The sequence below is a fragment of the Lissotriton helveticus genome, chromosome 6 (assembly GCF_964261635.1).
Source record: "Lissotriton helveticus chromosome 6, aLisHel1.1, whole genome shotgun sequence".
NCBI lineage: Eukaryota > Metazoa > Chordata > Amphibia > Caudata > Salamandridae > Lissotriton > Lissotriton helveticus.
The window spans coordinates 1,430,156,872-1,430,228,960 of NC_136067.1; the positions used below are offsets into that span (position 1 = coordinate 1,430,156,872).

The 72,089-nt window shown below is 43.8% G+C and overlaps 1 protein-coding gene across 1 annotated transcript; it reads right to left on the reverse strand.

Annotated features, from left to right (window-relative positions):
* Positions 1-10,172: 10,172 nt before the first annotated feature.
* LOC144762731 (trace amine-associated receptor 5-like) lies at positions 10,173-58,101 on the reverse strand. Its single transcript, XM_078647982.1, has 6 exons — positions 57,827-58,101; positions 22,517-23,716; positions 22,367-22,423; positions 17,424-17,486; positions 14,820-14,919; positions 10,173-10,307 (listed from the first exon to the last, which is right to left on the reverse strand). Exons 1-6 carry the CDS (start codon positions 58,099-58,101, stop codon positions 10,173-10,175), a joined length of 1,830 nt encoding a protein of 609 aa, XP_078504108.1.
* Positions 58,102-72,089: the final 13,988 nt, after the last annotated feature.

The window sequence follows — 72,089 nt, forward strand, 5'->3', positions numbered from 1 at the left end:
CAGCCTTGCACATCTCCCCCAGTGTCACCGTCCTTTCTTTGATACTGGGGTCCTGGATCTTTAATCACTCAGAGGGCGATGGGTCTATTGTTTTATGGCTCTGCACCAGGCCTCTTGACCTCACAAAGCCTCTCATTCTCCTTGCTCCAGGTGCAGGATAGCCTAGTGCCGTCTCCACCCCTCCCCTGGGGCACGACCTCCCTGAGACTTTCTCACCTCTCCCAGATCCAGGCACGCAATTCACATTCTGCTGAGACACACAAAAAGGTCTAAAGCACAAACTTGGCTCTTTTCTTAAACAGCTCTTTCTGGATCCACAGTGACAAAACCATCTACCCAAATAGATGCGTAATGACGCAGTGAGTTCAGACATACCAAACTTTACTGTTACATTTCTAATTCTTGGGAATCTAGGCTAACCATACCACACCCAGCCTCTCCCATTCTGTCCTATTGGTAGGATGGCTTTTCACCACTGAAAACGAAATGGAGTATTTTCCATTGTTGGGGCCTAGCGCCCACACTGGCACAGGTTCTGCCTTTTACCTACACTGCACCCTGCCTAGGGGTTACCCAGGATGTCCTACAGGGGTGACCCATGTGTATGCAAAAGGGAAAGTAAGGCCTGACCAGTGGTAGCACTTATAAATCATACCGGGTGGGAAGGGTCTCAGGGAAAAACTTTAGAGACTCAACCAGGCTAAGTCCCCTGCTAGCCAACATGAAATACTAAAGAAACCTGGGAGTCTATAGGGAACAAAGTTGTGTCCTAGTAAGTGAAAAAACCAATGCCCTGCGCTTAGGTGCAGAGGAGAAATCCTTCTAAATGATTAACAGAAACTGCATATATCAACGCACATAGCCACCAGCAGCTCTAGGTGCATCCCAACGTCCAAAGATGGATTCCCATCAAAGTCTTGTAACTGATCAATTCTATCATTTGGTCATCCAACGGTAGGGATGGTAGGTCTCTAGATCATTGAGACAAAATCCAAACCCTTCATATACAGACAGGAATATACCTCCTGAGTTACGGTTTGATTCTTTGAACAGAATGAAAGCCATGCTTACAGAGAATTCCGTGCCTTAACCTCCGTTAGAGAGACTTTTGAACTCCAAGTAGCCAGGTCCTCAGCAGAGATAGAGACATTTATACGTACAAACTGCCCTTTCCATTTTGCAGAAAATGGCAAATCATATCTTTAGTATGTCTGATACAACAGGCATTGTTCACCTATTTAACCCCTTCCATGCTCATGACAAGCTCAGCTCGTCATGAGGCACACTGGAGCTGTGCTAATGACGAGCTGACCTTGTCATGAACAATGGGAAATCAGGGAATACAGCACAGGAGGAAAATATCTCTAGCAGCCAAGGTGTTAAGAAGGAAGGTTCTGGACTGTTAAGCACCTTTCAGACGGTCCTCGGAGTAATTCCAAAATTTATACACTCCGTATTGGGAAGCATTTTTAGAGGACTGCCGCTGATCCTGTTTCTGATAGCAGGTATCCTGATTGTCTTGTTTCTGCCACGCAATGGACATCCCAGCCACCAAGGAGATGGAAACAGTACTCCTGGAGAGAAAATACTGTGATCGCATGGTACAACTGCTTGGCACACCTCGCCTAAGGGAACTAAGTGCATCTTGGTTCTTGTTGTTTAGACAGTCTGGATGGACTGCATCTTACCTGTCCTGAATGCGTGTTGGATCTTTGTCTGACACTCCCATTATTTGCGCAACCGGACATTGACGCTTTACTGGACCTGATAACGGCCCATGCTTTGCAGTGTCCCCAGCTTATTCCCACCCATGTTGATATTGGCATTCTTAGAGCCACCATAGGTAACATCATCACCTGCTGGTACAGACATCGGCTCCTCCTCTGACACACAGGCCTTGGATAGCGCACAGGCTGCCCCAGCACCACTGGTGGACAGTACTCTGTGCTCAATAGACATAATTTGCGAGGTGTTACAGGGACCGCCAACTGCGGAAACAAGCAACGAGAATGTTGCATCTTCCAACCAGGAGACATAAACATTTGACTCATTTGCTCCATCGTGTACTGAGAAGAAATGCAGCTTTTTAAAAACATAACTGAATACTGAAACTCTATATCAAAATTGACATTACTTTCACGCATGTATGGTTTCAGAATGCTTGTGGTAGTTCGGACTATACGGACATATTGGAGCAATAGCCGATCTCTCAATTACTAATACTTTCCCTTTTTTAACACATTTTTGGGATTTTTTAGAAAAACGTTTTTAAGCAAATGTTTTTTAACACAATAACAAACTACGGTTTTGTATATTTGCGTACACATATCTAAAACACCTAGTAGGACGTGTAGAATTTAAAACTATGTCGGTGATTCAGAAGAGGAGTGGGTGTTATATTCCATATAGCTACCTAAATGTAGGCCTTGGTAAACTCGTTACCCTTCACCTATATTCTCTTAGTACATTACACTTGTCACAGTTTACAGGGACTGACCTTTTACCTATATATTACACTGCATTCAGAAGGCGGGTTTTCCCTAGTTCTAAATCTCATACATTATGCATGAGGGATCTTGGAAGAACAGTAGGACTACTATCTCCTGTATAAAATATTTGTACAAAGTTCAGGCCCGACGTCATCCTTAGGCCGACACAGTAACGCAGCAAGGTACGACCCCTGGGGAGACCTATGAGTATATGTACAGCATGTCTTGCTAAGATAGCTAGAGGAGATTGAAACTTCCCGTCCGACACATTGACCAGAGACGCTGAGGTTCCTGCATGCAGACACTCCAGCCCGCAGTGGTCTAATATCCCTCGCGGGGTGTCCAACTCGAGACCAGGGCGGGGTACCACAGTGTCGGTAATGGGGTTGACTAGATCCTAGAGGGAATTCTTGGCTTAACACATGCTAGGTACATTTAGGTGTATCTAGATAGGGAGGCATTGTAGGAAAACGCACCTTTTATCATGTGTTTTATATACATGAATATATTCATGATTTTAGTAAGATGGTAGAACTCTACCATCCTTTTACTTTTGTAGTACTGTAGTGTTAATCATTTAATCCTATACTGTCTAATGATTGTTGCAGCACATCTATTCTACACCAGAATAACAACTGTTCAATAAATGATTATTGAAAACGCCCAGCTTGTATTATTCTGTGTATCTCTCTGAGAGAAACTAAGTAAGCACGAGTGACTGAGTGAAAGGTAGTACATTGTTTCCACGGTCCTGAGGGATCAGGGTTGTCTTGTTCTGAGGTTGCCAGAAACTATTCTCTCCTTGGTAAGAGGGGATTATAGTGGCATTGTGAGCTAGCTGACACAGAAAGGCTAACATACCCGGTGGGGGTGATCAGAGTTCGTCTGACACCACTCCTACAGCATATGTTGTCTAAACGCGCAGATACTGTATATTTTCTATAGGAACTAGACGACAATACTATACTTTCAGGTATAGGAACTGCTGTATTGTTCACTGATGACAGGTCTCTTCTTTCACGATGTGATGATAGGTACAGTTTCAAGATCACATTCACTATTTGTGCCTCAGAGTTTTCTCGAAGATAAATTCCATTAATAAGCATACTAACAACAATTACTAGGCCTATCCAGAAAAGAAATAAAAGTATTCCTGTAGATACCCAGAGTTCCTCCCAAGGTGATACCAGGTAAGTATTTTTAAGAAAGTTCAGAAAATCTTTAAATTGCTGTAAGCGAGTTCTTTGGGCTGGCTTTGTCTTCTTTGCTTGGATCAAATGAAAAGGTGTCAAAGTCAATGAAATAGCCAGATGTAGTTTGGTCAATTTTCGGTAGTTCTGGAGGTTTTGTGGAAACTGTAGCTTGCTCTTGTTGGGGTATGTTGACTTAGATATCCGTGTTTGATTGAATTGAAATTTGTCTCTCAGTGAAGTTCTCATTTTGAACTTCAGTATCAAGAAGAACTAGTTCCATTGCATTGTTGCTTAGTCCTTATACCGTGTAGTTGACCCTTTAAACGTGATGAGTCTTTTGTTTGAAATTCTTGTATAGTTGTGAGAGGGGGGTGTCTGTTACTTCAGATTCCACGCAGCCTATTACTCAGTATAGGCCACATGGTTTGGTTTGATTAGGTCAATTGAGATAAATCTTTTCTCCTTTTTACCGGCTAGAGGTGGTAGAAGTACAGTTCTTGTTCCTTCTGTATGATGCCCCAAATTGTTTTTTGTCCACTTTTCTTTTCTCTGACCAGATCCCTGACTTTAGGGACCCAGACAGGTCTTGCCATGACACTTTTTGGTTCCCCAGTGGCTTTCTTATTTATATGGACATCGCAGGGAGAGGAGTTGGCTTAACGGCTAGGGCGGTCGACCTCGAATCTAGAGAACTGGGTTCGAGCCTCAACAATGACGCGGACCATCTTGTGATTCTGGGCAAATCACTTAATCTCCATGTGCCTAACAAAAATTAATGTGTCCTCATGTAACAAAACTGGTGCTATGTAAAGTGCTCTGATACTCGATTTGGGTAAAGTTTGCGCTATGTAAAACTCTGTAAAATAAAAAATAAGTAAATACTTGGTAGTGCCCTGGTTTTATTCAGGTCCTGTAAAACAGCCAGACGTTTATGGATGTCAAGAGGTTTGTCATCCGCCATTGTGACTTCACAATCAAGATCAGGTACCCACATTCTCGTCCCAAATAAGACCTCATAAGGAGTGACCCACCCTAGAGAGCTTTTTGGCTGATTGTTTATTGCCCTTTGGACTCCATTCTGATGTTTTACCCAATTTCCACCCGGGACTAATACTCAAGCAGTTAAAGATTGCTTTAAGTTCCAGTTTTTCCTCTCCTTTCCCTCAGGATGATATGGAGAGGAATATCGCAATGCTACACTCAGACTTCCCATAGCTTCCATGTAAACCCTAGAGCTAAACGTGGGGCCATGGTCAGAATGATGTGTGCCAATTGCGTATGTCCCCATAAAGACTTGCAAATCTTTTATATCAGTTCGAGCGTCAGCGGAGCTCTGGGGCCACGCCCATAGGAACCTAGAGCAGGAATCCACTGCATCCCTGATATATTTCTAAGCCCCATCATATTGTCAGGGGACGCAGTGGTCCAAATAAACATGCGCAAGTGGTTTGTCCAATGTTAGTAATGGTGCCTGCCCTGGACGTGTTACTGGGGAGACTTTCATATGCTGGCAGATGTCGCATTTCAAGATATTGTCCTTAGTCTGCCTTCTTAGTCCTGGCCACCATTAGCGTTGTTTCAATAGAGAAACTGTAGCAAAAACTCCTGCATGTGCAGAACCTATACCCTTATGTACTGCTAGAATTATTTCTAACCTTCAATCCATATTTGGCATTACTCTATCCCCCACTCCTGAAATTTGAGCAAATGAAACATTGTTTGCATCTAACTTGGAGTAATTGAGTGGAAATCTTTTTGGTACTGCTGTGTTATTGCATGTGGCAATAATTGCAACCATTATCTCAACATCTATCCTCGTTTTTGAACAAGTGATTGTAGCTACGGAAGCCGTGCGTACAGCCCCCTTCGCGGCTTCATCAGCCAATGAATTCCCTTCAACATGAACGCCATCACATTGATGACTCATTGTGTGTATCACGTGAGCCCTCGGTAATTTGTTTTTCATCTTCACTACCTGTTCCCAATTTTTTTTGTGCTTACTTGTGCCACCTTTTGCATCTTTAAACCCATTCTGTCCCCAGTGACGTAAATATTCATTTTATGACTAGACACAGTAAATGGAATCACACACGATTAGTGTGGGGAATTCTCGATCCGTATTTACCAGTGCCAGTATTAATGCTTTTAGTTCAGCCAGCTGTGCGGTGCAGTCTCCTAGAGAATGTGTTTTTGTGCAACTCGGACAAAACTTTCCATCCCGCATCCGTCCTTTAATGATAGCACATGCGGCGCTGTATTGCTGTTTACTCCCTATCGCTGGTTGCGCAGAACCGTCAGTGTAAATATTGTATTCATACTGATCTAGAGGCATTATTTCATTTGGTAGAGGGTATTCTTGTTCGTATTACAGAAATGCTTGTGTTTTTAAATTTGGTTTGTACCTGTATTCTTAAATCTGTTGAAGTGAGAGAATTAGCCCATTGTATCCATCTTGGGTGTAAGGCTTTAGCGTTGGGAACGCTTGCCTTTGTTCCAGCCTCTGAGGCTGGAACCACGGTAATGACTATAATATTTTTCCCTTGAGCCATGTCTCTTTCTCTAACTACAGCAGTCTGTACTGCTGTTAGAATATTTTCTGTTGATCTAAAAAGCATATTAGCATTTGTGTATAAATGTGATTTATATGATATTGGTTCTGTTTCACCTTCATTATATGTTAGTCAGGTGTACCCAGATTGACCCACAACTATTTGGATCACTAGGTTGTGTACATTTATGCGTGTCTGTAAGTGTTTTGAAGTTATCATGTTAGCTTGTAATGAACAAAGTGTATCTGTGTGTTGCTGTGTCCATTGCCTAACTGAAAAATCAGGTTTTATTAAATTGTAGAAAACTTTTACCCTTTCTGTGTAAACCAAAATGTATGTTCTGCCAAAATTCAAGATTCCCAAGATTGATGGTAAGTTTTTAACGATTTTGGAGGTTGAAGCAGCGTATACTTTTATATAGAATTAGTTGCCAGGCTTTTTTTTTTCACTTGAAAGCTAATACCCTAGAAAAAGTTCGTTAGGTGGGCTATTTTTGATTTTTTAATGTTACATTTATAACCTTCAGAGGCAAATCCGTAAATTATGGTATTCACTCTGTTCAAGTGTTCCTCCAGGTCATCGTCCATTAGATAAATCTCATCCACATAGGACAATGCCTCTTCACCCAGATTTTGAAGTAATTCAGTTACTCTGACTGAAAACAACCCTGGCTGTTCTTATACCTCTGGGGAAGTCTACAAAACTACCCCATAGACCCTAGCACTGAGAATGCTGTCAAATATCTGCTCGCAGGTGCTATATTTTGGCAAAAGTATCCATTTGAGATATCTACTGTTATTTTGAATTTTTTCCGCACAATGTTATTCATTAATGCGGCACTGAGTGCATTTGGAACTGCAAATGTCTTTGTGCAGGTGTTTAAATGTCTGTAGTCTAAAACTAAACTATAGGAATTGTCTGGTTTTGATACTGGGAACAAAGGGTTATTCATTTGAGAGGTGCAAGTTTCAACCACCCCTTGATATTTAAGTTGATCTAAGATCTCCCTGACTTGATTTTAGCTTCTTTCTTTATGGGATAATAATGTGGTGGGTTGAATCTTCATTCCTTACAACATATTTTTGTTCAATGCTGGAGCCTGGGCTAGCGCCCACTCCTGCGTATATGTCAAATATTTTGCAACGTGGTCAGAAAATGCTGCCAAAATTACCGTTTCCCCCTAGGAGAATCCATGATGAATGCTGGCTGCCAATCTTGGTCAGCTAACAAAATGTCATAGCCAAACGTCAGGTTTTCCCAAAAGAGACCTCTAACTGTCCTGCATTTGTCCCCCTTCATTTGCAGTGTTTTTTATACAATTTATGTGGACCACTTACCCTAGTATCAGGTGTTTCCACCATGATATAGTAATTGAAGTCCGCTGTCACCAGAAATTCCATCAGGGTCTGGGGAGCTTTTGTTACTGCTGCCGCACTGTCTAGCATCGGCCGAGCCCATTCCCCATTCAGTTTTCTAGTCCTCAGAATTTTTGGCATGTCTGATCTTTAGACCAAAGCGATACCAAAGGGCATGATGGACAGAGTGTTGGAGCAAATCAAACACTCACACCCAGTCAACTAATCTAGATTGAATCCATCATAATTCTTTAGCTCACTCCACCACCCCAGTTCAGACATGGCCATATGCAAATCAGTCTGACCCTGTGCCTCGAGTCATGGGAACAGTCCAGCCCGAACGGCCAAGTCATGTCTTCCCTGGACCGGAAACAAGCATCCTGGGACCGGTTTCAGGCTAATCAGCCATCATCAGCTAGGCCAGCTTGAATCCAGTTGCAAAGTGAGCAAGGGACCCACGTCTGGGCATACCCTGCCAACTTAGGGCGAACAAAGCAAAACCAAAGGGGATGATGGACGGAGTGTTGAACAATGCAAGCGCTCTCCCCCGTTAACTGATCTGGGTTTAATCCATCATTATTCTTTAGCTCACTCCACCACCTCAGTTCAGACATGGCCATATGCAAATCAGTCTGACCTTGTGCCTCATGGATTCAAGCTAGCCTGGCTGATGATGGCTGATTAGCCAGAAACCGGTCCCAGGATGCTTGTTTCCGGTCCAGGGAAGACATGGCTTGGCAGTTCGGGCTGGACTGTTCCCAGGAGGCACATGGTCAGACTGGTTTGCATATGGCCATGTCTGCACTGGGGTGGTGGAGTGAGCTAAAGAATGATGATGGATTAAACCTAGAACAGTTGACTGGCGGTGAGTGTTTGATTTGCTCCAACGCTCTGTCCATCATCCCATTTGGTATCGCTTTGTTCGCCCTAAGTTGGCAGGCTATGCCCAGATGTGGGTCCCTTGCTCACTTTGCCATTGGATTCAAGCTAGCCTGGCTGATGACGGCTGATTAGCCAGAAACCAGTCCCAGGATGCTCGTTTCCGGTCAAGGGAAGACATCGCTTGGCAGTTTGGGCTGGACTGTTCCCATGAGGCACAGGGTCAGACTGATTTGCATATGGCCATGTCTGAACTGGGGTGGTGGAGTGAGCTAAAAAATGATGATGCATTAAATCTAGATCAGTTGACTGGGGGTGAGTGTTTGATTTGCTCCAATGCTTCGTCCATCATGCCCTTTGGTTTTGCTTTGATCTTTAGACCTGCAACCTTCTTCTTTTTGAACTGTGATTTTGGTTTGGCTTTATCTTCTTTTTTGGAAGTATAGTCCTGAGCATTCTGCTTGTCTTTGGACTTTGTACGCTCTTCTTGTCTCTTTGACCGTCCTTCTCTCTAGAAGTTTTTTGATGAACCCTTAAAGGACCGAGAGGATCGTCTATCAGTATCCTGATACCTGTTTGGTTCCCTAATGCTATCCTTATTCCTAAGGTTATTTCCCTTTTTGGAGGGCGCCTGTGGAGGAGCTCTACCTCTGGATTGAGATCTATTTTCTTTAGTGTTCCTTTTTTTGTTATTGTCACGCTTCTTTTTAGAAGAAGTAGGTGTCTTCTTGAATGTCTCCTTCTCCGGACTACCCATTAGTCATGGGTTTAACACTTTTCCACCCAAACTGTCCCTTCGTAACTGCATATGCAGTTTCAATTATTTTGTGTAGTTCGTGCTCCTCTTGTAAAGGACTGAACTCCCTTAGGTTTAGGCGGATGGCCACCAATGCTGTCTCCACTTTAATATTTGCTAATATTATGACTGATACCGGAGCATAGTTACCCATTAACATCATCCCCAAGTTCAGAGCAGCCTCTGCCCCCCACTCATTTTGTATATATCTCAATATGTCTGGTATTACTGCTAATGACGGGATACCATTAGTTCTGGTATATATGGGAGCGAAAACTGCCTCTATCTGTGGTGTTATCCCCATGAGCAAGCAGATTGTGAGCATTCTGTGTTTTTCAGAAGGGCTCGTATTTGGGAATACTGCTTCTAGCTGTGTTATTTTCTGAGCTATTCAGAATGGCATTTGTTCATGTTTGGCGGGCATCTTACCCATTACTGCGTGTAAAATGTGTGGTGTCATTTTAGTCGCTGTATTTTGAATTTGTTGTTGCCATTGCTGGCTGGACTGTAAATGTCCTCATGACGTATTGCGTCATGTTTCTGTAAAGTTTTATTAATTCTTTGTGGAGTATGAGAAAGTCTGGTCCTAGCATTGCTTCAATGTCAGGATGTGGTGTGTAGGCTGCAAATATTGGCCAAGTCGCTCCTTCTCTTCCGAGCTGACCGAGTCTTACTCCTCTACTTATATGGGGTTGGGTGCCTTTAAGCCAGTATAAGTGTTCCTGGTACGTGATCGGAATCTCAATGTCCTCATACAGACAGTATTTTGCTATTGCATCTCCTTCTGTGTAGGAGTGAAATGATTTTGTTCTTGCATTTGCTGCTGGGAATGTAACCTATGAATAAAATATCTTGTTTTTGTATGATTCGTATACCTCAATCATGAAAGCTACTAAGCCACCCCTAGGTGTTCATTCATGAGCAATCAGTTTCAGGGTGACTGCATTTCTAATATTTGCTGCAATCTGTATTGTGTTTGCATCTTCCTCGTCTTCTGAGAGGGGCTGTGCTTGCTCTAGTGGGTCTATGTCCTGGTTAGTCATTGTCTTTAGAACCCGAAATAACTTTTCAAGGAAACTAAGATAAGGTGTTTTGCACAATTTTAGGAACACTGTGTCCTTCAAGCTTGATTAACCACCAATCAATTAATAGGATTTTGACCACCCACTCCAGTCGTCTCTGGTGTTTTGTGAATAGGGATTTCTGAGAATAGCAACACTAAACTACTCAGTTCCTAATGTTAAATAAGTACCCAAACAACATTGGTGTCGCCAGTTTGTGTAGTTCCTATAAAAAGTATATGGGATCTGTGCGTTTTAGACAACATACACTGTAGGATTGGTGTCAGACGAACTCTGATTACCCCCACAGGGTATGTTGGCCTTCTTGTACCAACTACCTCACAGTGCCACTAGAATCTCCTCTTACCAAGGAAGGAATAGTTCTTGGCAACCATCGAATATGACAACTCGATCCCTTAGGACCGTGGAAACAATATATTACCTTTCGCTAAGTCACTTGTGCTTACTTAGTCTGTCTCAGAGAGATACACCGAGATACACCGAATAAAACAAGCTGGGCGTGTTCAATAATCATTTATTGAACAGTTGTTATTCTGGTGTATAATAGATGTCCTGCAACAACTGTTAGTATAAAATATAAATGATTAACAGTATTATAAAGGTAAAAGGATAGTATAGTTCTACCATCTTACTAAAATCATGAATACATTCAAGTATATAAAACACATGATAAAAAGATGCGTACTCCTACGATGCATCCCTAACCAGATGTACCTAAGTGTACCTAGCATGGGTGTAGGTGTTAAGCCAAGAATTCCTCTAGGATTTAGTCAACCCCATTACCTAAAGTAAGACTATGGAACCCCGTCTTGTTCTCGAGCTGGACACCCCGTGAGGGATGTTAAACCACTGCGACCTGGAGTGTCTGCATGCAGGAACCTCAGCATCTCTGGTCAGTGTGTCAGCTGGGAAGTCTTGGTCTCCTCTATCTATCTTAGCAAGATGTGATGTGTATATATACCCACTGGTCTCCCAGGGGTCCTACCTTGCTGGATTTCTGTGTCTGCCAAAGGACGACGGCGAGCATGAACTTTGTACATAGATTTTATACAGGAGATGGCAGTCCTGCTGTGCTTTCAAGAACCCTCATGCATAATGTATGAGATTTGAAACTAGGGAAAACCCGTGTTCTGAATGCAGTGTACTATCTAGGCAAAAGGTCAGTCCCTGTAAACCGTGGCAAGTGTAGTGTAGGAAGAGAATATGGGTAACTAGTTTACCGAGGCCTATAATATAGTACCTAGATGGAATATATCATGGCCATGTGGAACGTGTGATGAGTGAACTATAAATTCACTACCTCTTACCACCCCCATAGTAATGGGTTGGTTGAAAGGTTCAACTGAACCCTGAAGGGCATGATTGGGGGCCTGATAGAATCCATGAGGCATAAGTGGGATGGCCTCTTGCCATGCCTTCTCCTTGCTTACAGGAAGGTACCACAGAAGGGGGTGGCTTCAGCCCTTCGGAGATTCTGTATGGGCACCCTGTGAGAGGACCTCTCAGCTTAGTGAAGGAAGGCTGGGAGCAAGCTCCTATCAAGCCACCCCAGGATCTATTCAGTTACATGCTGGCCTTCGGGAACCAGACGGCACGCTTCATGAAACTCCCCAAGAGAACCTAGAACCTAGCCAGAAGGACATGAACTGCTGGTACAACCTGAATACCACTCTGGTTGAGTTTCAACCTAGTTAAAAGGTGTGGTTGATAGAGCAAGTAGAGCCTCACTCTCTACAAGACAAGTGGTCAGGCGCCTATGAGATAAAAGAGTGCAAAATTGCTTTTACCTACCTGAGGGATGTCACTGACTTGTAGTCTCCTAGGAACCCCTTTAGGATCCTGCACGTGAACTGCCTCAAAACCCATTTCGAGAGGTCTGTGTTGATCGTCCTCTTGGCTACTGACAATGGGGCAGAACAGGAACTTAAACCTCTCCTTGACCTCCTGTCTGCTCAAGCGCAGGATAGGTCAGTGGAGTGTGTGATCCTCTCCCCTACACTGACCCTGGAGCAACAGAGTGACTGTTGCCAGTTGCTGGGGCAGTTTGCCACTTTGTTTTTACTCACCCCAAGAGGCAACCATCAGTGCACTCATAACATAGACACTTTGGATATTCAACCTGTGAAGCACAAGAATTTCAAGCTGACTGACAGAGTGAAGGCTAGCATTAAGGAAGATGTTTTCAAAATGCTAGCCCTTGGTGTGATTGAGCCCTCAAGCAGTCCTTGGACCAGCCCTGTGTTCTTAGTTCCAAAGGCTGTCCCATCCAGTATCATTCTTGAACCGCAGTTCTACAGGGACTGACGCTTGCCCCATCTCTCAAGCACAAGAGAGGTCAGCGTTCTCAACACCAGAAGTGCACTACCTGTTCAGTGTTATGCCCTTTGGGTTGAAGAATGCCCATGTTACATTCCAAAGACTGGTCAGTCAGGTGCTGGCTGGATTGGAGAACTTCAGTGCTACCTACCTAAATGACATTGCGGTCTTCAGTTCTAGTTGGGGAGGACCACTGCAGAATGTAGGCCTCATTATCATGGCCAGTAAGTGCCAGATAGGGCAGGGGTCTGTGGTGTACTTGGGACACCAGGTAGGACGTGGCCAGGTGGTTTCCTACAATCCAAGATTGACACCCTTCTGACTTGGACACCCCAAGACCCAGACAGAGGTGAAAGCCTTCTTATGCCTCACCGGGTACTACTGCAGATTTCTCAAGTGCTAAGGCACTGTTGCTGCCCCCTTGACAGCTGACTTCAAGGAAGCAGCCATGTCAGGTGATCTGGACTGAGGCATGCCAGACCACTTTTGACACACTGAAGGAGGCCATTGCATGACGCCCATACTCAAGGCTCATGACTTGTCTAAATAGTTTGTGGTGCAGACTGATGCCTCTAAGCATGGTATAGGAGCCATGCTTTCACAGCTGAACAAAGAGGGCCTAGAACATCCTGTAGCCTTCATTAATAGGAGGTTTCTTCCCCAGGAACAGAGGTGGAGCGCCATTGAAAGGGAAGCTTTTGCTGTGGTCTGGGCGCTGAAGAAACTAAGACTCCACTAATTTGTGACTTGCTTCCGGGTTCAGACAAACCACAGGCCCTTCAGATGGTTAATGGAAATGAGGGGTGAGAACCCAAACCTGTTGAGGTGGTCCATCTCTCTACAGGTATTGGATTTTACGGTGGAACCCCGCCCTGGGACAGAACATGCCAATGCTGATGGTCTGTCCGGGTTCTTGCGCCTTAGTGAAGAGTACGCCCATGAGGTTGGGTTAGTTCTCCCCACTTTCAGTTGGGGGGACAGATATTAGACCTGACATCTTTTTTGTGATTTCCTTAGTGTTTTTGCTTCTGACCTATTTCTGACTGTGTGCAGCATTTCGCTTTTGCTGGTTATAGGACTCTGGGCACTTTACCACTGCTGACCAGTGATACAGTGCAAGTGCTCCCTGTGTAAACTGTATTGGTGATTGCTTTATCCATGATTGACATTTTTGTACACTAGGTGAGCCTGTAAGTCAATGCTACTAGTGGGCCTGAGCACTGATTGTGCTAGTCCCATAAGTAGCCCTGAAAACATTTATGCAGGTATAAACTGTCATTTTGACCTGGCAAGTGCAACCACTTGCCAGGCCCAAACCTTCCCTTTTATTACATGTAAGTCACCCCTAAAGTCCTAATAGTAAAACATTACTAATTAAAGTTTTCACTGTTGCAAGGCCTATCTCTTCCAAAGGGCAACATAAGGATTGCCTTGAAATATCTTTTAAATGTAATTTCCCATTGGGAGCTGATAGAGATTGAGAGTTTGGGGTCTCTGAACTCACAATCTAAAAATACATCGTTGGGTGAAGTTGGTTTTTAAATTGCATGTTTGAAATTGCCAGTTTTGGAAAGTGGTCATTTTCTTGCTTAAACATTCTGTGCCTTTGCCTGTCTGTTGGATCCACGTCGGGGTTGGGCTGACAGTTGGGCTCTTTTACATTCACTCTAGACAGTCACACAGAGAAAGCTGAGGTGTGCCTTGCATATCCCGATGGTCCATCACCAGGCTGATAGGTCTTTCTGAGCTAGCGTATTGGAACTAGTTGTCACTGAGACCTGAATGGGGCCGTGCCTGTCCTCACACAAACCTGTCTCCACCCCCTGTAATGTATCTGGTGCCAGGTCAGGTAGAGCAAGGGTCTTGTGCACTGTAAACACTTTCCTTTGAAGTTTGTCTACTTCAAATGCAGACAGGGGTATAAGTGGACCTCTGACACTCCAAAATCAGAAAGCTTCTGGACTGAGGACATTTTGCCAGGAAGAAGAGCTGGATTGCTGCAGGAGATACTGCCAATTTGCTGAGTGCTTTGCTTTTCTAGCCTGCTGCTGTTGCTTCTGTCCTGGGAGTGAAATGACTGGAATTTGCTTTCAAGGTTCTCCGAAGCCTTGTGCATGCTTGCCTCCTGGTATGAAGTCTCAGGGCCATCAAAGACTTCACCTGCATCTTGCTAGCATCACCTGGACTTCTCTTCTGGAAGTAATGATTGCCAATGAAAGCCAAATCCAGTTCCTGGGCCCTTTGAATCGAGTGGATGGTGCTGCAATTCAAGAAAAGCAACATCGACACAGTCAGCATTGCGTTGCCTGCACTGGACCCGAGGGCACCTCTTGTCAAGGTTACGTCATGCTGCCCTGGCTTACACTGCAGTCCTGGTGTTGCTAACAACAACAGCTTATCAACGCCAACTTCTTCATTGAGTCCACTGCCTTCGCTGTAGCCAAGGGCACCACTCGTGAAGTTCACAACTCAGTGCCCTGACTTGCACCCCCAGCCCCAACCTTTCAAACAACACCACTTAGCACACACGCTGTGCCACTGTGTGCACTGGAGCTAAGGGCACTGCTTGTGAAGAGCACGACACACCCCCTAGACTTACACCGCAGCCCTGACGCCTGTCATTGCCAGTGCCTCAACTGCAACACCGCAGAGTCAATTAACGATGTGGGTGACCTTCAAACGAATCGACACAGCACCATCGTAAGGAACCGATGCCTCACCGCCAACACGACATCACTGCCCATGCGCAGCAGTAAGGAACAGACGCAGCACCAGCCCAGCGACTCCTCACCTCCCCAACGTCGTGCAACATTTTTGTTTTCATCGTTTCCAAGGTATTGTTGCTGGGGGTCTGTGTGACTCCATACCCAGTATGTGCTTCTTCTCGGTCGGTGCCCAACTGTTGGATTAGTACCTGCCATGACGTCAAAATAGCCCCAGTTGGATATATTGATTTGTAGGAACTATATTTTTACAGTAATCTTTTTAAAAGTGATATCTTGTCTTTTGTATGTTGGATTTTTGTTGTATTGGTCTTGTTTTATTCATTTAAATTTGAACTATTTTTCTAAACTGGCGTGTACTCCGTTGGTATGGTTTTCACTGTTACTGTGGGTGTATGTAGAAATGCCTTACACATTGCCTCTGAGATAAGCCTGACTGCTCGTGCCAAGCTACCAAGGGGTGAGCAGAGGTTATCTTAGCTGGGTGACTCCCTTACCCTGACTAGAGTGAGGGTTCCTACTTGGACAGGGTGCAAACCACTGCCAACTAGAGACCCATTTCTAACAATGAGGATGTGTGTTTAAAAACATGTTTGCAATCATTTGTGCACTGGCTTTTGTTAGCATCTTGCTGCATACATTCTAAGAATCACCCACTTCAAGTGTCATATGAGAGCCATGTTTGAAGGTATGTTTTCTTGTATGTGGCACACACTTCAAACTGTTTTGCCTCTAGGCACTTTAATATTTGAATTTGAAGCATGTAAAAGGCGCTGGATCAAGAGCACTGGAGATTAAGGAGGGCAATGTTTCACCCCAGAGTTCTGCTGTAAAAGCCCACCGTTTGTGACTGTACGGATTTTGTAGTTCTCTACACTGATTGTAGTGATGTACTGATTTTTCAGTATTCTGACTGTCGCTGTCACAGTTTGAAGTTGTGAAGCATCCTGATGCAGTAAGGGTTTTGAATGACGGGTCTTCTATGCATCTCTTGGTTGTGAAAGCCACCCACCCACTATTTTAGGAGCAGTGTTTTGATTTTGTAGGCAGCAACATTGGTGAGTTTAGAGGACTGTTTTGTAACATTTTGAATTTTCTTTTTATCAATCCGACATGCTAGTGTTTGGATGAATGCAGCCACTGCAGAGGTCTTTATGTAAACCAAACCTCTCACTCAGCCTCTCATTATTACAAAATTAAGCTAATGAATGTCATGAATATGAAGTCCGGTAAGAATAACCTCACCTTTTGAAGCTCACGACCTGACCACGTCTGTTTTACCTAATGTAAACCTCTCCCCCAACTCCCATCTAGCACTGTACTCTGGTGTTATGTAGCTAGGTGTGTGTTATACAAGTAACATATGTTCAAAGGGTCTGTCATTAGCACCTATAAACTAGGCTGTTTGAAGGGATAGCTTCATACATTTTTTTTGTTGCATATTTATATAGCGCGTACTCGACCCAAAGGTATTGGAGCGCTTTACATGAGCACCGTATTTACGTTACACATTCAGGCACAGGGAGATTAAGTGATTTGCCCAGAATCACAGGATGTGGACGTGACCCAGTCGTTAGTTGACTCTGCGGTGTTGCAGTCTAGCTGACAAAGATCCGCATTGTGCATCACAATGCTGTAAGTATACCAACACTGCCTTCTGTTTTGATTTTTACCCTCCATGGTGGTCTTACCTTGAAGGCCTCCAGGGCCACTGGACTTTACCTTTCAGAGGGCCACATTATGCAGCAGGGTTGACTGAATTGTGCAGCATGTTTTGTGATAGAATTTATAGTTTTGTAATTTTCACACTTGGGAATACTGTCTGGGCAAATATTTTCCGTGATTAATACCAGTTTAACAACCATCTATAGCAATAAGCAATAAAAAGATGATCAGTCAATTTGCGAAGGACATTGCTCTGTGCAAGAACACGTTGCCACATCTTTAATAATTTTTGATCTGTTTCAATATTTGCTATTCGTGGCCAGGCAGCCGACCGTGATGGTCGTTCAGCGCTGAAGCTCCGCCGGAGGAAACCAACCTGATCGTCATGTCCTCAGTAAATCTCAAGGTAACCGTCTGAAATGCTGTCGCTAAAAATTTCCTGAAAAGGTTAAAAAAAAAAGCTTAAAGCTTAAAAGTGCCTGAAAAGATAGCTGGGCTAACTTTAACTTGCGCCCACGCAATGCACTGCTTATGATTTCACATATTGCATCACTCATGACGTGGTCAGTGACATCACTGATGACATCATCCAGTGACTGTGAGTGTTTTTAGAATGTTTGTGAGTGTTAAATGTATACACCAAGGTGTATGGATGAATTGGTGGGTGTGTGAGTGCCTGTATCGATGATTCAGTAGGTGTGTGACTGACTGTATAAGTGAGAGATATAGGAGACAATTCCGATCTCGGTCGATAGGTCACCGAATCGGGTTCGGCATTAGCGGATCCGATTCGGAGGCTGAATTTCCGTCCGAGTCATACACGGGTCCACACGTCGAAGTACAATGCGAACAAGCGTGAAATCTCCATCCGAATCGTTTCTGGGTTCGAACCGCTCTGTACGACTGGGTGACAAGCAAACGGTGGCGTGCAATGGAGATGTTTCACAACCGAGTTAGTACGATGCTCGATTAGGACAGCCAGATCGAGTCGGAGCATCCGGCTTGCAATAGCTCTTGGAGTTGGACTTCGGGGGTCCGCGTCGGACCCCCTGTTACCCGCAGCCTTGCGACCCAGACACAGGAGGAGACCCATGGTCCCCCCCAACACAGGCATGTACGGTGCAGATGGACCGACGCGTACCCACTGTAGGGGGCGCACTTGTCTGCAATGTACCCATTCAGTCAATGGGAGCCCATGTACGCATCGTACGACCGGCTCCCATTGACTTCTATGGGAGACTGACCGAACCGAGTCCGACAGCATACGGCCGCATCGTACTCGCTCGGTCGGACTGCAGGAGTCTGGATCGGTGGGAAAACACGCCGGATCCAGCTCGGTCGGAGTGGTTTCCGACCCAGATCGGAATCGTCCCCCAGGTGTCTCAGTGAATGTATGGGAGACTGACTAGGTTGTCTGAACGTCTATAACAGTCTTCCAGATGGTGTCTAAGTGCCCGTATGGGTTGGTGAGTGGGTACACTCACCAACCCATTTTAGTATTTTCTTTCAGAAATTGTATATTGTATATTATATTACCACTTATTTTTTGATTTGGTATCTGTTTATCAGAAAGTACATTAATAACGCATTTTACTTTTACCAATTTTTGAGTTGGCACAGCATTGTTGCATTTACTGTGGAGAATCTGTGATCAGCAAAGGTATTTCACATACTGAAAAAAATAAATGTAAAGACATTTTTTATATTTCATTTAAGCTTAAATATTTAGTAAGATATTGTTTTAACTTTTCCTTCTGTGATCAATTTAGGAGAAAACCACCTTTACAATTTTTTTTTACATTCACGATTACCGACATTGTCGCAGTGACGTCGCTAGTCCTGAAGAATGCATGGTTTGTACAAAGTGTCAAACAAATATATAGACACATTCTACAGTATATTTAACAGTAGATCTTTATTAGTGTACTTTTCTAACACATTTTTGTAGTGAGTTTCCAGAAAAATTGTTTTCAAACACTATTTTCAGTGTTTGCAGTGACGCAAGGCGTTGCAATCATATCGGCAGCTGATGTCATCAAGAATACATCACAAAATGACAAAACAAATGCAGACATTCAATAGCCACCATCACATTCTAAACTTATAACTGCAAAATGGATTATAACCAACACACTAAACACATTACTATCTAAACAACTGAATAATAGCATGTACAATTTCCCTAATTTCTCTATAACACATTGCATAACTTTTTCAGTGTAATCAATGAAGGTATGCATCACTGTATCACTAAATCTCTCATTTACTGTACAAGTATTTGAGGAAATCTGTGAGACGGTGCATCAGTCTTTCAATACTTCTGTAAAGTAATGCATGACTGCCTCAGTACATCTACCGGTGTGTGCATCAGTGCTACAATGGGTCTGTGATTGATTGCGTTAGTCTCTCACTCAATCTGTGAGTAGGTGCCTTAGTGCCTTTGTACATTTGTAAGTAAGTATATCACTGTCTGACTGGATCTCTGAGTGGATACATGAGTGTCTAAGTGTGTGTCTGAGTGGAGTGTCTGAGTGGATGAGTGAGTGGGTGCATGAGTGGCTGATTGGGCCTTTGAGTGAGTGCATGAGTGGGTCTATGACAGGCAGCATGAGTATCTGAGTGGTTCTGTCAGTGAGCACGTGGGGCTTTGAGTATGGCTGTGAGTGGGTACACGAGTCTCTGAGTAAATAACTGACTGGGTGCATGAGTCTCTGAGGGGTCTATGAGTGATTGTTTGATTGACTGTATGGGGGTGTGAGTGACTGAGTGGGGCCAGGAGTGGATCTACGAGTGGGTGTATGAGTGTTTGTGGGTCTGTGAGTGAGTGCGCGAGTCTCTCGGTGTGTCTATGACTGGCAGTGTGAGTGTCTGGGTGGTACTCTCACTGGGTGTGTGGGTCTCTGAGTGTGTCTGTGCGTAGGTACATGAGTCTCTGAGTCTATAACTGACTGGGTACATAAGTCTCTGAGTGGGTCTATGAGTGATTGTGTGAGTGACTGTATGGGTGTGTGATTGTCTGAGTGGGTCCATGAATGGATGTATGAGTGTCTGAGTGGATCTGTGAGTGTCTCAATGGGTCTGTGAGTGAGAGCATAGCTCTCTGAGTGAATGGGTGCATGCATGAGTGTCTGAGTGTGTCTGTGACTGAGAGGGTGAGTATCTGGGTGGCTCTGTGAGTGGATACATAAGCCTTGACTGGGTGAGTGAATAGGTGTGTGTATATCAAAATAAGTTTGTGAGTGGATGTGTGAGTTTCTGAGTGTATGAGTGTGTGACTGGGGTCATAATTCTCTTAGAGGTTCTGTGACTGAGTATGTGAGTGACTGTATGGGTGTATGAGTATTTGAGTGTATCTGTGAGTGGGTGTATGAGTGTCTCAGTGGGCCTGTGAGGATATACATAAGTGTGTGAGTGGGTGTATGGCTTGGTGTGTGAGTCTGAGTGAGTCTGTCCATGGTGTGTGACTCCCTGAGTTGGTCTGGGAGAACATACATAAGTGTGTGAGTGGGTCTGTAGCTAGGTGTGTGAGTCTCAGAGTGAATCTGTACATGGGTGCGTGACTCTCTGAGTGGGTCTGAGAATGGGTGCATGAGTGCCTAGGTGAGAAAGTGAGTGAGTGTAAGAGTCTCTAATTGGGTCTGAGACTGATGCATAAGTCTATGAGTAGGTGCATGAGTCTCTGAGTGGATCGGTCCTTGGGTGCATCAATCTCTGGGTGAGTCTGCAAGTGGGTGCATGAGTACCTGAATGGGTTTGTGAGTGGGTGCATGAGCATCTGAGTGGGTATGGAACTGAATGTATAAGTGTGGGAGTTGGTATGTGGATCATTGTATAAGTGAGTTTGTTAGTGCATACATGCATGTGTGACAGTGACTGGCAAGTGTTTATATATATATATATGTTCACTAATGTTCACGAAGACTTTGCAGTATTCATAATGTCCCCACAAAGGTACATGTGAGCCCGCACTGGTGATCGTGGAATAGCCGCAATAATCGTGAATGATTAAAAAAAACAATTTTGGACACATAAATTATGTCACTAGCGCACCCATTTCTCAAACATGAGGTCAGAGTATCTCCACCCTTACCTCTTATGTGGGCTTTCACACAAAGTTTCAACCCTAGGAACCATTCCCGGATGATAAAATGGTGGCCACAACTTTCTGTCCTGGTTGCACCCAACCAATCAAAGCATTCCTGTTGGCGTGTGCATTTGCGATTAATCGCGAAACTCCCACGAAATATCCGCAGCCAGAGATATATCTATAATTATTGGCTAAACTTCTCAAAAATGACTGGACAGACTTTCAACAAATAACAAAAAGCACAATCTGTGTAACAATATCTACCTTTCTGCCCAATTTGGTGTAATTCCATCCAGCGGTATGGGCTATAGGTTGGACAACGTGTTCCTCTGCGAATTAATATTACAAACACACCCTTTATTAGCATCCCTATTTCTAGATCACCATGCACGGATTACTTCAAACTTTCCATGATGACCTGAACCTACTTTGACACTTTTTTGGGCGCCTCAATAATAGTAAAACAAAATAGTATAATATCCACTTTGTGTGAGTGATTTCACATATATGCTTTGTGATCTGCCTGTTCTGCTTGTTGTGAAAGGATGCACCCATAAGTTCTGCATATGTTATGACCTTTTGTGTCTACGTGTACCTTGTTAAATAACTGCCAGTATTAGAAGGTTACATCAAATGGTTTTATCCATTGGATGATGTGATCAGTAAAGTCATTTGAGATGCCATCAGTGATGTCATAAATGATGTCAATTAACATGTCATGAGTGATGTAATGTAGGAGGTTAGAAGCAGTGCATGGCGGGGATGTAAATTAGAGCTGGCTCAGTAAACTGTGATGAATTTCAGTGTTTTTTTCTTTTAAAATGGCTTCAGTTTCCATGATGTGCTGCTGAAACTAATATCATAAGATAGAAGCAGGTAAATTCTGGGATTTAGACATTGGGCCAAGGCTCACTTACATGCAGTTTTAATGAAAGGTGAGCAGGACATCACGGTAAATTGCAACCTGAACACAATATGTGCTCTTTGATGCTGGCACTCTCATATTTAGAAAACAATGCCTATGCCTATACAGGCTGATGCTGCAGCAATTACTCTTCTACCGAGAGCTTGCTTTCTGTATCTTGTAAAAACAGATTCCATTTGTGGGCTGTCTCCTGGTATGTTGAACGGTGGAAATTTGTTAGACGTTGCCAAGATCATGGTGGTTGACGGTCTTTCTGTTTGCAATGAGAGCAGAGCATGTGATTTTGGCGTCCTGGTGCCCCAATTACCTTGGTGGAAGTGGCAAGTTTTGTTTTTGGAGCTCTTGCATGTGGAGAGCTTTGATGCTACAGAGACATTAGGACATTTCCAGAAATGTATATGCTCACAAACCATGCTTGATTTTTAGATGTCACAGAAAGAATATATCCATTGGTTACCCTTGATACAAGTCCACTGCCGAAGAGCCTGGTTCAAAAATAGCACAGCTTATTATCATCTTCAGTGCTTTGCGAAACCAGCGGTAGGAGAAACCATAAATTAAGGGATTGCAAGCAGAATTGAAGTAAGCAAACCATATAGAAATATCAAAAAGGAGGGCAGGAGTTACAAAATTCAGGAGACTGTCAACCATGGTGTCTAGCGTGAAGGGCAGCCAGCACATGAGGTAGAGCCCCATGGCAATCCCCAGGGTCTTGGCTGCCTTCCACTCTCGCTTTGATGTTCTAGTTGGAATCAATGAACTTGTTCTGTTGTTCATGGTGCTGATCTCTTTTGCCTGCCTGATGGCCACAATATAGATTTTGGCATAGAGAGTTATCATTAAGATGCAGGGAACAAAGAACATGGGGAAATTCAGCCACCCCCACAGTTTGTTGAAAAGTAGCTGACAATTGCCTGCACAGGGTATGTCCAGCAATAAATGTCTCAGCTGTCCCTCAACCACATCAGTGTAGAGAAAAATAGCAGTGTAGGCAATTGGTGCTGACCAGGCAATACCTATATACATGCAGGCCACTCGAACAGTAAATCTGGTATGATAGCGCAAAGGGTAGCAGATGGCACAGTAGCGGTCAATGGCGATGAAGCATAGGTGCATAATGGAGACCAAACAAAATACGGTGTCCAGAAATGTGTGCAGCCTGCAGAAGATATCTCCAAAATACCAACAGCCCTCCACTGAGCGGGAAATGCTGAAGGGCAGCACCGTTAATCCCAGAAATAGGTCAGCAAGGGCCAGTGAAAGCAGCAAGAAATTTGTTGGACTGTGAAGCATTTTGAAATGAGAGATTGAAATCACCACAAAGAGGTTGCCCACTACGATAAGCATCATGCCAGTAGAGCAGGTGATATAGACAACTAGCTGGACACCAAATGGTTGCAGGTTTCTGGTACAGGAGTCGTTAAGCATCTCATAGCACAAAGGAGCTGCGGGCAACAATTCACTGCGGATGTCCTGGCTAAGCCTCATTTCTGTCTGAAAGCATCCCACCAGCAACCTATTCAATGTCTTCTCAGAAAATTGTTTTAATAGGTGATGGGTACTTGATGAACGGCTTGAGGAAATCTTGAACATGAATGAATAAAAGGGAAAATAATGAGTAAGAGTGATAATTATAAGAGTGATAAAGTTATAGCATCTGAGAAACAATGAAAAACCACTGACATAAATAGCATGAGTGAAAAGGGGATAGAATAAAAAAGAGGGGCAGAGATTGTGAAATACAGCTAGCAAAAGAGTTATAGATAAAGATAAAGGCACATATGAAAGAGATTGAAAGAAAAGACTATAGAAAGAAAAATGTAAGGATAAAAGAAAATGTAATAAAAATCGGAAGAAGATAAAATGTTTAGCATATTGGAAGGAGGAGATGAGAAATATGAAGACAATCTAAGGAAAGAGAGGGAGAGCTTAATACCAACAAGTAGAGGGTTGAAGCACAATTAGCAAATCTTGGTAATAATTTGGCGTATTTGGACAAAATATTGAGTTGTAAATATCGGGAGATAGAAATTTGGCAACAAAATATTGTGATACAAATATATTGTGATGCAGAAATATGTTTGTGAAGAATATTGTTTTTTCAGGTAAGTAATATTGTTAAGAATATTGTTGTTGTAAATATTGTTTACAATAATATAGTTGTAAAAAATTGTTATAAATGTAATGTGTTTGAGTTCAAATATAAATTATGAGTTAGCATTGTTTATATAATTCTTATACATTTTGTTCATATAGTTTGTAATTTTAAGTGAGTTAGAATTTATAATTTAGTTTGTAATAGTAATTGTAACCATAATTTATGTGTCATAATGGTTTGTTGGGTTTTTAGGGGTGGGAAGTTAATTAACGTAATCATTAATTATTCATAATGAATAATTTAAGTATGTTAATAATATTCACTATGTATATTATTATATATTAACTTATTATACTTATTTTTTAGGCACGGGTTGCTATGTTCAATGCGATATATTATTTTACTATATTTTAGGTGCATTCTGGGGATTTGTAGCGGTACAACTTGGGAAGTTAATTATGTAATATTTAATTAACAATAATTATGAATGCATTATTAATAACTTAATTGAGCATTAATCATCTAAATTGTGTAATACTTATATCAGTGCTGCCTCCCCAGTTCTTCCGGCTTCCGATCTTTGGTGCGAGGAACTGTCCTGTTTTTTTGACAATAAAATTGCTAAAATCCAAGAGGAGCTCCATAATTCTTGTGGCCTCCTTCAGCCTTTTCTACCCATCGCCAGTTCTGGTGGGAAGCAACCCGTTAGCCAACTTTCCACCTTTGAGCCTGCTTTGCAAGCTGACGTGTTGGCTATTTTGGAGACACTAAAGTCGGGTTCACCTTCCGACCTGTGCCCTGCTAGGGTCCTGGGGGGAACGGCGAGTCTGGTATATCAGGAGGCCACCCAGGTTGTTAACTTGTCTCTGGCCTCTGCTTCTGTTCCCTTTTGTTGGAAACAGGCGAAACTGCTTCCCCTGCTAAAGAAGCCTGGCTTGGATCCCCTAGCTACTTCCAGTTATCGTCCGATATCGCTGCTCCCGGCACTGGCGAAGGTTTGTGAAAAGGTGGTCTTTAGGCAATTGAATAACTTTATTGAGTCTTCTCAGGCCCTGCACCCGGCTCAATCGGGTTTCAGGGCGGCCTTTAGCACTGAGACGGCTCTGGTGGAAGTCTCAGAGGCCATTAGGGAGTGTCTGGACGGAGGCGGCAGAGCGGTCCTGGTTTTGCTGGACTTATCTGCCGCCTTTGATACGGTACCCCATGCTCAGTTGCTGAATCGGCTGGCAGAGGTGGGGCTGTCAGGTGCGGTTTTGGCCTGGCTGTCCTCGTTTCTGGCAGAGCGGACGCAGCAAGTATGGATGCCTCCATACGCCTCGTCTCCCAAGAAGCTCACTACAGGGGTTCCCCAGGGCTCGACGTTAAGCCCCTTGTTGTTTAACGTCTATATGACCCCGTTGATTCACCTGGCAGAGCAGTGGGGAGCTAAAATAATGGCGTATGCCGACGACACGCAGCTGCTGTTTACTTGGCCTAAGAATTGCTTGGATGCCAGTGTCGTCTGCTCTTGTTTGTCCAATGTCTTCCGGTGGCTCGTTTCAGCCCAGCTTAAATGCAATGAGGACAAGACAGAGCTGCTATTTTATGGCAACCTTCCGGCCAATTTTAAGGACCTTATTTGGCCGACTGATTTTGCCTGTCCCAGCTCTCTTGGAGGCCCGGCCAAAAACCTGGGGGTCTGGTTTGGACAGGATCTTAAGTTTGAAGTGCACCTAAAAAAACTCACTGCGACCTGTTTTGCGACCCTCAAGTCACTCAAAAGGTTCCTTCCGCTGCTTCATAGGGAAGCAAAAGAGACGGTTCTGCGTGCTCTGATTTTATCAAGGCTGGATTATGCCAATGCCCTTTTTAGCGGTCTCCCTAAATATCTCATTAATCGAATGCAGATCATTCAGAATGCGGCGGTTCGACTTCTGTTCCATCTTCCGAGAAGAACTAGTGCATCTGCCCATCTTCGAAAGCTCCACTGGCTCCCGGTGGACCATCGCATTGTGTTCAAATCACTGGTCCTGGCCTTTCGAGCCTTGCACCAACAAGGACCACAATATTTGCACAAGAGGTTCACTTTTTATACTCCTCGCCGTGCTCTCCGATCAGCTAATCTCCGTCTGATGTTCACGCCCAAAGTCAGATATGTGAGATTGGGTGGTCAGTCTATTTCTGTCCAAGCAGCTCGGTTCTGGAATGCCTTGCCGCTTTCTCTACGATCTTCAGCCACACTGGCGGAATTCAAGAAGGGGCTAAAAACCCACCTTTTTAATCTCAGTATCTAGTTGTCTTTTTCCTCCTTCTGGTTTGGCTCTGCTTAAGGTTACATATCGCGCCAGGATACTCTGTAGTAGCAGAGCGCGTAATAAAATATTTTATACATTATACATACATACATTGTAACTGGACTGCTGAGTTTTTAGGGGTATAGGCTGGGAAGGTAATAAAGTAATAATTAATGAATAATTAAATATGAATGTATTATTATTAATTTAATTGATAATTAATTATGTAAATTGTGTAAAAACATTACATTTTAGTTATATTTTAGGTGTGGGCTTTCAGGTTTATAGAGATATAGGTTAGGAAGTTAATTAATTAATACATAAAAAACATTCTTTTAATTCATAATTTATTATTGAATTGTTTAATAATCCTGATTATTGTTTAATTATTTAATTAACAATTATTTATTTATTAATTATTTATTTGAGAGTTAATTATTTACATTAGATAAGACTGATTTAGTTTAGTTGTGGGTTGCTAGGTTTGTAGGGGTGTAGGGTGGTATGTTAATTACATAATAATTAATTAACAAATAATTATTAAGTTAATTGAAGATCAATAATGTAAATTGTATTATAATTATGTTTTTAGTGTGGGATGCTATGTTTGCAGGAGTATAACGTGGGAATACATGTCAATTGTTTAATTGTTTTTATTTTTTATATATACATTTGTTTGTGTGTTAATTAATGATCATATTGAGAGTTTTATATTTGTTTTAAGTTGATAGGGTTATTCAAATATGCAATGTGCTTGAAGTGAAGTACTTTTGCTACTTTTGCGTAGACTGGAGTGGGAATAGTAAATTGAATCCCTTGAATCCAGCTCTTTCCCTACTGATGCACAGACTGGAGTGTCAATAGTTAATCCTACCCCTCCAAAATCCAACGCTTTCCCTGTTGTTGCACCGACTTAGTGGGAATAGTAAATTTAACTTCTCCAAAGTCCAACGTTTTCCCTACTGCTGCTCAGACTGGAGTACGAATAGTAAATATTACCCATTTGAAGTCCAACGCTTTCTGTACTGTTCCACAGACTGCAGTGGGAAGAACAGTAAATGTAACCCCTCTGAAGTCCTATTGTTTCCCTCCTGTTGCACAGACTGGAGTGGGAATAGTAAGTCTTATCCCTCCGAAGTCAAATACTTTCTCTACTGTGATCTGTTGTAAAGGTAATAGTAAAGGTAACCCCTCTGAAAGCCTATGCTTTTCCTACTGTTCCATAAACTTGATTGGGAATAGTATGGCTATTGTTCCTAGACTCCAATAGTTTTCCTAACATTATTTAAATAGAACTATTATTTTGTACACACCTATATATATATTCTCAAAGCTTCAAAGTTGCCTGCAGGCAAGGCAGCACACTCCAGAAGCTTGTCACAAGCATATTCCTCGCAGCAATTGTAAGGGTAAAAGCTACACTCTGTCCTTCTGTGATTACAGTCCATGTGTCGCATAATGAAGCCTGACGCGTTTCTGGGCTAATGCCCTCATCAGAGGCTCGACAGGAGATTCGTGGAGTAGACACGCACACCTTATGTTTTTAACCGCCCTCAAATAGGTTGCTTTCAGGTGAATAACCGCAAAGGCTTATGGGCCATGCAGTGCGTGTCCGCCACGATAATTTAACTGTATTAGGTGCCCTGGATGGGCCTCGAGGGGCGGGTGAGCCATCAATCCCCTGCTGCTGGTCCACTTGGGTCTCGGGAGTCTCTGACACTCATGGCCCCCTACGACAGGGGGTGGTGCGCGCCTTCACGGCCGGGCTGCCGTGTACATTTTTAAAGCTTCAAAGTAGCCCACAGGCAAGGCAGCACACTCCAGCAGCTTGTCACAAGCATATTCCTCGCAGCAATTGTAAGAGTAAAACATATATATATATATATATATATATATATATATATATATATATATATATATATATATATATATATGTATATGTTCACTAAAAAAACATAGGTTTCAGGGACGCTATAGTTAGAAATTAGCATTTAAAAAACCATAGAAATTCACTGAAAAAAAGACAGGTTTCGGGGACGTTATAGTTAGTTGGACATTTCACTTGTACAAAACCAGACAAATTCAACTGTTCTAGTTAGTTGAGCTAACTATAAATCACGCCCCCGCAATGCACTGCTGATGACATCATTAATTACATCATTCATTACATGGTCAGTGAGATCACTGATGACATCATCCAGTGACTGTGTGTTTCTGTAAAATGTAAATATGATATATGCTAAGGTGTGTTGAAGAATGAGTGGGTTTATAACTGTCTGAATGGATGATTTAGTAGGTGCGTGACTGACCTGATAAGTGAGTGATTAAACGTGGCTTACTGAATGCATGGGTTAATGACTAATCTGTGTGAATGTCTGTATCAGCCTGTCAGTTGGTGTAAAAGCGGCTGCATGGGTTGGTAAGTAGCTACATGAGTGTCTATATGGGTTATTGAATGGTTGTCTGAGTATCTTTATTGGTGCCTGAGTGTGGGGTCTGTGACTGTGTGCATAGATCTGTGAGTGGGTGATTCACTGGGTTTATGGGTTCAAGAGTGTATCTGTGAAGGCCTGTATGGGTGGGTGAGTGTGTGTATGAGTGTGTTGGTTAATGAATGGATGTCACAGTGGTATATGTGTGAGTGACTAAATATGTAAAAAAATGAAGTGAGAGTATGGTGTCTATAGGTAGAAAGTTGATTGAGATTTTGTATATTGCATTTATTTAAAAGTTTGTCCGGAGTTGGAAAAAAGTTTTACTAAGTCCAAAAAAAAAGAGTTCATCTATTACTTTAGGCTGTCGTAGATTCATTTCTATGGGCCTTCTAAATAATAACTAATTAATTATCAGTATTGGCATTGTTGTTTGGTTTGAATACATATGTAAAAGGCAGTATATGTGAGTGTTGGAGTATATAAATGACTAGATGTGAGAGGGAGTGATTGTGAGATTGGCAGTATGGATGAGTGTGTGCTTGTATCAGTGATTGTATAAGAGAGTAAGTATGTGTTAGTATCTGTATGAATAAGTGAGGTCGTGTGTGTATAATTATATAGGTGAGTAATTGGAAGTGTGAATAATTCTTTGCATGACTGACTAGGTGTGTGAGTAACTATGGATGAGTGGCAGTGTGTGTGTCTGTACAGGTGTATGAGTGCATATAATAGTGCTGTATTGATGAGTGCATGTTTGAGTGACTATGGGTGAATGAGCGGATGTGTGTGTAGACCTAGGAATCAGTGAGTGGGTATGTAGTAACTGGTATTGGTGTGTCTATGGTTTCAAAAATGGTAGTCTGTATTTTGGAGTGCGTGTTTCAAAGGTTATATTAGGGTAAGAGGTGCACCAGATTATCACGTGGATGATTTAATCAGTGATGTCATTTGAGATGTCATCAGTGATGTCAGTGACCATGTCATGAATGATGTATTATGTGAGGTCACCAGCAGTGCATTGCGGGGGCGCGAGTTATAGATAGCTCAACCAACTATAAGACCTGAATTTCTCTGGTTTTGTACAAGTAAAATGTCCAACTAACTATAACGTCCCTGAAACCTGTGTATTTTCAGTGAATTAATAAGATTTTTTAAATGCTAGTTTCTAACTATAGCATCCCTGAAACCTATGTTTTTTTCAGTGAATTTCAAAGGTTTTTTAAACTCTAATTTCTAACTATAACGTTCCTCAACTCATGTTTTTTTCAGTGAATTTCTAACGTTTTTTAAATGCTAATTATTAACTATAACATCCCAGAAACCTATGTTTTTTGTTAGTCAATTTCAAAGGTTTTTTAAATGCTAATTTCTAACTATCCCTACAGGGGTAGTAAATGTGCAGAAAGAGGAAGAAAAGTGCAAAAAGAAGCAAGAGAAATGCAGAATGAGTCAACAGAAGTCCAGAAAGATGAAGAAAGGTGCAGAAAAAAGCAAGAGAAATGCAGAAGAAACTAATAGAGGTGCAGAAAGAGGCCTTGTTGCAAAGTCCACCTGTGTCCCCAACGTTTAGCTGAATGGTATTGGTGGTATCTGACTCTGACTAACCAGGCCCGGAACCAGTGCTATGCTGAAATACACTTAGAATACAGTGAAAACAGCTATATACACCAGGGTACACTATGGGTTGGGGTACCCCTGTGATTGGCATGACCTCCCCTGTAAGGCCTTAGTACATAATAGGGTAGGGGATTAAAACTACCTCTAAGTCAGAGGTGCAGAAAGAGGCAAGTGAGGTGCAGAAAGAACCAACAGAGGTGCAAAAAGAATCAAGAGCTGTACAGAAAAAGGTAGAAGAGGTGCACAAAGAGGCAAAGAGAGGTACAGAAAGAGGCAGGAGGGGTGCAGAAAGAAGGAAGAGAAGTACAGAAAGAAGCAACAGAGGTGCTGAAAGAGGCACAAAGGGTGCAGAAAGAGCAAGGGAAGTGCAGAAAGAACCAACTGAGGTACAGAAAGAGGCAACAGAGGTGCAGAAACAGGCAGGAAAGGTGCAGAAAGAGGGAACAGGGGTGCAGAAAGAGAAAAGAGGGGTGCCGAAAGAGGCAAGAGGAGTATAAAAAGAAGCAAGTAAGGTATAGAAAGAGGCAACAGGTGCATAAAGATGCAATAGAGGTGCAAAAACAAGCAAAAGAAGTGCAGAAAAGGAAAGAAAATTGCTGAAAGAAGCAACAGAGGTGTGGAATGAAGCAAGGGAAGTACAGAAAGAGGCAAGTGAGGTATAGAAAGAAGCAAAAGAGGTACAGAAAAAAGCAAGAGATATGCATAAAGAACCAACACAGGTGCATAAAGAGGCCTTGTTGCAAAGTCATTCTGTGCCTTGGGCACCGCCCAACTTTTTGCTGACTGGTAATGGGGGTAACTGACTCTGACTGACCCTGGGCTCTACCTAACCAGGCCCGGAGCCAGTGCTATGCGGAAGGACGGTCAGAATACGGTAAAAACACCTACATACACTAGGGTATACCATGGGTTGGGGTACCCCTGTGATTGGCATGACCTCCCCTGTAAGGCCCTAGTACATAATGGGGCAGGGGGATTAAAACTACCTCTGAGTCCCAAGCATATAATAGGGCATGGCAGTTTAGAGGCCAGCAGTCCTTCACATGCGCTTGCATGTGTGCACTGCTGAGCCTGATGTCAGTTTCAAAATAACCCTCTGTGTGCAGAAACAGGGAAGAGAGGTGCAGAAAGAGGCAAGCGAAGTACAGAAAAAGAAGCAACAGAGGTGCAGAAAAAGGAAAGAGGGGTGCAGAAAGAGGCAAGAGAAGTGCAGAAAGAAGCAACAGAGGTGCAGAAAGAGGCAAGAAAAGTTCAGAAACAGGCAGCAGAGGTGAAGAAAGTCAAGAAAAGTATAGAAAGAGGCAAGAGTTGCAGGAAAAGGCAAAAGAGGTGCACAAAGATTAAATGGGGTACACACAGAGGCAAGAGAAGTACAGAAAGAACCAACAAAGCTGCAGAAAGAGGCAAGAGGTTTGCAGAAATGTGCAAGAGAAGTGCAGAAAGAATGAACAGTGGTGCAGAAAGAGGCAAGAAGAGTACAGGCAGAGGCAAGAGATGCATACAAAGAAGCAACAGAGGTGCGGAAAAAGGCAAGAGGGGTGCAGAAAGAAGCAAGAGAAGTGCATAAAGGAACAGATGTGCAGAAAGAGGCAAGAAGGGTGCACACAGAGGCAAGAGAGGTGCAGAAAGAGGGAAGAGGGGTACAGAAATATGCAAGACAGGTGCAAAAAGAAACAAGAGCAGTACAGAAACTACCGAAGAGGTGCAGAAACAGCTAAGAGGGTGCAGAAAGAGACAAGAGAGGTGTAGAAATTTGCAAAAGTGGTGCTGAAAGAAGCAAGAGCAGTGCAAAAGAACCAACCGAGGTGTGAAAAAAGGGAAGTGAAGTGTAGAAGGAGGCAAGAGAACTGCAGAAACAGACAAGAGAGTTGCAAAAACAGGCAAACGGGGTGCAGAACGATGAAACAGGTGGGCAGACTGAGGCATGAGAGGTGCGGAAAGAGGCAAGAGAGGTACAGGAAATGACAAGAGAACTGCAGAAAGAGGCAAGAGGGATGCAAAAAATGGAAGAAGGGTGCAGAAAGAAACCAAAGAAATGCAGAAAGAAAGAACAGTGGTGCAAAAAGAGGGACGAGATGTGCAGAAAGAGGCACAAGTGGTGCAGAAAGAAGCAAGAGATGTGCAGAAAGAAACAAAAGAAGTTTAGAAAATAGGAACAGTGGTGCAGAACGAGGCAATAGGTGTGTAGAAAAAGGCAACAAGGGTGCAGAAAGAGAGAAGAGGGGTAGAGAAAGATGCAAGGGGTGTAGAAAGAAGCAAGAGAGCTGTAGAAAGAAACACAAGAAGTGCAAAAAGAACAAACCAAGGTGCAGAAAGAGGGAAGAAAGGGGCAGAAAGAGTGAAAAGGGGTACAGAGAGAGGCACAAGGGGTACAGAAAGAAGCAAGAGAAGTGCAGACAGAAGCAACAGCGGTGCAGAAAAAAGGAAGAGGGGTACAGAAAGGGGCAAGAGAGGTACAGAAAGAAGCAATAGAGGTGCAGAAAGAGGGAAGAGGGATGGAGAAAGAAGCAAGAGGGGTGCAGAAAGAAGCAAGAAAGTTGCAGAAAGAAACAACGTACTGCAAGAAGGAACAGAAGTGCAGAAAGATGCAAGAGGGGAGCAGAAAAAGGGAAGAAGGGTTGAGAAAGAGGTACAAGGGTTGCAAAAAGAAGGCACAGAGGTGCAGAAAGAAGCAAGAGAACTGCAGAAAGAAGCAACAGATGCAAAAAGGGGGAAGAGGGGTGGAGAAAGTAGCAAGAGGGGTTAAGAAAGAAGCAAGAGAGGAACAGAAAGAATCAAAAGAAAAGTAAAAAGAAGGAACAGGGATGCAGAAAGACAGAAGGGGTACAGAACGAAGCAATAGAGGTACAGAAAGAAGCAAGAGTAGTGCAGAAAGATGACACAGAAGTGCAGAAAGAGACAAGAGGGGTGCGTGCAAAAAGAGGGATGAGGGGTGCAGATGAGGCAAAAGAGGTGCACAATGAAGCAAGAGAGGTGCAGAAAGAAGCAACAGAGGTACAGAAAGAGGGAAGAGGGGTGAAGAAGGAGACAAGAGAGGTGCAGAAAGAAGCAACAGAAGTGCAGAAAGTAGGATGAGAAAGAGGCAAGAAGGGTGCAGAAGGAAGCAAGAGAGGTGCAGAAAGTAACTAAAGAAGTGCAGAAAGAAGGGACCGAGTTGCAGAAAGAGGCAAGAGGAGTGCAGAACAAGAAGAGGGGTGCAGAAAGAGGCACAAGGGGTATAGAAAGGCACAAGAGAGGTACAGTAAGACACAAGATAAGTACAGAAAGAAGCAACAGAGATGCAGAAAGAGGGAAGAGGGGTAGAGACAGAGGCAAGAGAAGTGCAGAAAGAAGCAACAGACATGTAGAAAGGGGAACAGGGGTGGAGAAAGAGGCAAGAGGGGTTAACCTCTGCGCTGTGGCGCAATTTCCACCATGGTGCTAAGATTCTAATCAGTGGGTGTGGTTCGGATGACCCCTGGCCGTCGTGTGCACACTCCCACCGTGAATCATGACGGCCATCATGAGCATGGAAAAGGTTAAGAAAAGAAGCAAGAGAGGTGCAGAATGAAACAAAAGAAGTGCAGAAAGAAGGAACAGAGGTGCAAAAAGAGGCAGGAGGGGTACAGGAAGAGGGAAGAGGGGTACAGAAAGAGCCAACAGAGGTGCAGAAAGAGGCAAAAGAGGTGCAGAAATAAATGCAGAAATAGGCAAGAGAGGCGCAGAAAGAAGCAAGAGTGGCGTGCACACCATTGGAACCAATTTAACACCCATATTCAGCAATAAGTTACAGGTGACCATTCTAGGTTTACAAATTACCTTCCACCACGCTATAACACTTGTTGCTGCATTTTTGGTAACGTTCGAGCCGTTTGAGCTAGAAACAAGGCTTTTTTTGTTCAAATCTGCAGATTAGGCAGCACATAATGGATTATACGGCTAATGCAGAAAATGCATAAATATGCGAAAGTTGGTGCAGCCAAACAGTTGCATAATTCCAGTGGCCCTGCTCATACCTCAAACTAGGTCCAAAAGTGCTCCTTAGTGATTCCTTCTTTTTTTGTCCTATTGAGTTCACAGTTTAGCCTCTATGGAAATGAGGAAGACTAGACGTGAGTTTACCACTCCACAACAAAGACTACCATACCACATATTTGCTCTCCATAACACAAACTACATAATTCCTATACACAAAATACCACATACTTTCTATCCACATAATTTCACTGCACAATATATCACATAATTCCACTACACAACGCACATCCACTCCACTCCACTCCAAAAAATATGAATGAAAAACGTTTATATTTATAATGCCAATAGCTCTAACTCTTGCAAATGCGAGACCTATAAAATTACAAATGCTACTTTAACTGGTCGTCACGTTTGCAGAGTGGCGGAGAAAGGGGTCTGGGCCTCCAACCAGCACTCAGGAATTCCACTGCGTAGGATTACAGGAGTCACCAGGAGGGCTTCTTGGCCCCCAAAGTCCCTCAGGAGTAAAGTGGACTTCATCCCCCAACCAGTACTGTGCCAGGAGGTGCATTTACAGAGTGATGGAGAAAGAGGGTGTGTGGCCTCCGAAGACCTCTTAGCAATCCCACTGTGTTGGACTTAGTGGAGGTAACAGGAGGGTAGTTGGCCCCCAAGGACAACCATGGGGGGCAACTACCCCTCCTGTTACCTCCATTAAGTCCCACACAGCAGCATTGCTAAGTTCTCATAGCAGGCCACGCCCCTTCCCCCCAATCTGCAAACATGCTCCCTGGTGCACTCTTGGATGGGGATTAAAGTCCCCTTCGCTGCTGGGGGTCCTTATGGGCCAACTTGCCCACCTGTTATCTCCAGTAAGCCCCACACACTGGGATTGCTGAGAGGTCTTAGCAGGCCATGCCCCCTTTCTCCACCACTCTGCAAATGTGCCTACTGGTGCATATTGGGTTGGGGAATTAAGGCCCCTTGAATCCTGATGGTCCCAGGGGACCAACTAGCCTACCAGGAACCTCCAGTAAGCCCCACACAGCTGGATTGCTGAGAGTGGTCGGAGCCCATGCTCCCTTTTTCCACCACTCTCCAAATGCGCCTCCTGGTTTACTGCTGCTCGGGGATGAAGTCGACTTTAGTCCTGAGGTCCTCCGGACACAAGAGGACCTCATCACCCCATCAGCAATGTGCCAACAGGCGCGTTTGCAAAGTGGTGTAAAAAGGGGTGTGCCCTCAGACCACCTCAACAATCCCACTGTATGGGGATTACTGGAGGTATTTTGTGGCCTTGTTGGACCCCAGGGACTCTCAGGATTCAAGGGGACTTAATCCCCCAACTTAGAACACGCCAAGCGATGCTTTTGCAGAGTGGTGCAGGGAGGGGTTGAGGCCTCTGGCGAGATGCCAGATTTTTTTTTGGGCTTGAAAGGGGGCTGTGTGGGCCCGCTTCATCTAATATTTTTGAGGCCCTGTGGACCACATCCCCCAGGGCCTGCCCCATATACAAAATAAATAAATAAAAAACGGGAAGGGGGCTGCAGGCCCCCTCCCTTGCCCGATTTTGGCACTGGGGGCCACATCCCCTGGGGCCTGGCAAATCTTTTTTTTCAATAAAGGGAGGGGGACCATGTGGCCCCCCTCCCTGACCACTTCTGGCCCCGGGGACCCCATCCCCGTACCTGCATCAGTCTTACGCCTGCTGTGAGGCAGACGCAAGATTTTCACGCAATGGTGTCCTAAAAGTGACGCAGTGAAATCTCATACATTTCACAGCGTCACTTCTACGACCCTTCCTTGCGTCAATACACCCACTTTGCATGCATTACATCTGACGCATGTATAATGTGGCGCAGGGGTTTACAAAGTGACGTATCTACCTAGATGTGTCACTTTATAAATATGACTCAACAAGGTACAATTTGTACACCACTGGTGCGTCACAAAAAGTGACGCACTGGCGGCGTAAAAGTGACACATGGCCTCATAAATGAGGCCCTGAAGCGCACCACAGACAAAAACAGTGTAAAAAATTATAGTAAAAAAATAATTTCAAGCAATGCATCCTTTCACATGGGGTAAGCCCCATGTGAAAGGGCCTGCGTCAGTCTTAGGCCTGATGTGAGGCAGGCGCAAGATTTTGACACAACGGCGTCCTGAAAGTGACGCAGTGAAATCTCTTAGATGTTACTGCGTCACTTGTACGACCCTTCTTTGCGTCAATACGCCCCCTTTGCATATATTATACCTGGTGCAGGTATAATGTGTCGCAGGGGTTTACAAAGTGACGCATCTACCTAGATGCGTCACTTTGTAAATATGACTCAACAAGGTGTATTTTTTACAGCACTGGTGCGTCACAAAAAGTGACGCACCGGCGGCATAAAAGTGACGCATATCCTCATAAATGAGGTCCTGAAGCGCACCATAGGGAAAAACAGGCCTTCTCCTTTATTTTTTTTATTTTCTCTTGTTTTACTTTATTGTTTTATATATTTCCTTTATTTTATTCTCCTGACTCCACTTCACTTACTGCTTCTCTTTCTTTCTCTGTCTTCTTAGTTCTACACTCCCCTTCCCTTAATGTCTTTCTTTTAGCCTAATTCTCTCCATTCCCTTAGTCTCTCTCTTTTCTTCTGTCACGCTCACTGCCTATAACTCAGCTATACTCCCACACTCACTTTCTGTCAGACCTTCTCCATTAGTTTGCTTCCTCTCTCTTTTCTTCTTTTGCTACTTCACTCTTTTCTCTTCCCTTACTTTCTTATTCCACTGTACTAACTCCTTCTCTTACTTCTTCTGTCCTCTTATTTGTACACTCCCCTTCCCTCATACTCTCTCTGTTAGCCTCATTCTCTCTGTCCTCTTAGTCTCTCACTCCTTTTCTATCACACTCACTCCCTATAACTCGGCCATACTCCTACACTCACCTTCTTTCAGACCTCTTTTACTTTCCTTCCTCTCTTTTCTCATCCTTCACTCTTTTCCTTTCCCTTACTCCTCTTTCTGCAGTTCAGTAACTGCTTCTGTCAATCCCTCTGTTCTCTAACTTACTCACTCCCCTGTTCTCACTCTCTCTGTGTTACCCCCATTCTCTCTGTCCTCTTAGTCTTTCATTCCTCTTCTATCATGCTCACTCCCTATTACTGAGCCATATTCCCACACTCATCTTCTTTCAGACCTTCTCCTTTACATTCCTTCCTCTCTCTTCCCATCCTTCGCTCTTTCACTGTTTTCCCTTCCCTTACTCTCCTTATTCCACTACACTAATTCCTTGTCTTACTCCCTCTATCTTCTTAGTTCTACACTCCCCTTACCTCATTCTGTTTCTGTTAGTCTTATTCTCTCCATCTCTTTAGTCTCTCACTCCTCTTCTGTCAAGCTCACTCCCTATAACTTAGATATACTCACACACTCACCTTCTTTCAATCCCCCTATTTCACTTCCCTTCCCCTCTCGTCCCTTTTTTTGCTCCCTCACTCATTTTCCTTTCCTCTCTCACTAAAATTAGGACTGGGGACGGCAGTGGTGGTTCTCTAATGCTCAAACAATGATCATAATACTTTGTTCACCGTAACAAAGTAGGGCATCACAATTTTTGCATTTCATGGAGGCCTCATTAAAAACAGGCTGAATATTTGTGATCAGCTGCTCTGGTCGCCCCCTCACCGATGCAGTTGTTCCTCCAGTTGAAGTAGAGGCACCATCTCTTGGAGACTCTCGTGCCAGAGCCCTGACACTCTTCCGGGAATAGTTCTGGGGGTGCCTCCTCTCAATGTGGCGAATCATAGTTGGATTACCAAAATTGTACTTCATTCTGGGGTCTCCTCTGCAAAATATAGTATGGCAGATATTGCATTCCACTTTTGGAGCATTACATTTCACTGTCTTCTGAAAATACAAAAAATGTCGGCGATAGTGTACATTAGAGAGAGACAGTGAGAGAAAGAAGGCATGAGATGAAGAAGAGATGTGAAATGCACATTGGAGAAAATATAGTGGGAGAAGAGAAGTAACTGTGAGTAAACTTACTATGTAATACAGAAAAGTTGCACTCTATACTATAAGTCTCACTTTATACCACAATCATTTCACTACTATCTCATAAATTTCAAGTAGAATGATAGAAAAATGTCTCAAACAATTTATAATTTATAAATATACATTTATTCTTCAGAATTTTCATAATTTAGAAGTACTTCTAACATTATCTGATCAGGAATCTCCTCATCAGAACTCTTCATAAATGACTCTTGGAACTCAACATAGTCCAAACATTCCATTAATTCAGCATCCAAAGTCTCATCATTCAAATCCTCCATTCCATCTTCTCTTAAAAGAAGGTCTTCTTCATGGATAGTGTTATGAACAGGATCATTTAAGACCTCAATCAAACTCGCCTCAACAAAGGTCGCAGAAATTTCAAAATTAATATTAACGGTGTCCTCATTGAGATCCATATTCTTTTCAAATTTCTTGCTGTAAATTGCAGAAAAAAAATCACTTTAATTTATTGTTTTTAGTAATAGATAATATTAAACTAGATTTATCAAGTATTAAATTCCCCTTACAAATTAACAACTCACCTTTTAGAAAGCAGTAGAAGTGTTAATACTGTGTAAATTTCACACCAGAAATAGAACACCAAAAATTCCTCACAAATGTACCTCAAAGAGTACTATCACAAAATGGTTGTGTTTCCCTCTCATTAGAAAACCATTTCATTAGTAGAAAACCAATGAAACTTCATCACACACAAATTGAAAACCATTGAAACATTTTAATTGGTTGTAAATTTCAAAAGCTAATTGGCTCTTGGGTGTCTGTAAACATTCTAAATGGTCTGCATAGTCCACCATCTTGTGACGCTGAAGAACAGAGACAGAAGAGGTGAAAAATAAATGGGGAAATAATTAAAAAGGGGCAGAATAGACACCCCCTGACCCCCTAGGTTTTCTGAGGGGGGTCTAGAAGGACCCTGAAGGGCAAAAAAACTTCTTTTTTAAAAAAAAAAATTCGCGGGGTAAGCGCTGGGTGTGCTCCCGGGTGCGCTCTCCGGTACGCGCACCCTGAGCGCACCACAGGGAAAAACTGTAAAAATTTAGAGTAAAAAAAATAATGTAGAGTGTTTAGAGGAAAGTGATGCATTGCTGGAATGTGTCACAAAAATGATGCAACTCCAGCAATGCATCCTTTCACATGGGGCCAGTCCCATGTAAAAGGGCCTGCGTTAGTGTTACGCCTGCTGTGAGGCAGGCGCAAGATTTGGACGCAACAACGTCATAAAAGTGACGCAGTGATATCTCTTAGATGTCACTGCGTCACTTCTACGACCCTTCCTTATGTCAATACGCCCCCTTTGCATACATTACAGCTGGCGCAGGTATAATGTTGCGCAGGGGTTTACAAAGTGACGCATCTACCTAGATGCGTCACTTTGTAAATATGACTCAACAAGGTGTATTTTTTACAGCACTGGTGCGTCACAAAAAGTGACGCATCGGTGGTGTAAAAGTGACGCATGGCCTCATAAATGAGGCCTTCAGTCTTCTACTCATGCGTCATATTTAATGTATGACGCATTGTCACAAGTAGTTACAGATACGTCAGTATTTCTGACGTATCTGTAAGTGCAAAAGTGATGCATTGCTGGAGTGTGTCACAAAAGTGACACAACTCCAGCAATGCATCCTTTCACATGGGGCTGGCCTGCATCAGTCTTACGCCTGCTGTGAGGCACGCGCAAGATTTTGACACAACGGCGTCCTAAAAGTGACGCAGTGAAATCTCATAGATTTCACTGCGTCACCTCTACGACCCTTTCTTGCATCAATACGCCCCTTTTGCATACATTACACCTGCCGTAGGTATAATGTGGCGCAGGGGTTTACAAAGTGATGCATCTACCTAGATGCGCCACTTTGTAAATATGACTCAACAAGGTGCATTTTTTACAGCACTGGTGTGTCACAAAAAGTGGCGCACCGGTGGCGTAAAAGTGACGCATGGCCTCATAAATGAGGCCTTTAGTCTTCTACTCATGCGTCATATTTAATTTATGACGCATTATGTCACAAGGAGTTACAGATACGTCAGTATTTCTGACGTATCTATAAGCGCAAAAGTGATGCATTGCTGGAGTGTGTTACAAAAGAAACGCAACTCCAGCAATGCATCTTTTCACATGGGGCCAGCCCCATGTGAAAGGGCCTGCGTCAGTCTTACGCCTGCTGTAAGACATGTGCAAAATGTTGACGCAACGGCGTCCTGAAAGTGACGCAGTGAAATCTCATAGAATACACTGCGTCACCTCTATGACCCTTTCTTGCGTCAATGCATCCTTTCACATGGGGCCAGGCCCATGTTAAAGGGCCTGCATCAGTGTTACGCCTGCTGTGAGGCAGGTGCAAAAATGAGGCCTTCAGTCTTCTACTCTTATTTTTTCTTTCACTTTCTCTGTTTCTTCACTGCCTTACTTACCTGTTCTCACACTCCAGTCTGTATCTCCACTCTTTCCAAAACATCACTGCTCTTTTCTTACCCTTCCACACCCCCGTTCCTTTACTACATTTTTTTCACGTATCCACATTCCCCATGTTCACTCTCCTTCTCCTCACTCTCCTTCCCCACACTCACCTTCTTTCAGTCCCCCTACTTCACTTCCCTTCTCCTCTCATCCCTTTCTTTGCTTTCTCACTCATTTTCCTCTCCTCTCTCAATGCACTCCACTTCACTTAGTCTTTTTCATTTTTTTAAGAATACAGCTCTTTGATGAGAATTGGAGGTAGTTCTGAAAAGAACTTTTTTTTTCTTCTTTTTTCCTTTTTTTGCAAAAAAAAACAGGGAATGGGAAACTGCTCAACAGGATAAAAAAAAAAAAATTAGGGCTGGGAACGGCAGCGATGGTTATCCAATGCTCAAACCATGAGCTGAACACTTTGTTCCCCATAGCAAAGTAGCTGATCACAATATCTGCATTTAAGTACGCCTCTATTAAAAGCAGGCTGAATGTTAGGAGTCAGCTCTTGTGATCGCCCCCTCCCTGATGTAGTTTCTCCTCCGGTTGAAGTAGAGGCCCCATCACTGGGAGCCTCTCGTGCCAGAGCCCTGACACTCTCCCGGGCAAAGTTCTGGGGGTGCCTCCTCTCGACATGTCGAATCATAGTGGAGTTTCCAAATGAATATTTCTTGGTGGGGTCAGGACAGTGTGATGAATCCTGCACTCCACCTTTGGAGCATTTACTTTTTTCTGATCATTTGGCATGGAAAAAAACTTCCATATGAAGCGTTCTTTTATTTTCGGCTGAGGAACCTCTTCATCAAGAAATCCCTCTGTGTCATCTTCACTGCTGGATGCTCTGGCAGCCATGGTAATCCAAGATAGCAATCCAACAAAGATCCGAGAGCAAAAAGAGAGGTCTTGCAGTCACAAAAGTGAAAGAAGAAGTGAAGGAAATGGGTGGGGATTTCATTCTTTGTAAAAAAAACTGTTAGCAACCAATGAAAAGAGTTATTTTAAAGTCACATGACTTGACGCGCTTACGCTACGCGCACCGGAGCGCTTCCGGGGGTGCTTACGCGGCGCGAACGTAGGCGCTTCCGGGGGCGCTTACGCAGCGTGAACGTAGGTGCTTCCGGGGGCGCTTACGCGGCGCGCCTGAGTGACGTTTTGATAGCTTTACATAAATGCAAAATCATTTTCATTTCGTAAATCAAAAATACTGCTTTTATAAATATGGTACTAAATGTCTTCCATTATTATTTACTTTTCATGCATATTTTTTTTTACGAACGCAGAAATAGCGCTCTGGGTGCGCTCTCGTGAGAGCTTACCGGTGCGCGCACCCTGAGCGCACCAGGAAAAAATGTAAAAAAAAATATATACATTTAACAAATGATTTAAAAAAATATATATATAAATAATTGTTGTAAAAATCAGCTAACAAAAAAATAATAATCGTAGGTTACAAAGTCGATATACAAATGAATTAGCTTTAAAAAAAACGATGAAATTCACTGAAAAAACCATAGGTTTCACAAACGTTATAGTTAGGAATTAGCTTTTAAAAAACCTTTGAAATTCACTAAAAAAAACCATAGGTTTCACAATCGTTATATCGTTATAGTTAGGAATTAGCATTTAAAAAACCTTTCAAATTCACTGAAATTTTTTTTTTTTTTTTTAAGTTTTATATAGCGCTGGCTAGACCCGGAGGTATCAGAGCGCTTTACATGAGCATCAGATCATAATTACAGTTTACATCATTACAAAGGTTACACAGTTCTTAGTGCATGGCAACATAGTTACATGTAAGGTCAAGATAAACAATAAGCACAAATACGAAAGGGGAAAAGCGGGCAAGGTGAGAAATTCAGGAGGGGGTGGTTGGAGTACGGGAAGTAGACAGATAATGAGGGCGGGAAAGGGGAGGGGGTGGTGAGAGACACAGCATGGGAAGAGGAGGGGAAGGGTGATGGGGACACAAACCGGTAGACGAGTCAAGGCAACGTTCAAATTCCAGTAAGCTGTGATCCCAGGGCAGACAAGGGGAGAGATTCAGGGGAGAGAGGATAGGAGCTAGGGAAGAGACAATAAGGAGAGACGAAAAGAAGTCTGCCTAAAGACCGACTGGGTAGGTGATGACCAAGGAGGGAATCCACGGCCCATCTCCCCTATAGCTAAACCAAGTAGCTCCATCGGGCGTCAGACAAAATAGTTCAGTCTCAATACATTGAGAGAGGAGGGAAGGAGAGACATAAATAGAGGGAGTATGCGGTAGGAGACGACAGGAGAGACGAAAGGAAGTGTAACAATGTGGTTCAACAATATACCAGAAAAGATCAACAAGTAAACATTATATCAAACAATCAGTAATACAATTAGGGGAGGAGAGAAAGGAGAGAGAAAGTAGTGGGGGGTAGAGGAGGAGGGAGAGTGAGGATAAGGGAAGAGACAACCGTAGAGACGAGAGGAAGTCTGTCTAAAGACCGACTGGGTAGGTGACGACCGAGGAGGGAATCCACGGCCCATCTCCCCTATAGCTAAACCAGGTAGCTCCATCGGGCATCAGACAAAATAGTTCAGTCTCAATACATTGAGAGAGGCGGGAAGGAGAGACATAAATAGAGGGAGGATGCGGGAGGAGACGACGGGAGAGACGAAAGGAAGTGCAACAATGTGGTTCGACAATATACCAGAAAAAGAACAACAAGTAAACATTAAATAGAACAGTCAGCAAAACATTAGGGGAGGAGAGAAAGGAGAGATAAAGTAGTGGGGGTAGGGGAGGCGAGAGAGTGAGGATAAGGGAAGAGACAACCGTAGAGACGAAAGGAAGTCTGCCTAAAAACCGACTGGGTAGGTGACGACCAAGGAGGGAATCCACGGCCCATCTCCCCTATAGCTAAAACCAGGTAGCTCCATCGGGCATCATACAAAATAGTTCAGTCTCAAGTGGCGAGGGAAGAGGCTTACAGAAAAACAGGGTGGGGACAAAGGGCAGGGGCATGCGAGGGCAGAGGACAGAAGCTGGAAAGAGTAGGAGCGGAGGGAGTGGGAGGGTTGGGGGAAGTGGGAGCGGGAAGGTAAGGTCAGGGGAGACGCTGGTGCGATAGTCCGAAGTCCGGCTGGGTAGGTGATAGTCAAAGGAGGGAGCCCAAAGTCAATCTCCCCCAAAGCTAACAAGGTAGCTCCATCGGGCATCATACCAAAGTATGCAGGTGGCCCCTCAATTCGTATGCCCCAAGTCCTGCAGTAGAGCTCCAGTCTGCACTCATACACCACTCGCGGTCAGTACAATACCAGGGCATCAATATTGCATTGGGGGAAGGGCGCAAGTCACGCAGTACAGCACGTCATTGCAGCCTGCACATCACCCCACCTCCGTGCTCTTACAATGATGCCAGTGACCCATCAAGAACTCCTCTTCCAGTCGGCAGCTTGCAGGTGCAATCCCCACAGTCTCACAGCATCTCAGCCTCCCTGACCAAACAGTGGAGGTCAAGCCAAATACAAAATGCCGGCATACAGGGGTACATATCCGGCTGGGTCGTGGATGTTTTAGGGAGCGTGCTGGTGTGGGCTGATTTTCCGGCGCCGTCTCTGGGACCGATGTTTGTTGAGTGGCCCTAGGCTTCCCTATTCTGCGGTCCGTAGGTATCTCCTCCGCTCCTTGCAGAGTTAGCCGCGGGGGCAAGGCCGGGGCAGCGCGCTCTTGGAAGACGATTGCCCTGCTCGTGGACTTCTTGATGTAGGTGGCGTAGTGCGCCCGCGGGTCGCCAGCACCCCAGCGGGGTCCGTTCCGTCGCGCCGCCAGCCGTGCTTTCAGGGGGTGTCCTTATGTCACAGTTGCTCCCCGTCTAGGTCGCCGTCCATCCCCGCACGGGGGGGGGCACAGAAGATGGCGGCAGCGCTCGTCCCGGCAATCCCCCGGGAGCCAGCCATGAAGAACGCAGGATCCGTGACACTCCAGTGCTTCTTGCCCGGGGTAGGGGTAGCCTAGGTGCCCACTCGTTGCATCTGTGAGGGGGGCGGCTGCCCGGTGTTAGCCTGTTCGCTGTGCCCGGGCCGCCATGTTGGGGTCAGGCAAGGGTAGTTCGCAATATGGCCCCCCCGCGGGTCCTGGCTAGACATAGGGGGGAGCACGCGGGAGCAGTAGGGGGGCAATATTATGCGCCGTTCACCTTCTGGAGCACCGTGCTCCGAGCCCCAGGGGTGGACCGGTTGAGGGACGCGAGCACCGTCACTGTGCCAGCGCCATTTTAAGATCAGGCACCCCCGGCGCGAAAACTATGCCGGTCAAAAGTCCGCTGGAGGGCGGGGGCCCGTGTCACCGGTCCCAGAATCCGCCCCCGCTGAATGCCGGAGAAGGTCACCGGCGCCGTCGAGGGTGTACAGCCCCACGGTGACGCCGCCGCTGTAGAGGTGCCGCCGTCAGGCTTCGGCAGCTCGCGGACCCCCGCCGGGGTATGGCGGGTCCGCAGTGGTTGGCGGTAAGGGATGCAGAGTCGGCACCTCGCTCTGCCCGGGCACAGGGTGTTCACTGGGCTCACTCGTAGCCGGAGATCGCCTGGCCCGGCGCATCGCTGAGAGGTAGTCAATGCTAATGACTGGTAGCCGCCAGCTTGTGTCCGGGCCCGGGGTTAGGTGTCGCCGCCCGTAGCTCTGCGGGCACCGCCGATTACCGCTGTTTTCAGGCACCCTCTGATGCAGCCACGGTTCCGATGCTAGGGGAGGTGATTCACCGCCCTAGTTGACGAGGATGAGCTGACTTCTGGGCAGCCCGGCTGCAGAGCCTCAGCAGACCACGTCCAGGTCCCACCAAGCTTCCCTGTCCACACCTATGATCATGCTTAGTTTGGGGAGTCAGTAGTTTCAATAAGATACTCAATGGGAAGCGTTCAGCCAAAATGATATCATGTGTTACAAAGTGGCTCGTCTTTGATGCTAAATTTGCAGAAAGTAGGATGTAATCTAGTGTTGTAAAGCACCCTCTTCCGTTAAATGTACTCTTGAAGGACACCGGATTAAAAGTTAATTCATTAGCAAATCCTAAATCAAGATTGCAAGCCATTTCGTTTAGGGTGTTATGTTATGTTATGTTATGTTATAGATTATTTGTATAGCGCCTATCACCGCCGGTCTCTGAGCGCTTAACAGAAGAACATAGCATAACTGTTACCCCGAGCCCTCAGCTGTCCCCCAATTAAGCTGGAGTGTTCCCGTATTGTGTGTGTGTAAAATGAGTTTCACTTTCCCCTTCTTCATTCATAATACCACAAATATTTGTACCATTTTTAGGACACAGTGCAATATTAAAGTCCCACCCCAAATGATATAAATATCCCCACTTTCTTCTCTTAACATTCTTTCAAGAGCATTTAACAGTGCAGGGTTTTACAGGGGGTCCCTTAGGTACCTCCTTAACCCCCAACTGGAGACTACAGGTTAAAGGGGGCCCTGCTAGTGTCCCCAAAGTCACTTTCCTACAGCCTTTTCATGTCGGACAGGCCAACTCAGAGAGGCTGTTGGAAATCGGCATCATAATAGGTCGGTCGGAAACGCTGTCCATAGAGGTGCACGATGTGGTTCCGTCCAACATGGATACTCCGAGAGCCAGTTGGAACCGATTCAGAATGACCGTGTGGTTTACTTTCCCACCATGAACATTGCAATCAGTCGGGCAGATTGTAAGCCGACTGAGTGGGTCGGAAGGGTTCTGGCGTGGTTGAGGAGATTCCAACTGTCGGGTGGATTCTTTCCGCCCAATATATATATATATATATATATATATATATATATATATATATATATATATATATATAAATATGTATATGTATATATGTATATATATATATATATATATATATATATATTACCTACTGGCGGTCGCCAGTAGGTATATATAGTTAGGATTTTTTCTCTATGGGATTTTTGAAAATTCTATGTCTAATAACTTTGGCGTTTGTGGACGGAATTGGCTGAAATTTTCAGGAAAATGGAACATTTTGTTTCTGAGCAGCCCCTGAAAATTTGGGGGGGGTTTCGTCAAGGGGGGGCCGAGAAAAAAGGGGGGTCCCAAAACGTGTTTTTAACATTGAGTTTTCCATAGGGCGGTTGGCCTCACTTTTAGCCCGAACGGCTGAATGGATTTGCACGAAACTTGGCAAAATTGTAGGGACTGGTAGCCCGATGTGCCTTTGCTAGGTCTCAATATATGTGCTCCAGTGGATTTTGAGAAATTAACGTTCAAAAAAAGATATATATCTGTAACAGCGGACCAGGCAGCGCTCCAGTTCGCGTACTTTTCGCGTTACGGAGCTTTGTGAAGCGAAGCTGATTGGTTTTCCGGCGTCTGTAAACATTCCAAACAGTCCGTAGCGGCCGCCATCTTGTCTCTCGGTAGGATCGAGAGACAAGAGGAGGCCAAAGCGAAGGGGCAAATGACCATAAGGGGGCATAGTAGATCCTCCCTGACCCTCTAGGTTTGATGTGGAGCTTTTAAATGGGCCCCGCGGGGCAAAAAAAAAAAATAATAATAATAATCGAACGGCTGAATGGATTTGCACGAAACTTGGCAAAATTGTAGGGACTGGTAGCCCAATGTGCCTTTGCTAGGTCTCAATATATGTGCTCCAGTGGATTTTGAGAAATTAACGTTCAAAAAAAGATATATATCTGTAACAGCGCTCCGCTTCGCGTACTTTTCGCGTAACGGAGCTTTGCGAAGCTGATTGGTTCTCCGGCGTCTGTAAACATTGTAAACAGTCCGTAGCGGCCGCCATCTTGTCTCTCGGTAGGATCGAGAGACAAGAGGAGGCCAAAGCGAAGGGGCAAATGGCCATAAGGGGGCATAGTAGATCCTCCCTGACCTCTTAGGTTTGATGTACCATTTTGCCAAGTTTGGTGTAATTCCGTTCAGCCATTCAGGCTGTAGACGTATCTAAATGTCCTATGGAAAATTGCATGGGGAAAACACATTTGAAAGTGTTGAAATTTAGAACCAATTAAAATGTTACTTTGGTTTTGTATTTGTGTGTGATGAAAGTTAATTGGTTATGTATATATCTAAAATGAGAGGAAACCACAGCCATTTTGTGATACTACTGTCTGAGGTACATTTGTGAGGAATTTTTGGTGCTCAATTTCTGGTGTTTGGTTTACACAGTACTAACACTTCTCCTACTTTTAAAAAGGTGAGTTGTTAGTTTGTAAGGGGAACTATGTTGTACACTTTAAGATAATTTGAAAAATGTTTTCTGTTATTTATTTACAGTCCTTCTGTTATACTAAATACTTGATAAAGTTAGTTTTATATTATGTATTACTAAAAACGATAAATGAAAGTGATTATTTTTTTCTGCAATTTACAGCAAGCAATTTCAAAATAAAATGGCTCACAATGAAGAGACCGTGGCAATTTCTTTTGAATTATCCACTACATTTATTGAAATTGACAGCACCAATAATGAAGTATTCTCACAAGGAGGAGATGACTTGAATGATTTTTTGGATCAATCTCTTGATGGCGAATTTATCGAATGTTTGGAGACCATAGAGTTACAAGAATCATCATTGCAGACTTTTCATGAGGAGATTCCAGATGAGATGATTGAAGAGGAAATTCCTGATGAGGACATGTTACTAGTTCTTTCAAATTTTGAAAATTCAGAAGAATAAATTTATATTTAGAAATACAAAAATTGTTTGAGACATCATTCATTTTTATTTTTAATTTATGAGGTTGTAGCGAAGTGATTGTAGTATAAAATGAGACTTATAGTATAGAGTGGAACATTTTTATGTTACATGGTAAGTTTACTCATATTTACTTTCCTTCTTCCACTATATTATCTCCAATGTGTATTTGACATCTCTTCTTCATCTCCGGCCTCCTTTCTCTCACTGTCTGTCTCTGATGCATCTTATCGCTGCCATTTTGTGTAATTACAGAAGAGAGTAAAATAAAATAGTTTGGAACGTGAAAAGGGGGCAAAGTAGAGTACCCCTCACCCCCTAGGCCTTCTCAGGCGGTCCCAAAAGGATCAGTTTCTGCTTTCCTGAGAGATTATGGTATGAGTTCCATATACCACAATAACTTGCATTACAACATGCAAGATATCTATCTCCTATTACCAACTTTTGGAGATATTCGCGCTAAGCGCGAATATCTCCAAAAAGTAACACCTGCCCTGAGCAGTTCTTAGCCATGTTATCCAATGGGAGGTGGATAACATGGCTAAGAGCATTAGCTCGGTAATGCATGAATATCGCTGACTTTTTAGCGATATTCATGCATTGCGGCCGTTTTTTATCGCATTTGCGATAAACCTTGATAATAGCAAGGTTTATCTTCGATAATTTCTGACGATGCTTAGCGGTAAAAAAATTCGTTGCTAAGCATCGTTAGCGATAAATATCGCTTAAATTTGGCAATATGCACCAACGTCTGTTAACGTTCGATTCGAAGGAAATGAGGAAGTGTTGAAAAACATTGTCTGCGCCATCTTGCCTTTTTTGAAATGCCACACTTTTGTTGTGCACGGCAGCCATTTTAGATGCCTTGACCAGACCCACTCTCTGCACGCTGTCGATTCGTAGCATGGCTCCCCACCCTCGCAAGCATCTTCCCCAGGCACTGCTCACCCCCGCTCTCTGTCTTATGCATGGGCAATAAACCTTCCCCCATCTGCGCTGCTCTTCCCTGAGAATCACACTCTGTGCCCGCCCGACACCTCCCTTTCGCCCTATTCACTACCGCACCCTCTGACACTCCTCTTCTTATGTGTCCGATTGTCCAGGCCGGTCCTAGGCTATCAGCTAGCCCTGCAGATGTAGTTTATGGCCCCAGCTGTAAAGAATCACCCCTCTTCAAAGGAGTTATAGTAGATCAAGGCCCACACCCGATGAGATCCGTCACACCACACGTGTTCATACTATCTGAAAACCATCCTGTATTGTGATTGGGGAGGGGACCGAGCCTGAAGCGGAAGATTCCAGGGATGACTCTTTGTACATCAAAGTTTTTACAATTATGTGTCACATTAAAAATATATAGCACTCCAACAAAGTAGTAGGAATATAAAACTTTAATAACTTATAAATATATACAACAAAACAAAAACAGTAAAAACATTTAAACAATGAAGAGACCGTGGCAATTTCTTTTGAATTATCCACTACATTTAATGAAATTGACAGCACCAATAATGAAATATTCTCACAAGGAGGAGATGACTTGAATGATTTTTTTGATCAATCTCTTGATGGCGAATTTATCGAATGTTTGGAGACCATAGAGTTACAAGAATCATCATTGCAGACTTTTCATGAGGAGATTCCTGATGAGATGATTGAAGAGGAAATTCCTGATGAGGACATGTTACTAGTTCTTTCAAATTATGAAAATTCAGAAGATGTTGCCTGGGGGTGGGTCGTCAGTAGCAGTCTGTTGTGCGAATAGTTCCAAGGCAGCAGAACGCGCTGAAATCTAGATGGCACGAAGGTGATGTCTAGTAAGTTGCCGCCCAGCAAATAACAGCGTGGGGCGCCGCGGGGGGGGGGGGAGGCAGTCCAAAGTTCCGTTAAAAGGGCAAAGGAAAGGATCGGTGGTTTGAACCATCAGTCAAAAAGGGGAGGGGGTGCAACAATTTTTCCTACCGGGTCACACTGTGCTTTCACCGGAACTGAGGTCTGCAGGATTCTAGTCATTCAAACTGAGGCTGGCGCCAGCATGGGAGCGCCGACGTCCCGCGGCTACAGTTTCGTCACTCCACGGGCGATCATGGCAGTCATTCCCCATCGGGGGTGTCTGCGGGGGTCGGGGACTTCCGCGGCTCCTCTAGAATCTTCAAGGTCGTGGAGGACTACGGTGGTGGAGTCAACCAGTGACCGGGCCATTTCTTTATGCTGGGCCCGCTCTTGCCAGGTCGACCGCCATTTTGAGAGTTCGGTAGCTACTGGCGATCGCGGGGTCAAATGAGCGGACGGGCTCCACCCTGCCGGGCGAGACGTTGCAGCATCGCCACAGTGGAAGAACCCTTTTCCGGGCGCCTGGAGCGCTGAGGGTGCAGGTGGGAAGCCTCCACCTGGGGAGGCGGGAGAGGCCTGTTCGCACCGTCTCTCCCTCCCAGTGCACCCCACGGCGTCTCGCTTGAGATTTGTTATGGCCGGACCAGGCGATGAGGACGAGAGGGGGGGGGTCGGAGGCATGTGCAAGACATCCCCCCCCCCAGGGTTGTTGCAGCAATTATTCAAGAAAGAAGAAATGTCCCGTCCGTCTTTGGGCCGGACCTCCGGTGGATGGCGGCCGGACGCCCTTTGCTCTGGCCCCATGAACGGGTTCCTTGGCTCATCGGCTGCAGCCGGATTCCGTCGGCCCCAGCCCCCGGCCGTTGGTGGCCGGACCGGGAGAGAGTGTGGAGGGACAACCTGCAACTCTCAAGGGCCACCGCGGCCGGACTGGGAGAGAGAGGGGAGGGTCGAGGACACGGACATTCCCCCCCCCTAAAACTCTCCAGTGTTGTCAATCCCCCTGGCCGGGTCCCGCTGGCCTCGGCCTCTCCTCCGGCTACACCCTACGTGATGATCTCCTGGCCGAGGCGTGGCAGCAGGACCCGCCTTATATGTGTTGCTTCCGGCTGGGCGTAGCCGAAAACCTGTTGCCCTTTGGAAGTTTCTAGAATGGGGCGGATGTCTGCTGACTTCTATCTTTCCCAGTGTGCCGTTATTTGGCCGTGGCAGGCGGTGGGACAGACACGTTTTGGGGCAGTGAGGGGCGATGTTTTCAGGTTTCTTATTACGGGCTTACTTTTAACGTTTCTTGTTTCTAGGACAATAATAGGTTTTATCATTACGTATTGTTATCGTTTCTTTGTTTGTTATTTAATAAAAAGTTCATCAGTGGCCTACTGATTTTCGTTTTCCTATTCTTTTCTTTCCAGGTTGTTTCATGCTAAAGTTTCTGTTAACAGGATACAGTGATCACTTCGTTATTATTGCATATGTCCTTTTCACTAGGGGTGCTCTCTTGTCGGGCCAGATGACCTATCTCTAGTAAATGGTCCGGGTGAAACAGGTGCATCAATCAGTGGGGAGTAGATAGGCATGACAGATTACAACGGGGGAGAAAGGTCCGCATTACGTACCCTTTCACTACTTGCAAAGATTTTCCTACGTTTATTTGCAAACAGGGAATACCTCCAAAAAGAACTAATTCCCAAACAGTTAATGTTCGGACAATCAATCAATCAATGAGGAATGAAATAGGTACGACGTGTTAAAGGCTTGCGTTACCTACCCTTCACTATCTGCAAAGGGAGAGAGAATATTCCTATTCTTCCTCGTTTGCAGGCAGAGAAGATCCTTAAGAGAATCAACTTCGAACAATTCAATGCTCGATTCAAACAATCAACAAGGGGTACTGTGAACACAAATGAACGCAGCTTATGTACATACACATTGCTATTTTCAACAGGTTGTTCCTAATGTTTCTATTTTAGCGAGGTCAAAAAGAGATCCCATTAGTGGCCTACTGATTTTGCTCGATTTCTTTTGTTTTTTTACACGATTTTTCGCTATCTGCAAAGACTAAACAGAGTATTGCGACTCTGTGCTTGTTTGTAAATAGAGAATGAACCAAAGAGAACAATCAATCAAATGGAGAGAGAAGCAGGCACGACGGATTACAACGGGGGCAAAGGCCTGCGTTAACTACCCTTCACTATCTGCAAAGAGAGAGTACTCCTAATAGAAATGAGGGGTGGGGGGCAGCATTCAAAGCAGATCAGTGTGCATAAACACGAAAATGTTTTTACTTACCACGTACTTGACATTCAACAGCTTATGATATTTGCTATTAAAAAACCATTGAAATTCACTGAAAAAACCATAGGTTATAGACCATATATAGTTAGGAATTAGCATTTACAAAACCTTGAAAATTCACTGAAAAAACCATAGGTTATAGACCATATATAGTTAGGAATTAGCATTTACAAAACCTTGAAAATTCACTGAAAAAACCATAGGTTATAGACCATATATCGTTAGGAATTAGCATTTAAAAAACCTTATTTTACTCACACAAAACCATTGAAATTCCATATATAGTTAGTTGCACTAACTATATATCGCGCACCCGCAATCCACTGCTGATGATGTCACATATTACATCATTCATGACATGGTCAGTGACATCACTGATGACATCACTGATGGCATCTCAAATGACATCACTGATGACATCACTGATGACATCTCATTTGACATCAATGACCACATCACTGATGATATCATTCATGTGACAATACAATGCATCTCCAAACATTTTAATATAACCTTTGTTACACCCAGTGTTAAATACAGAGTATAATTTTTGAAACCATTCACACACCAATACTAGTTACTACATACGCACTCACTGATTCCTACGTCTACACACACATTCACTTATTCACCCATACAATCATTCATACATACAATCACTCATCTTTACAACACTATCATATGCACTCATACACCTATACAGATACTCACACTCTGCCACTCATCCATGGAGTTACTCACACACCTAGTCAGTCCTGTAAAGAATCAATCACACTTCCATTTTCTTGTCTATACAGTTAAACATAGAGCACCTTACATTTTCAAACATATACTAACACATACTTACTCTCTTATACAATCATTGATACAAGTACACATTGATCTGCACAGAGTCACACACCTCCCAGCCAGCCACACACACACTCAGTCTCCCATACAAATACTTGGACAATCAATCAATAACCCATATAGTTAATCATATAGCTACTGATCAACACATGCAGCAGTTTACAGAACAACAGACATAATGATGCACAAATTAAGACAGTTTAGTCACTAACCCATGCACTCAGTGAGACATATTTAATCACTCACTCATACATTCAGTCATGCACCTACTAAATCCTTCATCCAGACACTTATACTTCCACTCATTCTTCAATATGTAAGACATATTTTAACTTTACAGAAACATACAGTCACTGGATGTTGTCATCAGTGATGTCATCAGTGATGTCATTTGAGATGTCATCAGTGATGTCATCAGTGATGTCACTGACCATGTCATGAATGATGTAATATGTGACATCATCAGCAGTGGATTGCGGGTGCGCGATATATAGTTAGTGCAACTAACTATATATGGAATTTCAATGGTTTTGTGTGAGTAAAATAAGGTTTTTTAAATGCTAATTCCTAACGATATATGGTCTATAACCTATGGTTTTTTCAGTGAATTTTCAAGGTTTTGTAAATGCTAATTCCTAACTATATATGGTCTATAACCTATGGTTTTTTCAGTGAATATATATATATATATATATATATATATATATATATATATATATATATATAATAAAAAGTAAATAACCAGTCTGCCACTTTGAATGCAAAAAAAATGTAGCCATCAATCAGCTTAGAAGAGAGCAATATGCCCAAATATATATATATATATATATATATATATATATATATATATATATATATATATATATATATATATATATATATATAAAGTGACTCTCAAGCCATCTCTGCTAAACATAACTCCACATCCAACTGTCCATGCTTGATAACTACCTTTAGTAAAGAGGATAGACAGCTCAAAGCGATTGTAAAAAAGAATTGGCCCATAATACTAAGTGACAATATCTTAGGGCCTACGCTTCCTTTGTCCCCCATAATTACTTTTAGAAGAGCTCAAAATATGGGATCTTCCTTGGACAAGGCAGCACCTGAGCTAAAGCAGAAGAAAATATGGATTCAGCCAGCTAGAGGTTTTCGTAAATGCTCTAGCTGCCGAGCCTGTAAATTTGGAATAAATACCGCTCGCTATTCGACCCCTTTCTGTCCCGAAGGTAAGCTCATCAATGGCAATTACAATTGTAAAACGGATCATGCTGTATATGTCCTGACTTGCACCTGCGGCTTAAACTACGTTGGTAGTACCAGGCTGCAGGTGCATGTCAGGATATTGCAGCACCTGAGAGCCATCATCCATAGTGATCCGGCTTACCCGGTTGCCTGCCACTTCAAGACTGTCCACAACAAGGATGTGTCATGTCTCAAGTATTTTGTGGTGGGAGCCATTCCGTTATTAAGAAGAGTAGGGGATCGTGATCTCATGCTTAGACAGTTGGAAACTAGGATGATCCTAGAATTCAATAGTAGATGGCCTAATGGTTTAAATACCACGGAAGAGATGCATCATTACATATAAATTTACTGTACTTTATCGACTCTTTGCACTCTCCCATGTCATTCATAGTTAATATAGCCACACCTCACTCAACAGTTAGGATCCCTATTGTTGAGTGTGATATCATTCTCAGTGGCTATATGTTTAACCTTTCCATGTATCCTTTATATACTAAAATAACTGGTTTTTATTTTGATCTCGTTTGATATATATGATAAAATGTATGATGTACATATAGAGAAAGATTGTAAATACTTTTTGATATGGTGATATTCACCTATTTATTTATTTATTTATATATACTGACTCAACTTTTTAACTTCTACACAATCAATTTGTATTTTTCTTCTCTACTTTCAGATATTGATATCTTCATTCAAAAATTGAAAATTTCAACTACTTTTTCTACTTAGATTATTTATGCATTTTTAAATATATGTATATTTATTTATAGGTGCATGATGATGATTTTTCTCTCTTTTTTTGTTATTTATGTCAACACATGTTTTGATGCATAGTTTGCTGAGATTCATGGTTTTCGTACACATGCACATGGTTTTACTGCTTTTTAACCGCATGCGTACGGGCGGAATTCCGCTCGCACGCTGAGATTTTGTAAAGCGCATGTTACGTGACGAGCTGGGCTCGTCATGAGCGTGCGAGGAGGCTACCTCATGACGAGCCCAGCTCGTCATGAGCGTGGAAGGGGTTAAGGATGTTTTATTATATTCTAATGCTATTATCTCAGGGACCTGAGATTATAGAGCTGTAGATATTGAATAACTTCTTGACTATGCAGTATGCACTTTTTGCTTCCTTTGCACAATTTTTTGCACATTCCCACATTCACTTTATCTCAATTGCTGCTTTCTTAAATGTTGCACTAGTCACTTTATGGACATGACAATGGAATATATTCGTTGATAACCTATTTTTACAATTTGCAATATGTATGTATTTATACAGAAATATTTTTGCTTCTTATCCATGCCATTGAATTTCGAGGCTTTTATGGATTGATCCTGTAATTGTAAATTGTAATGGTCTTAAATACGAGTGGAAAGAGTAAACAAATATATGCTCTTTCCTTTTGTTTATGTCTATGACCATGTGACCTGTGACGTTATCACTAGAGGTGTGGTTACTTTCAAAAGCATATAAAAAAACGCAATTGTTTTTCAGTAAAATTACAGTGTGAACAAGGGCAAGTTGGCCCGAAACGCGTAGCTGTTTCCTCTGTGAAAAATAAAATTTCCATCTTGCTGTACCTGGCTGGTCCGTCTCCTTCGTTGCTGGCGTATTGCTGTGGCTGCGCAAAGCGGATATTGCAAGGAGTTGATTTCATTTTTCATATATATATATATATATATATATATATATATATTAACAGGAACTCCGCAATACCACCTCCAATCCCACAGGACCGGCGAAGCAGGAGACAGACCACAGCTTATTTTCCAGGTAGGTTTATTTTGTCAGTATTTTTTCGTGAACCAACCAACCATGACGCGTTTCGGGCAATGCAGCCCTTGTTCACATGCAGGGTGTAGCTGAATTTTTTTGGTTTTTAAAGTGCTTGAGTGCCACGCCTGCCGCCCTCCTCCCTGAGTGGTCATGTGACCAAACTGATAGGGAAAACAGACTGTTTTGATAGCAGTTTGGAACCATGCGACAAACACATACTAAATCATGCTTAAATGCATTATATATGTACCAACCTTATTAGTGAGTCTCAAGGAAAACATTTTTTTCGGAATAAATTCCTTTACAAGAACATAACTGGTTAAATCCAGTTGCCTTGAGACCAAATAATCACAGAGTATTTCACATAATGAGATTATCAACTAATAATAGTGTAAGTCAACTTATTATCATTGTAAGCAATGCTAACAGTACAGAAATGAAAAACATAATTAAAGAGGGCTCAACAGTACTATTCGGCTAACAACCAGAAAGGCTAGAACAACCCTGCCTAGTGTGCAAAAGAGGCTAGAAATAAAGTGCAAACTGTATATTCTAAAAGGTAGTAAAAAATTCATTATACTGTAATTATAAAAGAATGCACTATGAAAAAACAACTGGTTACCCGTCATTAAAACAGAAACCATAACTGGATCTACAAAGTCATTCTAAAAACAATCATTTCATCAGAAAAAGTTTTTTTCCCATAAAAGAATATGACAGTTAATATGTGAACAGTGCAAATAGTGATAAAATGTGATTAAAAGGGGAAGTGAAAGGTGTACCGAAGGTCTAAAATGGTACAGAGGGGCGTCAACTAAATGATCATAAAAATTGTATAACACATGTATATACAGCACTGGATGTTATCATTATACATGTGAAAAAAATGCAAATCATCAACAAATATATTATATTAGACTGTGATAGATAACAGGGAACCTGACTATCTAACAAATTTGTGTGACATATAATATATAGATAAATGGTAAAAGTTACAGTTCCATCATATAATGCACAAATGAGCCACAGGGAACCTGACTGCTCATTGTGTTAGAGAGAAGAGAGAGGAAAAGAGGAAATGGTGCATGGTCTAACCATTATGAAAGCTACGGAGTTTGGGAACATATGGTTGTTGCCAGAAAAGGGAGAGCTAGAGAATCCGGTTCAGCTTACATGATGTAGAAGACAGGGAGGACGGGAAATTCTTTATACATAAACTTGAATTCCTCTCCTGAAATTAACCCTTCTCGTCGATATTTACTCAGAAGTTTTTCCAACGAAATTTTTGCATTGAGGTATTCCTTCTTATTAGCTTTGCTGTAACAAGAGGTGTTGTTGAGTTGACGCAGAGCTTCTACCACATAATCATATTTCGCCCAAATCACAAGGTTACCACCTTTGTCTGCCGTCCTCACGACTATATCAGGGTTAGCGCTCAGCTTTTTCATTAGCGCTATATATTTAGCTTGCTGGTGGTCATAATTGATTTTGGTTCTTTTCCGTGATTTAGTGTATAAATGCTTAATATCGTTGGTTAAACAGTCATGAAATGTGTCAATGGCATCTTTTACCATAAGGGGGACAAATTTAGACTTGTTTTTAAATGGCGTTATGCCCGCTCCCTTTTGTATGATGTTAATTTTTGACTATCTAGATTGAGTAGTGCTGTCGATATCAGAACCCATAGGCTGGGAATCAGTTGCCTGGCAAAGGTCATTAAGTATGAGATAGGTTGAAACATCACCGGCTCTTACCTCTGGCGCTCCGTCCGGAGTGCTTGGATCGTCAGATACGGGAGTTTCTGTGGTGGATTTCAGACTTTGAGTGGCGAAATGTTTGCGCAGTTTCATTTTCCTGATGTAGCGGTAAACATCAATGCGGGTTGCCGCATAGTCAAAAGATTGAGCTGGGCAGAAGTTGAGTCCCAAAGACAGAAGTTGTTCTTCAGCTTTGTCCAGAACAACTGTGGAAAGATTAATTACTGAGTTGGTGTTGCCTACTTCCTTCTCTGCCACGGCGTTTTTGTTTTCTTTGTTTGCGCTTTCTTTTCTTCTGGTTTGTTTCCTGCGTTCACGTCTTTTTTGGTTTTTGCTTTTGTAACTTGCCCATGGCTGTTTGACCGTGGGCGCAATGTTCTCAGTCTTTCTGCCACTAAAAAATCAAGTTCCTCAGCCAAATTCAAAACTGGTGCCGCTTGTAGATCCCTGTCGGAGTCAATGCTTGAAATACTGGACGTCGATGGCGTGTTTCTATTGATGTCTTCATCACTTGCTCCGCCATCCTCTTCATGGTCATTTTGCGCAGCCGTACGTACAACTTGCCTGCTAGTAGTTCCTTTATATTGCTGACGTTTGGCTACACTGTATTTCCGGGCAAAAGTGAAAATGTGCCCGTGTGCATAATCTGCCTGGTCGCGTGCAAACTTGCTCACTTTTCTCGCCTTTATTTTGTCTTCATGTTTCTTTAGGCGGTCGTCCATGGCTTCTCTAAGATTTTTAATAGCATCTGACTCCTTGAATTTACTGATATCTTCATTAAGCTTATCGATAATTGAAAGAATTTCTGTTCTATCGATAGCCGCATATTTGATGAGTAGATGGACTATATTCATTGAGGCTGCCAGATTCAGTTCCCCCCATTCTTTTAACATCAGAGGGTTGGGGCGGTCGAAACTTGGCGCCAACATAATGCGAAGTCCTCTGGGAACGCGGCCCACGTCAGCGTATTTGGTTAAAGAATAGTGCTCCCACCATTTTGTAATTTCCAAACGCCTTTGATTTTCCAAAATTCTTGTATAGGGTTTTGATATCGCTGTCATTGTTCTTATCTGTCCCGGCCGGGACTTTTTGCGATGATTCACCCATGAGGGAAATATTTTCAAACAATTGCGCCGCCTCTGCTTCCCTCGCACGAAAAGCCTCCGCAGACATGTTGGTTGGACACGAAAAGGCACAATTTACTGAAATGCACTCTTACAAGCCGCTCGAAGAAAGTTATCGCGGCCTCACCTACGGAGTGCTTGCAGTATGCTGGAACGACCTCTCCACCTATCCGATGCCGTGTGACAAACGCGATGCAGCGGTACTCCAATCGAACCGCAGAGTCAGCCGACCCCGTCAGTGATTGTTCCACGCTGTAACACCGTCTTCCATCGAAGGCTACGATAGGGGGCACCTGATAGGAATCCCGTTAACGGAGAAATCTACAAGTCGGTTTGAGATTCAGGCGCCGCTTTACGGAGAGGGGGTCTGTTGACAGAGCAAGCCGCACTTCTGTATAGTATTAACAGGAACTCCGCAATACCACCTCCAATCCCACAGGAACGGCGAAGCAGGAGACAGACCACAGCTTATTTTCCAGGTAGGTTTATTTCGTCCGTATTTTTTCGTGAACCAACCAACCATGACGCGTTTCGGGCTATGCAGCCCTTGTTCACATGCAGGGTGTAGCTGAATTTTTTTGGTTATTAAAGTGCTTGAGTGCCATGCCTGCCGCCCTCCTCCCTGAGTGGTCATGTGACCAAACTGATAGGGAAAACAGACTGTTTTGATAGCAGTTTGGAACCATGCGACGAACACATACTAAATCATGCTTAAATGCATTATATATGTACCAAACTTATTAGTGAGTCTCAAGGAAAACATTTTTTTCGGAATAAATTCCTTTACAAGAACATATATATATATATATATACATATATATATTCACTGAAAAAACCATAGGTTATAGACCATATATAGTTAGGAATTAGCATTTACAAAACCTTGAAAATTCACTGAAAAAACCATAGGTTATAGACCATATATAGTTAGGAATTAGCATTTACAAAACCTTGAAAATTCACTGAAAAAACCATAGGTTATAGACCATATATAGTTAGGAATTAGCATTTAAAAAACCTTATTTTACTCACACAAAACCATTGAAATTCCATATATAGTTAGTTGCACTAACTATATATTGCGCACCCGCAATCCACTGCTGATCATGTCACATATTACATCATTCATGACATGGTCAGTGACATCACTGATGACATCACTGATGACAACATCCAGTGATTATGTGTTTCTGTAAAGTTTAAATATGTTTTACATATTGAAGAATGAGTGGATGTATAAGTGTCTGAATGAAGGTTTTAGTAGGTGCGTGATTGACTGTATGAGTGAGTGATTAAATGCGTCTTACTGAATGCACGGGTTAGTGACTAAACTGTCTGAAAGTGTGCATCAGTATGTCTGTTGTTGTGCAAGCTGCTTCATGTGTTGATCAGTAGCTATATAAGTAGCTATATGGGTTATTGATTGGTTGCACAAGTATTTGTATGGGAGACTGAGTGTGTGTATGGCTGGCTGGGAGGTGTGTGACTCTGTGCAGATCAATGTGTACTTGTATCAGTGATTCTATAAGAGAGTAAGTATGTGTTAGTATATGTTTAAAAAATGTAAGGTGTTCTTTGTTTAACTGTATAGATGAGAAAATGGAAGTGTGATTGATTCTTTTCAGGACTGACTAGGTGTGTGAGTAACTCCATGGATGAGTGGCAGAGTGTGAGTGTCTGTATAGGTGTATGAGTGCATATGATAGTGTTGTCAAGATGAGTGATTGTATGTATGAATGATTGTATGAGTGAATGTGTGTGTAGACATAGGAATCAGTGAGTGCGTATGTAGTAACTAGTATTGGTGTGTCAATGGTTTCAAAAATTATACTCTGTATTTAACACTGGGTGTAACGGAGGTTATATTAGAGTGTGAGGAGATGCATTGTATTATCACATGAATGATATCATCAGTGATGTGATCATTGATGTCAAGTGAGATGTCATCAGTGATGTCATTTGAGATGTCATCAGTGATGTCATCAGTGATGTCACTGACCATGTCATGAATGATGTAATATGTGACATGATCAGCAGTGGATTGCGGGTGCGCAATATATAGTTAGTGCAACTAACTATATATGGAATTTCAATGGTTTTGTGTGAGTAAAATAAGGTTTTTTAAATGCTAATTCCTAACTATATATGGTCTATAACCTATGGTTTTTTCAGTGAATTTTCAAGGTTTTGTAAATGCTAATTCCTAACTATATATGGTCTATAACCTATGGTTTTTTCAGTGAATTTCAATGGTTTTTTAATAGCAAATATCATAAGCTGTCGAATGTCAAGTACGTGGTAAGTGAAAACATTTTCGTGTTTATGCACACTGATCTGCTTTGAATGGTGCCCCCCCCCCCTCATTTCTATTAGGAGTACTCTCTCTTTGCAGATAGTGAAAGGTAGTTAACGCAGGCCTTTGCCCCCGTTGTAATCCGTCGTGCCTGCTTCTCTCTCCATTTGATTGATTGTTATCCAAGTATTTACTGTTTTAGAATTAGTTCTCTTTGGTTCATTCTCTATTTACAAACAAACACAGAGTCGCAATACTCTGTTTAGTCTTTGCAGATAACGAAAAATCGTGTAAAAAAAAAGAAAAGGAATCGAGCAAAATCAGTAGGCCACTAATGGGATCTCTTTTTGACCTCGCTAAAATAGAAACATTAGGAACAACCCCTCATGACAAATACAAAACTAGTGAGATGAACTGAACTCCACACAATGATGGCTGCAAAACAGCTCGGCTCCGCCACCCACCCCGCCCAAAATAACGATAAAGAGCGGCTGCCATGATTGGTTGCGGAATGGCCACGACGGAGCTACGAAATGATGCTGCTCTCATGCTAACCCCAGCTTCAGTCTGAAACATCCAGAAACACTGTAGACTACCAATTCGATCAGTTCCGGTAGCGCCCCAATGTAACCCGGTAGAGAAGAACTAGCCCTCCCCTCTTTGACTGATGGTTCTTGTTGCCTGTCCCTTCTGTTCTCATTTAACAGAACTATTTAGCCTGCTGAAAGGGGTTGTGTTCCGACCGCTGATTGGTGGAGACATTTTGACTATATTCTGGACCTGCGTTGTCGCGTAATGCGTCATATGACGCGCCGCGTTAGCGCATCCGGAAGTCATCCGGGGCGCGCAGCGCGTAACGTAAGCATAACAAGTCATGTGACTTGTTAATAAAACTTTTCATTGGTTCATTTTACTTTTCTTATTGTAATGATGAAAGGCTTGGTCATATGACCTAAAAATTACGCTTTTCATTACTTCCGAACATTATTTTTTCTTAAATATATGTTATAATGTTCCAGGCTAATGTACTTTCCCGGAAATTTTACAACTGTCCTGCAAGTAAAATATATTCTTTTTTCGAGAAAAAGAGCGTTTCTTCGTCCCATGATGGAGCCGTTGAGCAAAAGAGGGTCGACCTGCTGTCTTAGTCGCCGATACGCCTGAATATGAGATTCTTATCGATCACTTTATGTTGCAGGAATAGAAAACACAACAGCCCTTGACCATTTATCTTTACTGCGTTCCTTCGTATTATACCTTTTACCCTTCATGTAATTGGTCTGCTTTATTTCACTTGCCTTTTAATGATTCTAAAACAGTGACTATTATTACAAACTTTACCAATGTATATACTACTACCATGTTTTCTTTTAAAAACCTTTATTGTGAAAATTTCATTATACAAATACGAGCCTATAACCACGTGGGCCGGCCACGGAGCAAACTGTAATCGTATATGATGAATAGACATTTACACTGTAGAGGAACGTAACGGGCGGGCCATTAGGTTGCAAGAACTAAGGTGTCTAACAGTTACGGAATCGGTGGACGTACATTTTATAATTAAAATACGACAGGGCCAGTTACAATAAAATTATCTAGATATACATTTGCGGGCAAGTACCATGGGTGACGTTAATTCGAACTTTCAACAGTACAGTAATCAATAACACATCAGAACTTAATATCAATAGGGATGTCGAAATATTCAATCAATTCTCGTCCCCGCCCGCCATGTGCTTCAAAACTGCATACGTATCTCGTGATTTCAAGGTTCTGCAACCAGTACACAACAAGGAGTTACGAGTCCCATTTATTCCGGCGCCATTTTGGGCGAGGACGGGCAGGTCCAGGATATAGTCAAAATGTCTCTACCAACCATCGACTATGATGATGTTCATATGCTGTATTTATTAGAGTAACACTCATCTGTCCACATGAAATTAATTTGCCACAATCTAAACATGTCATTTTAATCTTTCCAAAGTTCTTCTAAATATTTGGGACCGTTTCCCTTGCCTCTGAAGCTCTCAGTGCCACTTCTTTGATGAATGTACTAGCAGGTCAGGGGTTCTCCTCCAAATCTCTCTTTTATGCAGCACTATAATTAATTGGTGCCACCTCTCCATATGACGATGCATGGTATAGTAACCACAACTATATTTTTTTTCGGTTCCTCTGGAGAGTTCATCGTGGCAGATGAAGCGTGTAACGTACCGGGCATTTACCTTTTTTTGCATGTACAGGAAAGGAAAAAAAAATCGAGCGTCCGAGTTCTAAGGTGTCCCAGGGCCATTTTAGTGGAGGACATGATACAGCGATAATGCCCTGGATAAGGACACTTCCTTCGGGCACCCCACGCCGTCTTTCGGCGCAGCATTGTAGGATGGCCACACCAGTGCGGCAACTTGCTAGACACCACCTCGGTGCCATCCGGATCTCGGCGCCCCACTGCAGATGAACTGCCTCCACATGGAGAAGCGGGAGAGGCTCGTTTGCGCCGCCTCCCCCCCCCCCTTCGGGCACCCCACGCCGACTTTCGGCGCAGCATTGTAGGATGGCCACACCAGTGCGGCAACTTGCTGGACACCACCTCGGTGCCAACCGAATCTCAGCGCCTTGTGTTGTCTTCCATTCCGAAAATATTGTTGGCAGCATTTTGAAAGGAAAGACAAACAGCCGTTTGTGGCCCTCACTACACCGTTCTCCTAGTGAGTCTCACATTGTTACATTTAGGAAGAATGTTGAAGAGTAGTATGTTGAAAATCTGAAGCCATTGTTATACAAACTCTCAACCAGCCTTGGATGGAAAAATCCTGAAGAATGTACAAACTGAAAACCAGTTTTTCTCTGTATAGCATCAGCAGCAACGCTTGAGTCAGCTTTGTGTGAAGCCGCCATTTTGATTCAATCAATAGCGTCCACCTGCACACATTCAGGGACCTGGTCGTGTCTTCAGGTCAAACGGATTGTGGGACAAGATGCACAAAGGAAAAGGAAAAAAGTTCCGCCGGACCCCGGGAGGTGGCCGCCTATGTCATGGGCGATCTTAGGCCACACCAGGGCAATAGTGAAGCTGCAGCAGGTGCAAATAAGCTTCAGACAGTGTTACAAGCGCTGCTCAGAACTCTCAACTATGACACCACCTCGGTGCCATCCGGATCTTGGCGCCTTGTGCTGGTTCCGGCCTATTCACACATCGGTCCGCTACTGACGCCACCTCACAGGCCAACGGGGCACCCCACGCCGACTTTCGGCGCAGCATTGTAGGATGGCCACACCAGTGCGGCAAATTGCTGGACACCACCTCGGTGCCATCCAGATCTCGGCGCGTTGTGCTGCCTTCGGCCTATTCGCCACAAGTGCGCACGCAACTCAGCTGCATAGCGAGTGAAACACCAAGGGGCGCCCCACTGCAGCCGAGGAACCTCCATCTTGGGGGCGACGCACAGCATCACATTGCTTTCCAATGCAGTCAGATCCTCAAACAGCCCCCACTGACTGACGCGAACTCACAGGCCAACGGGGCGCCCCACGCCGACTTTCGGGGCAGCATTGTAGGATGGCCACACCAGTGCGGCAAGTTGCTGGACACCACCTCGGTGCCATCCGGATCTTGGCGCGTTGTGCTGCCTTTGGCCCCATTCGCACATCAGTCCGCTACTGACGCCATCTCACAGGCTAATGGGGCGCCCCACGCCGACTTTCAGCATTGTAGGATGACCACACCAGTACAGCAACTTGCTAGACATCACCTCGGTGCCATCCGGATCTCGGCGCCCCACTGCAGATGAAGTGCCTCTCAACTATGAAACCACCACTGTGACATCCGGATCTTGGCGCGTTGTGCTGCCTTCGGCCTATTCGCACATCGGTCCGCTACTGACGCCATCTCACAGGCTAATGGGGCGACCCACGCCGAGTTTCAGCATTGTAGGATGACCACACCAGTGCAGCAACTTGCTAGACATCACCTCGGTGCCATCCGAATCTTGGCATCTCAACGCCTAGTGGTATCTTCCATACAGAAAATATTGTTACGCTACCTTTGGCCCCATTCGCACATCAGTCCGCAACTTAGACATCACCTCGGTGCCATCCGGATCTTGGCATCTCAGCGCCTTGTGGTGTCAGTCAGAAAATATTGTTGCGCTGCCTTTGGCCCCATTCGCACATCAGTCCGCTACTGACACCATCTCACAGGCCAACAGGGCGCCCCACGCCGACTTTCAGCATTGTAGGATGGCCACACCAGTGCGGCAACTTACTAGACACCACCTCGGTGCCATCCGGATCTTGGCGCGTTGTGCTGCCTTCGGCCTATTCGCACATCGGTCCGCTACTGACGCAAACTCACAGGCCAACGGGGCGCCCCACGCCGACTTTCAACATTGTAGGATGGCCACACCAGTGCTGCAACTTGCTGGACACCACCTCGGTGCCATCCGGATCTTGGCGCGCTGTGTTGCCTTCGGCCTATTCGCACATCGGTCCGCTACTGACGCCGCCTCACGTGCCAACGTATTTTCTCCGCATTTTATACCCTATGCCGCATAACAGGTCATGTGACTTGTTTATAAAACTTTTCATTGGTTCATTTTACTTTTGGTTTCCTAATGATGGAAGGCTTGATCATATGACCTAAAAACAACACTTTTTATTGGATGAAAACTTTTTTTTTTTCCAAACGATGAAAGCCCCACCTTGTTTCTGGATGTTTCAGACTGAAGCTGGCGTCAGCATGAGAGCACCACCATCTCGTAGCTCCGTCGTAGTCATTCCGCGAGCAATCATGGCAGCCGCTCCCCACCAGAAGCCTGCAGGAGTCGGGGCCCCCAAAACTTTTGATGAATTCTCAAGGCGGAGGGGACGCTTTCGAGAATGGGGTCCAAGACCTAGCAGACAAGCGTCCGATTTCCAAGGTGTCCCAGGGCCATTTCAGTGGACCAGGCCCAAAAAGGAAAGAGCCTGCCGCCATTTTGAGAGTCCTGTGACAGCCGCCTATCGCTGCACCGCAAGAGTGGGCGCAACTCAGCTGAATTGCGGCTTTTGACACAGTGGACCAAAAACGGACGGAATGGCAACTGAAACGGTAAAGGGGCGCCCCACTACAACAGATGACACTCCACCTGGAGAGGCCCGTTCACGCCGCCTCCCCCGGGGCGCCCCACGCCGTTATTCGGAGCAGCATTGTAGGATACCAAAACCAGTGCGGCAACTTACTGGACATCACCTTGGTGCCATCGTTCTGCTGCCTTGGAACTATTCGCACAACAGTTTGCTACTGAAGACCCACCCCCCGCGACGCCCCACGCCGTTATTTGCTGGGTGGCAACTTACTAGACATCACTTTCGTGTCATCTAGATTTCAGCGCGTTCTGCTGCCTTGGAACTATTCGCACAACAGTTTGCTACTGATGACCCGCCCCACGCCGGAAATCTGGACGTTGTGCTGCGTTGGGACTATTCGCACAGCCGACCGCTACTTCGTTGTTTTTCCCTAAAAATGTTTATATGTTATTACTATTTTTGTTTTCTTGTATATATTTATAAATTATTAAAGTTTTATAATCTTACTACTTTGTCGGAGTGCTATATATTTTTAATGTGACACATAATTGTAAAAACTTTGATGTACAAAGAGTCATCCCTGGAATCTTCCGCTTCACGCTCGGTCCCCTCCCCAATCACAATACAGGATGGTTTTCAGATAATAGCAACGCTTCTGCTGTGACGGATCTCATCGAGTGTGGGCCTTGATCTACTATAACTCCTTTGAAGAGGGGTGAATCTTTACAGCTGTGGCCATAAACTACATCTGCAGGGCTAGCTGATACCCTAGGACCAGCCTGGACAATCGGACACAGAGGAAAAGGAGTGTCAGAGGGTGCAGTAGTGAATAGGGCGAAAGGGAGGTGTCGGGCGGGCACAGGGTGTGATTCTCAGGAAAGAGCAGCGCAGATGGGGGGAGGTTTATTACCCATGCATAAGACAGAGAGCGGGGGTGACCACTGCCTGGGGGAGATGCTTGCGAGGGTGGGGAGCCATGCTAAGGATCGACAGCGTGCACAGAGTGGGTCTGGTCAAGGCATCTAAAATGGCTGCCGTGCACGACAAAAGTGTGGCATTTGAAAAAAGACAAGATGGCGCAGACAATGTTTTTCAACACTTCCTGATTTCCTTCGAATCGAACGTTAACAGACGTTGGGGCATATTACCAAAGTTAAGCGATATTTATCCCTAACGATGCATTGCAAAGATTTTTTTACCGTCAGAAATTATCGCAGATAAACCTTGCTATTATCAAAGTTTATCGCAAATACGATAAAAACCGACCGCAATGCATTAATATCGCTGAAAACTCAGCGATATTCATGCATTACCGAGCTAATCCTCTTAGCCATGTTATCCACCTCCCATAGGATAACATGGCTAAGAACTGCTCAGGGCAGCTGTTACTTTTTGGAGATATTCGCGCTTATCTCGAATATTTCCAAAAGTTGATAATAGGAGATAGCGATGTTAGCGACTGTTTCCAGTCGCTAACATCTTGGCATGCCCACTTTGCATGTCATTAGTGATAAATATCACTCACATGCAAAGTGGGGCCCAAGATGGTCGCTATCTCCTACTAGCCGTCGCTAACTGGTGTTAGCAACAGCTAGGTAATACAGATATAATTTTATCTCCGCGAAGCGGAGCGCTGTTACAGATATATATCTTGTTTTTGAACGTTAATTTCTCAAAATGCACTGAAGCACATATATTGAGACCTAGCAAAGGCACATCGGGCTACCAGTCCCTAATATTTTACCAAGTTTCGTGCAAATCCATTCAGCCGTTCGATTATTATTATTATTTATTTTTTTTGCCCCGCGGGGCCCTTTTAAAACCTCCACATCAAACCTAGGGGATCAGCGAGGATCTACTATGCCCCCTTATGGTCATTTGCCCCTTCGCTTTGGCCTCCTCTTGTCTCTCGATCCTACCGAGAGACAAGATGGCGGCCGCTACGGACTGTTTGGAATGTTTACAGACACCGGAGAGCCAATCAGCTTCGCTTCGCAAAGCTCCGTAACGCGAAAAGTACGCGAAGCGGTGCGCTGTTACAAATATATATCTTTTTTTGAACGTTAATTTCTCAAAATCCACTGAAGCACATATATTGAGACCTAGCAAAGGCACATCGGGCTACCAGTCCCTACAATTTTGCCAAGTTTCGTGCAAATCCATTCAGCCGTAAGATTATTATTATAATTTTTTTTTTTTGCCCCGCGGGGCCCTTTTAAAACCTCCACATCAAACCTAGGGGGTCAGCGAGGATCTACTATTCCCCCTTATGGTCATTTGCCCCTTCGCTTTGGCCTCCTCTTGTCTCTCGATCCTACCGAGAGACAAGATGGCGGCCACTACGGACTGTTTGCGGCCACTACGGACTGTTTGGAATGTTGACAGACGCCGGAGAACCAATCAGCTTCGCTTCACAAAGCTCCGTTGCGCGAAAAGTACGCGTCCTAGGCCGCTGCCCGGTCCGCGCTTACAGATATATATCTTTTTTTAAACGTTAATTTCTCAAAATCCACTGGAGCACATATATTGAGACCTACAAAAGGCACATCGGGCTACCAGTCCCTACAATTTTGCCAAGTTTCGTGCAAATCCATTCAGCCGTTCGGGCTAAAAGTGAGGCCAACCGCCCTATGGAAATTAACATGGGAAAAACGCGTTTTGGGACCCCCCTTTTTTCTCGGCCCCCCCTTGACGAACCCCCCCCAAATTTTCAAAGGCTGCTCAGAAACAAAATGTGCCATTTTCCTGAAAATTTCAGCCAATTCCGTCCACAAACGGCAAAGTTATTAGACATAGAATTTTCAAAAATCCCATAGAGAAAAAATCCTAACTATATATACCTACTGGCGACCGCCAGTAGGTAATATATATACATATATATATATATATATATATATATATATATATATATATATATATATATATATATATATATATATATATATATATATATATATTGCCTACTGGGGGTTACCAGTGAGTAGTTATAGTAAGGACCTAGTTTCCATAGGAAAAGCATTTTGTTGATTTGCCAATGTCTTTGGCGTTGTTTGAAGAATCTTTGTGAAATTTTCAAAACTAATGGAGCGGTTAGGCCAGCTGCTGTGTGTTGAAAGTGTCAAGGTGATTTGTCAAGTCGAGGCTGAGAACAAGGAGGCGGGTCCCATAACGCTTTTTCTTTATGTTAATTTCCATAGGAAACTGTTGATGTAGCTACAGCCTGAACTGTTGAACGGAATTACACCAAATTTGGCAGAAAGGTAGCTCTTGGTCCAGAGTGCACTCTTTTGTTGAATGGTGTAAATCCGTTCAGTAGCTCCTGATAAATGTAAATATCTCAAGCCTGCAATCTGATTGGCTGCCAACACCTCAAACCAGGAAGTGTTGGCAGCCATCTTGTTACTCAGTTGAACCGAGTCACAAGAAAAAAAGGTTAATAAATGTTAAAAATCAAGAAAAGGGGTCAGGGTAGAAATACCCTTACACCCTATGCCTGTTCAGGGCATCCCACAGGGACCCCCAGGACCCCAAAAACATATAAAAAAACAAATTCAGCGGTATTCACGTTTGCTCCGTGAATTCAGCCAAATTCTTTTTTTAAAACAAAGTGCGGGCTCCCGTGCTTTGTTTCCTTCAAACCCCCAGGTGGGCGAGGTCCCGGGGACAATTTAAAAATGTGATGAGGTGCCCTGCATGGGTCTCTGCAGCTCCCGGGATCTAAACTTTCCTTGGTCTATGTTTATTAAATGAATTTGAGGTGGGGCTCCTGCCCCCATATGAAGCCCCGGGGACAGCCACCTCCCAGGGGCTAATTATTTTGAATGCGGGGTGGCACATGGCCTCCCTGCAGCCCCGGGGACCGCCACCTCCTCGGAGCTAAATTCAAATGATGCCACCACCTCCACAGGGCTAATTGTATGTAATACAGGGGGCCTGCAACCCCCACTTCCCCGGGGACCTCCAGCTCCCTGGGGCACAAATTAAGTAAAGGCAAGGGTCTGTTACAGCTCCCCAGCCCCCAGGACCACCACCTACCCAGGGCTACAATATAGGTGGGAGGGGGGTCATGTGGCCCCCCTCCAGGAGCCCACCATGGCCCTTGGGATTGCCACCCCCCAGAGTTGTATCAAGCAATGTACCGGGGTGCCCACCCCTAGGACATTGCCGTTTGTTATGGCTTGGCAGAAGTACTTCTTTAAAAATTATCTAGCTTCCATGAAGCAAAGCAGAATTGCTTTTGGGCAGAGGAAGCTGCATGTTTGCGCGGCCCCTCCGCCCTTAAAATAAAATATAAAAAAAAAAAGAAATGGCCTGGCCCCGGTGGATGGGGTTTCCGGGGTTAAAAATGACCTAGGCATGGGGGGCTGCTTGGCCCACTTTCCTTAAAAATATAGATTTCTTTTGGTTGGGCCTTGGGGATGGGGTCCCCGGGGTTGAAATCAGCCTGGGGAGGGAAGCCACACGACCCCCTCCCCTTTTGTATTAAAATAGGAGCATAGGCCTAGCCCTGTGGGATGGAGTCCCCGGGACCAAAACCGGATAAAAGGGAAGGAGGGGCACACAGCCCACCTTCCTAAAATCCAAAAAAAAGGAAGTCTGCAATTCGCCGGTGGCCCCGCCCCCTTTCCCTACTACTCTGCAAACACGCCTCCTGGTGCACTCTTGGTTGGGGGATAAAGTCCCCCTCACTGCTGAGGGTCTTTAGGGACCAACTAGCACACCTGGTACCTCCAGTAAGCCCCATACAGTGAGATTGCTGAGATGTGGTTGAAGTCCCACCCCTCTTTACACCACTCTTCAAACGCCCCTCCTGGTGTACTACTATTTGGAGGTTGAAGTCCCTTTGCCTGTTGAGGGTCCCTGGGGGCTAACTAGCCCTCCTGGTACCTCCAGTAAGCCCCACACAGCTAGATACCAGAGAAATTCAGCCATTATAGTTAGCTGAGCTAACTATAACTCGCACCCCAGCAATGCACTGCTTATGACCACACATATTACATCACTCATGATATCACTGATGAGCTCTCAAATGAAATCACTCATGACATCAGTGATGATTACATCATGCATAGAATCTCTGACACCCCCCTCATAGCCCTATAGAATATTTTATATATCCACTGCCACTCACACACAACCATTCACAAACCCATTCACCGATCCATACCAGTACTTACCCACCCACTCATTGA

What these genes read in the sequence shown, in the direction of transcription:
- LOC144762731 (XM_078647982.1), bottom strand. Translation starts at nt 58,101, where the DNA reads ATGAAAAAGCTGAGCGCTAACCCTGATATAGTCGTGAGGACGGCAGAC. An exon ending in CTCCCTGTCTTCTACATCAT is followed by an intron (nt 23,717 to 57,826) that starts GTAAGCTGAACC and finishes ATTGTTTCTCAG; the next exon opens with ATGCTATAACTTTATCACTC. An exon ending in GCAGTGGACTTGTATCAAGG is followed by an intron (nt 22,424 to 22,516) that starts GTAACCAATGGA and finishes ATGTCTCTGTAG; the next exon opens with CATCAAAGCTCTCCACATGC.